This window comes from Trachypithecus francoisi, unplaced genomic scaffold, assembly GCF_009764315.1.
Source record: "Trachypithecus francoisi isolate TF-2019V2 unplaced genomic scaffold, Tfra_2.0 Lachesis_group15, whole genome shotgun sequence".
NCBI classification, from domain to species: Eukaryota; Metazoa; Chordata; class Mammalia; order Primates; family Cercopithecidae; genus Trachypithecus; species Trachypithecus francoisi.
This window is the reverse complement of record NW_022681460.1, coordinates 107,110,688-107,182,776: the sequence shown is the minus strand read 5'-3', so window position 1 is coordinate 107,182,776 and position 72,089 is coordinate 107,110,688. Positions and strand designations below refer to the sequence as shown.

Sequence of the window (72,089 nt, the reverse complement as noted above, 5' to 3'; positions counted from 1 at the left end):
AGATTAGCCAGCTTTTGGCTGGAAATCCCTCAGGGTTCACCTGAGCCTCCTTGTGTCTTATTCAGAATAAAGATATTCAAATGTGTTGATAATTAAAGTTGGTCCCTTCTCCCTCCTTTGGCATCTCGTGATGCAAGGATGCTTTCCACTGAGCCTTTCCATTGACCAGAAGGGATTTTCTCTGAATCCTGTTAATTCTGAAATATTCTGGAATGTTACTCAAAGACCTTCCAAAACTCTAAATTCCTGCCAGTAACATATTTGGCTATCTGAAGCCCCAATGCCACTCATCATAGCAAAGATGGAACAGTGATTGCATGGCAGAGGAGGGCCTAGCTTTATCCTGGATGTGGTCCCATGAACGTGCCTGTGGTCTCAGAAGAGAAGAACTCTAGCCAGAAACCAGTGAAACCGTTGGTACAAAGCACTGTGAGACTGGAACACATAAGAAGTATTGATTTGGGGTCTAGGAGACTAAGTTAGGTCTGAAAGGCATTCCCCATAACTTTTGCTAAGGCTGCATTGTGACTTTGGTATTGTGAGGAACGCGGGGAACAGCCTTGCTTTGTAACCTTAGGGATTTGCAGTCTCAAGTGTGCTGCAGTTCTTACCTGTTAGCAGGGAAACAGCAATAGTTCATCCTGGGCTCCAGCTCTAGGCACAAGGCACCGTGATCACTGGCTTTGCAAGCAGCAAGGCTAAACAGATACAAATGAGAAGAAATTCTGTGTATCTGAACTCCTGAAATGATTTTTAGGAAGATTTTGGAGGGATTGACAACCTCATTATCCAGGTAGGGGAAATGCAAACAAAATTGAAATCATTACTATGAATTTGAACCCTGCCTTTATAAAAGGTGATATGACATGTTTAGAACAGCACAAACGAAGCAGAATGCTGCGTTCAAATTCCAACTTCAAACACAAGTTACGTGGCTACGGGGAAGCCATTTAGTCATTCTGAGTCTCAGCATACTCATATGTAAAATGAGGTTGTGATTAGATGAGACAATGTACAAAATGCACTTAAAAGTGCCTGGTTATAAAGTCAATATAACCGTTAGTTATCATTAGTTATCACAATCATTAGTTATCAGCATTATCATCGTAATCATCATTACCATGATCACCCTGATTATCGCCATCAACATCAGTATTAGTTCCATAGAATAATGAAGACTGAGTACATTAAAATTACATTGGCATGAATTAATTAATTATAGGTGAGAAAAGCATTGATCAGACACAGAGGCTTGTCTCAGTAACACACAGTCAATCAGAACCAGAGTTAAATTTGAAACAATATTTAAACGTGTGCTCTCCCTATAAAAAGAGTTGAAACGGAGTGAAGAGCATATGAAACAGGTGACTGAAAAACAGTAAATGTGATAGAATTATGTGTTATTAATTTCAGATGTGACATTACTACATGGGTGCTTGGTTTCAAAAGAAAGAGCATGTTCCTAATTCTGAAATTTGGAGATTTCTTTTCTTTTCTTTCCTACCTACAGATTAATGATATAATAAGAACAGACTTGTTCTCTTCCATCTTTCAGCCAGGCTTACATGGTTAATCTCCACTGTGACCCTGAATTGTCTCTGGATTTTGGAGAGGCACAACAGTGCATCCACTTATGTTACAGTAACTCACCCAGCATGTAAAACAAATAACTAGGCTGACACGTCTGAAGTGCTGTGTCGTGGGCAAAACAAGGAGGAAAGACAGTCTTGCTCTTCTATTTATGGACTATAAACCCTTTACAGTGGCATTGATGAAGGGTTTATAGTCAGTACACAAGCTGGTTACACCATAAATTGTAATGTTATATGATAAACTGGGACTTTATAGCAGTAGTAGATATCAAAGAAAAAAATGAGTTGGAGTCGGAAAGGATCTATCATCAAAGATACTTGCTGAAAGTTTAAATATTCAAGCTTGTTTTTGTCTTCATTTCACTCAAGCATTGGATAATTCATGGTTTTCGGTGTGGGGATATATAGATTTACCTAGCTATCAATTGTGTAAAAAAATAAATAAGAGAAATCATCGCCGAATGGTGGATGGCATAGTTATGATGTGGGTAAGAAATAGAAGAGGAGGAACCCTGAATTATTCAAGCATTTGGGCTTTCTATTTTTACACTGGCAGATGACAGGTGAGGCTTCCCCCTAGTTTGGGGCCTGCAAATATGGCACTGTTGTAAGACATCTTGGTTACTATATTGAGAAACAGAAAATATTTACAAGAGAAATATGTTGAATATAACTTAACTGCTTCTAGTTTACATTAAAGCTAAGAGAAGGAAAATGTCAACAATTGTTAATTTCCCAGCCTCTCTAATGGGCTCACACTCTTTCAGCTCTCAATTCTGTCCTTATTCATTATGGAACCAAAATTGCTAATATTTACTTATTACTTATTTATATTTTCATTTGAAAGTAAAAATAAGCTCATTTGCTATAATAACAGCTTAATATTTCCATTGCGAAGAAACTGTCTTTTAAAAGATTTCTATTAATGGCCTCTCAGAAGAAGAGATCATAGAGTTCTCATTTTTTGCATATGGAATAGAGGAAAGTATCATTAACTTAGAATGTAATCATCATTCACTTTGGTGCTTACTTACTGCTCTGCAAAAGAAAGTGCCCTGAATTCATAGAGGAAAGGAATGGCTTGATAGTGGCTGAAGGTTAAAACCAAACTGCAAAGAAGGAGAGCCAAGAGGAACCTTTCCAGAGTGTAGGAGTTCAGTTTCACATCACACTTGCAAGCCTGAGATTTCTTGGAATTGACATGATAAGAGGTCCCAAGGTCTCTAAGTTGTTTCACTGTTTTCATTTAAATAAATTCATCCCCAAACACAATTTTATATAATCATCAAAAGGTCCCAAGTAACCTGACCGGAGGCTGAAGGACTTGCTCTGAGCTAGGTGGCCTGAATTCCTCTAGGTAAGAGTAGTCAAGTTCTTTTCTCAAAGGCCTTCTATAGACTGTAAGCTGGAGATCATCCCCCTGGCCTTAGCTCAGTTATGTGACAAGCAGCTTGGCAGGTGAATCATCCTCTTGTCTGCAATGACCCTACTTAAATCATATCAGTACTAGAGAAACCAGACCTCCTGGCTTGCCTGAGACTGATGGACTTCCTGGTTCATGAGACTTTTAAGTTTTTAAATCTAGTGAATTCCCAAAAAACCAGGATGCACTGGTCACACTGGTGATCCTCAATTATTACTAGTGGCTAAGATAGAAATTCAGATGGTAGCTGTGTAAGTCTAGGCAAGGCTCAGAGGGGGAAATTAACGGGCAAGAAAGATAGAGAACCATTTGTACAGAGGTAAGACTGTCGCAGGGGGTAGATATCTAACTGTCTGGGTCTAGAGCAATGTAAGAAAATTCGCATACCTTTTATGACAATTCTGATTGACTGGAAATGACTGCCTGGAACTGTCTGTTAAGAAGGATTCTGAGGCTACTTAACAACAACAACAACAATAAAAACATGAATAAAAACCTTCGTGGAGTAAAAGAAAATGATAGCAGTGAGTGCACTACTTAGTATCCTGACATGGTTAAGAGAGAAAGAGAAGGAGAACTGACTAAGAACTGGATGTCGTTGTCAGGAGTTCGAGACCAGCCTGGCCAATATGGAGAAACCCCGTCTCTACTAACAATTAGCTGGACATGGTGGCACACGCTTGTAGTCCTAGCTAGTTGGGAGGCTGAGGCAGGAGAATCACTTGAACTCACGAGCCAGAGGTTGCAGGGAGCCGAGATCGCGCCACTGCACTCCAGCCTGGGAGAAAGAGCAAGTTGTCATCTCCAAAACAAAACAAAACTTTACTTAAAATTAACTTTAAAAATCTTACTCAATAAAGAAGAAGCCGTCACAGCCAGTGATTACAAATTAGAAAGCACACAAGACTAAGACATAGAGTGTTACACCCTTTCTCTATGCGGGAGTATATTCTAAACAAATAATCTTGTTTATACTGTTTACCAACGTATTTCTTTTGTTTATCTCTTCTATCCAAAAGACTATATTTTGAGCAAAATCACTGTCATTAAATACATTAAATATAGCGTTATTGCAGATGGTTGCAGAATGTATTAGTACATAGAATATGCCCAAATTTGCGTAACAGCTCTCCTATTGTTACACGTCTGACTGCTAATATTCACCCATTTTTTACTTACAAACATGGCGGTTTTATACAGTTCAACTTAATAACACACTTGCTCCTACCTGAACCTAATAAAATACTTACTACAAGAATAATGTCAATGCACATTCTTGTAGCTAGGGTTTACATGTTTCATTGGTGCTTTCCTTAGGGCAAGTTTCTGAAACTGGACTTGCTAACTCTAAGGATAAATCGGACCATCACATTTTAGCACTGGAAGGCATCTGCCAGTGCTTACTGTAGAAAAGAAGCTGTTCCTGAAGCTGGATGATTTGTTCCCAGCTGGGACTCACAAGCAGCACCACGGACAGCTTCTTCCAAAGTCACCTCTTGAAACAGGTGCATCCTTCCAGCTTCTGCTGTATTAGTCCTAAAATCATAAAAACATCACGTCTTCTTGCCAAAAATGCAGATCTCGTGAAGGCAAGTATGGGCATTTGTGTCCGACATTTGGAGGAAGGAGCCAAGTAGAGAGGGCGTGCTTGGGCCACTGTAGATGCTGGATTGGAACAATGTTCCACCAGCTACAAGCAACAATTTACAAACCATCTTTCTCAACTTATTAGTTATTTCTTAAATTATATTTGTTACTTACATTACAGTACAGAAAGTGCATAATAAAGGTCTTTAAGTTGTTCCACTCTTTTCACTTAAATAAATGCATCCCAAAACACAATTTTATGTAATCGCCAAAAACCAATGTTTGTCTCATGTATATTAAAACATAATTAATTTTAAGTTTATCGATAGATCACCCCTAATCATTCTGTTTATCAATAGTAAATGTCACATTCTGGAAAACACTATACTCAAATATAGTCTGAGGTCTCTCTTAATTCTCCTACTTTATAAGAAAAATAAAACCTGATGAACGTTTTGTTTTTAACTAAACTGCATATTACAGGTGTTTCGAATTGAACCTTAATTACAGCAATTGCCTCGGAGTCTTCTCCAGCTTGGCAGAGCTTGTCCTGCCCAAGGGTAAAGTGTTATTAGTAACTGTGCCTTGTTTTGCCATGGCTCTCATTAGCCTTTGCAAAGAACCCATCCATTTGTTGATTTCTTTCACTCTCACTGCCTCACTGTCAGTCAGGTAGGTCACGTGCTGGCTGCATTTCACAGAGAGAATTTTAAGACAATAGAAGTTTAACAGCTTATTTATGTTTGCCCAGAAAACTTGCCCTAAGATGGCAAGCCATGTTTCTCTACAATAGTATTGTGTACCTTACTAGAGAGAAGTGTGAGAACTGGATGGTTTATAATCCAGGAATGTCTTCGTTCTTGTCTTGTAAATGGGAATATTCTTTACCTGCCACCTTTACTTCTCTTGGTTTCTTTCCCTCATGTGATACTCAGCTGAGGTTGTCCTTCTAAGATTTTTCTTTTTAATCAGTGCCCCTGAATATGTGTTAGAATTACCTGAGGGGTACTTTTAAAATACACTAAATCCTGAGCACAGTCCTCGAGATGTTGCTTTTTTTTTTTTTTTCACTTTTATTTTAGGTTTGGAGGTATATATGCAGGTTCATTATGTGGATAAACTCATGTTACGGGGGTTTGTTGTACAGATTATTTCATCACCCAAGTACTAAGCCTAGGACTTCATAGTTATTTTTCCTGCTCTTCTCCTTTCTCTCCCTCCTCCCACCCTCCACCTCTATGTAGACTCCAGTGTCTATCATTCCCTTCTTTGTGTTCATGACTTCTCATCATTTAGCTTCCACTTATAAGTGAGAACATGTGGTATTTGGTTTTCTGTTCTTGCATTAGTTTGCTTAGGATAATGATCTCTGGCTCCATCCATGTTCCCGCAAAAGACATAATCTCATTCTTTTTTATGGCTGTATAATATTCCACAATGTATATGTACCTCATTTTCCTTATCCAATCTGTCATTGATGGACATTTAGGTTAATTCGAGGTCCTTGTTATTGTGAATAGTGCTGCAATGATACTATCAATAGAATAGACAGACAACCCACAGACTGGAAGAAAATATTTGCAAACTGTGTATCTGAAAAGGTCTCATATCCAGCATCTATAAACAACTTAAATTTACAAGAAAAAAATTAAAAAGTGGGAAACGCTGATATAATTGATAGAGGTGGTGTCTGGAAATTGGCGTTTAGAAACACAAACACCGCAAGTGACAGCAAGGAGCACGTTTTGGGTTGAGAACCACTGTTTAACCAGCATTGATATTACTCAGAATAGTTTTTAAAAATTCAGAATTCCAGGTTCCTCCCATCCTTCACAATCTGTATTTTAACAAGGTTTTCATATTATTTGCGTGTGAATTAAAGTTTGAGAGGGACTGCTCTGTAAGGGCACTTGTCCACCTTTATGTTTTTATTGGTGCTTTGGTTCACCTCTGTGAACACACTGTGCCCAGGGTCAAGAACTCAGCTGACCCGGAAAATAAATATTGAATAAGTGAAACAATACATCTGTCTTACTGTTCAGGCCTGAAGAAATATATATAAGTATTTACTCATCCAAAGAATTTTGATAACATGATAGAGAATTCCAAACTTTAGGACATGATTTTGAGCAGGCTGGAATCATTGTAGACACCTTCTTCCACCTGAACCTTAGTTGGGCCCCCAAATGTCATTAGTCTTTTTTATTTTTTATTTTATTTATTTATTTATTTATTTATTTTTGAGATGGAGTCCCGCTCTATTGCCCAGGCTGGAGTGCAGTGGCGCGATCTCGGCTCACTGCAAGCTCCGCCTCCCAGGTTCACGCTGTTCTCCTGCCTCGGCCTCCCGAGTAGCTGGGACTACAGGCGCCCACCACCACAGCCGGCTATTTTTTTTTTTTTTTTTTTTTTGGTATCTTTAGTAGAGGTGGGGTTTCACTGTGTCAGCCAGGATGTTCTTGATCTCCTGACCTGGTGATCCGCCCGTCTCGGCCTCCCAAAGTGCTGGGATTACAGGTGTGAGCCACCACGCCCGGCCTATTAGTCTTGATAGTGGAAGAAAGAGGCTTGGGAATCAAATATCTTCCCTACGTGTAGTGTGATCTTGGGCAAGTGACTTGACCTCGTAGAACTTTACAATGTTCTTAGGAGAATGAAATAAATATGATGCATGCAAATTGACTAATGCATGACAGGATTGCATGAAATAACTCAGATGCTTACAAGTTGTATGATCTTGGGGAAACATGTTTAAATCTGTGGGCCTCTGTTTTTCTTATCCATAAAAGGGGAGAACAGGGGTGGAGATGCCTCAAGACTAAACGAGAAAACACCACGAATGCGCCTAACAGGATGTCTGGCATTTGGACAATGCTCAATCATTTGCTGTCTTCACTATCATCATCATTATTTCCTTCTATTGATTGCATATGTATTTAGATTGATCTTGATTTAGTAACTTCTGCCTGAGTAAAAAAGACAAAGAAAAATTTGAAACCATCTTGCTTCTTGTTTTTTCTGCTTTTACTTCCCGTTTTCTCTCTGATTGGTCAAGTTATATTTTCTTTGTTTCCCATTTTTTTCTAACAAATCGACAAAACATCATCCTCGCTTTATTCTGGTATCACATCATTATTGTGTTCTTAACGATCATTCCCCAATTTCTGGCATCAGGAGCCAAGCCGAATTTGACTAGGGAAACCATGTTGCTGATACGCCAAGATTTTAATCACCGGGAATGAACTGGATGCCATTGGAGGCAGCAGAAATGCAGGCCTGAAAAGCCGGTGAAAATGACACGAATCCTTTTAGTTACAAAAAGGGTGGTGGAGACAGGGACAAAGTGAGGAGTTGAGTTTAGAGATGAAAGATAGTAGCAGATCCAGTCTACTGGCAACGTCCCACCTCCAAGCAGCAAGGTCTCCCTTGAGGCAGCTGCCTAACACATTAGACCACACTTCTTAGCATGTTTTCCTCCTCAGTGAATATTCTGCAGCTTTGGATCTATGGCTTTGAAAGAAAGAAAAAAGACATTTCCAAAAGAACAAATTAGCTAGCAGCTTCCCTCCCTGCTCCTCGCCCCACCCAAAGTCGGAGAATCACTTTGCAGCCGCTCTCTCCTGCGCAGAATTACCCAATTATCTTCTAAATTATAAAAGGGAAATCTTCCCCACCAACTGTTCCTGGCAGGGCCAGGATGTGCAGTGTTGCAAAACTGTAGCAAAAAATGTAAACAAAAGAATCCCGGAACAGGGGGCAAGCTGTCCACATACGCCAATCCCAGTAGCTTCAATCAAAAGCAGAATTGCTTCCCCAATAAATGAAGCCAGTACAACTAATAAACTCAGGCGCTAATTGCTGGCTGCAGATGTATTAACTGAAGCAAATGCGAACCCGGCAACCATTAATTATCTAATGAGGCCAGCAGCCTTCTGATGAGGTGGGGGCTGATTAAATATTAAAGAGTGACATATGGAAAGTGCCAGGAACAAAAGATTTCAATCTGGGGGGAAAAAAGATTGCACGAAGTTATTAAAAAAAAAAAAAAAAGGAGGGGGGAGAGAGACTTTCTCTTTCTTTCTTTCTTTCTTTCTTTCTTTCTCTTTCTTTCTCTCTCTCTCTCTCCCTCTTTCTTTCTTTCTTTCTTTCTTTCTTTCTCTTTCTTTCTTTCTTTCTTTCTTTCTTTCTTTCTTTCTTTCTTTCTTTCTTTCTGTCTCTTACTTTCCTTTCCATTCATTTTCTCTCCCCCACATTCTTTTTTAAGACTCAAGAGTCATCTCTGTGTCTGAGAAAGGTAATTAAAGTCCCATTGCTAGCACAAGTCTCAAAGTGACTTCAGTGAAATCTGACTTCTGAAGCTTCAACTCAGATGAAAAGGTTTCAGATTAAAAGGTGGTGACAAAAACATTTTCGTGTAAAAGCAGTTGTCTCTTTGTTTAACCCTTAGAGCTAGGGTGAATGCCTGCTGTTTAGCTACTGCCTCTGCTTTTCATCTACTGAAAGCGAACTTCTCCACTGAATCAAACCATGAGGAATGTTCATAGGTAGGGTCCTTGCAGAAGCTATTCCCAGATTGGTCTTTAAGCTTCTCTTCTAAGGCTTGTGTGTTAAATCATAAAGAGACACCCTTTATAGGACTCTAACAATGTGCCAGACACGCTGCTAAACCCTTAATATAAGTAATCCCATTTATTCCACAAAATAACACGCAAGATAGGTAGTTACTCTCCCCATTCCAAAGGCAAAATATTTGAGGCTCAGACTTGCTCAATGTGTGAGCAAGTCTAAGTGGGGAAAAAAAAGGAGGAAACAAAGAAAATATAACTTGCTCAATCACAGAGAAAATGGGAAGTAAAAGCAGAAAAGACAAGAAGTAATGATGGTTTCAAATTTTTCTTTGTCTTTTCCTTCAGGCAGAAGTTACTCAATGTGTGAGCTCAATGTGTGACTTGTTCAGCGTCACACAGTTAGAAGCAGGACTGAGATTTAAGAGCAGGTTGTCTATTCTAATGTCTTAGTTCTTAACCATTGCACTACGCAGCCCTCCAAATAAGAGCAGCTCAATGTCCAAGTGATACAAGAAGCATTTCTTGCATGATCCCTTCTTCTAGTAGAAAAGTAGGAAATAGATTTAAGTGGGTTTCTGGTTGTCCCTGGATAAGATGATGGCCTGATTTTCCAGAATGATTCAAATGCGACTTTTTTGAAGTTGTCTGCCCCAGGAAAGACTTGGGGTGACCAGCCATCTGTTTTTCCATGGTTGAGGGATTTCCTGTGAGCAGACAGGACTTTCAGTGCCAAAACCAAGACAGTCCTGGGCCAACTGGGATGTTGGTCTCTCTGGCAGATTTAGATAAATTTTTTTCAAGGTCTCCTTAATTAAAAACCCAAGACATTTTTAATGTCACCTAAACATTGAAATTTAAATACAACTTGTGTTTCAGAGGGCTATGATTAGGAAGTAGCAGGGATGTGGTAGTTCTACCTCTACCAACTGGTTAGTCATTTCTACCTCTGGGTCTCAATGTCCCATCTAAAAATTGAAATGCTCGATGAAGTGAGCAATACCCACATTTTCTTGCAACTTTAAATTCCTGTGAGTCCAAAGGGGGTAAAAATGGGCTTAAGGTCATTGTCATTAATGACGATAACTGACATTGGCACATTACTTCACAGTTTTTATAATACTTTCCTTAGCACTGTCCAATAGGATTCTCATACAATCTGGAGATATAGACAAACTGTTAGGTGTTATATTGGGAAAAGGGACACTCATTAATTTGGAGTTCTTATAGAAATAGTCATTAAAGCAAACTGCATTAAAAATTGATTATTAAAAATAAATCAAGGTGCCAAGTTAAAACCACAGACACTGCCTCTTTGCCCATTCCAGTGATCAATACCTGTACATTTTTAAATAAATACAGTAAATAAAATATACACAGTAGAATATAAAGTGTAAAATACAATAAATAAAATATAAATTTAATAATACAATAATAAAATACAAAACATATATTTTAAAAATTGAAAAGTGAAAAGTGACTATGACTTCCTCACACTAAAGAGAAAAGTCTTTCTTTTCTTCAGGTTAGTTCTCCACTTTCCCAGATCGATAGCCCAGCATTCACTAAAGTGTATTCCATAGCATACTACCTTGGTGACATGCTACAGAAAAAAAGAAAAAAGAAGTTCTATCACAATTACATATATATAAAACAACATGGATGAATCCCAAAACATCATAATGATGGAAATCTGATACCATTTGAATAAAGCTTTAAGCAGGCAAAACTAATCTTTGGTGACAAAAAATAAAAATGGTAATTTTTGCTGGGCAGTGATTTTAAAAAACCAGAAAAGTGATTTCCTCTGGGTGGGTGGGTGGAAGTGGGGATTAACTGGAAAGAGGCATGCTGAAGCCTTCTGGGCTGATGAATTCGAGTCACACAGATCTATGCATTTGTCAAAAATCATTGTTTGATACCCTTACAATTCGTACATTTTGCTTTATGTTATTTTTACCTCAATTAAAATGTGACCATGAAATATGTTTAAGTCTAGTTTATAATATGCGTGCTGAAGTGTTCATGTTTGAAGAGCTCTGATATGCTGTGATTTACTTTAAAATGGCTCCAAAAATAAAAAGGATTGGGGAATAGTAGGAAAAACAGAAGGATAGATGGATAGATAAATAAAACAAAGGCAGCAAAGTGTTAATTGTGGAATTTAGGTGGTGAATACATGGGTATTCGCTGAACAATTTTTAATTGTTCAATTAATCTTTTAATTTTTCTATTTGTTTGCAATTTTTTTGTAATAAAATGTTGGGCAAAAATAAACAGATTATAATCTTTAAAAAGCTTCAAAATTTAGGCAATGCCACATGTGATGTGTCTGTATCCCTCCCATCTTCCCCTTGGGGATGTTTACAGCTCAGAAGCATATTAAAGGCTTTAAGTCTTATAGTTAAAGTAAAATAAGTAAACTATATTTAGCCTCACACTTCCTAAAAATATTTGATTAAAAAACTCTTGGTATTATTTATATTTTTTGTTTGTATTGGTGAAGCATCTTTAGTCGTTTTCTTTTTTTTCTGCACTGCGAAGTATATACCACACTCTCAGAATACATTTACACCTAGAATCTGGTATTTCATAAGAATGTATGTCTTTAGGATGTGTCAAGTCAAGTTTAGGATATGGTAATTGTCAGAATTTGGATTCTTATTATTTTATTTTATTTTATTTTACTTTTCGAGATGGAGTCTCGCTCTGTCACGCAGGCTGGAGTACAGTGGCGCAATCTCGGCTCACTGCAACCTCCGCCTCCCGGATTCAAGTGATTCTCCTGCCTCAGCCTCCTGAGTCGCTGGGATTACAGGCATGCACCACCACGCCCAGCTAATTTTTTGTATTTTTAGTAGAGAGGGGGTTTCTCCTTGTTGGTCAGGCTGGTCTTGAATTCCCGACCTCAGGTGATCTGCCCCCCTCAGCCTTCCGAAGTGCTGGGATTGCAGGCGTGAGCCACCGTGCCTGGCTTGGATTCTTTTCAAACTGGGTAGACATGTTTCCCATTTGAACCAGAGTTTGCTCACCTGTGAGATGTGTAAAATGGCTCCTTCCTTGCAGGAATAATGTAAGGAGTAAATGAGGTGATTATGTAATGTGCCTACCCATAAGGAAGAAGAGACAGTGCCAATAGCATTTGTTGTTCATGTTGAAAAGGTCTGAGCTGTGAGTAGAATCAACAGAGACGAGATAAGTCCCTCCAAATACACACTGTAGTGAAAAATCCAAACAACAGATATTCAGAGAAAAGAAAAGTTCAATCCCCATAGAGAAAATACAGTTATATTCAAAAGATAATAGTCTGAAGCTACCTCAACGAGTCCCAGAAGAAAATGGAGTCCTATCTTCAAAGTTCTGGGAAAAAATTAGAAATGACCCAAATGACCTTCAACAGTAGAACAGATAAATTGTGGCATATTCATGCAATGGAATAATACACAGTATTGAGAAAAAGACCAACTGTATTCCACAACACTGTGAATGGATCTCACAAACCTAATGCTAAGTGAAATAAGCCAGAGACAAAATAGTACACACCTTATTGTTTTATTTCCCTAAAATATAAAATGAGATAAAATTAATCTATGTAGTTAGAAATGCAACTATTGATTACTGTTGTGCTGGTAGTGGGAGAGGGATGAGAGAGACTGGCAGGGAAAATGAGGATAGCTTTTGAGTATTGGGGATATTCTGCTTCATGATTTGAAACCCATTCAGCTTTATACTCATAATCATTATATTTATCTAGCTAGCTAGCTATAACACTCCAATATAAAACTAAGAGATTTGCAGATGGATGCAAAAGTCTTAATGTGCTAACAGTTGGAATTCTTAAAGTATAAAATGTAAGAGACTGAGGAAAAATATTAATCACAGAAATAAAAGAAAAAACTAACTAAAGATGAATATGAATTGTTAAACCAAAAGAACTCAAGTGTTCATGGATAAGACTTACAGACTTACAAATATCTAATAAATCCTCATGAGATACCCAAGTCTCAAAGATAAAAAATTGTGCTAATTTGATGAAATGAACAGACTACAAATACAAGACAGAGAATTAGGCAGATTTCTGATATTTCACCTACCACACTTTGTAGGCTGTTGGGTGAAAAAGATGGTGATAAAGTATTTCACGTCCAACTAAAATACAACTCTTGTTTAAGTGCAGAGGCAAAAGTGTTTGAAGAAGTTGATTGAGGAGATATTTGAACCAGAAGAAAATTAAATAAAAATAAATATCTACAGACAGAAAGATAAACTATACAACAAATAGAGGTGGGCAATGGATCTTGTGATATCATAAGTCTACCTAATTGATTGATGATACAATGACAGGGTATGATAATTAGTCCTTAGATAAGAATTCTCAAAACAGGAGCAATTACCTCTGTTTTGATAATCTGAAAAATGTTAATGATACTATGTGTATTTGTCTGTTTTCACATTGCTAATAAAGACATATCCAAGGCTGGGTAATTTATAAAGGAAAGAGGTTTAATTGACTCACAGTTCAGCACGGCTGGGGAGGCCTCAGGAAACTTATAATCATGGTGGAAGGGGAAGCAAACACATCCTTCTTCACATGGCAGCAGGAGAGAGAAGAATGAGAACAGAGTGAAGGGGGAAGCTGCCTGTAAAGCCATCAGATCTCATGAGACCTTACAGTCATGAGAATAGCATGGGGGAAACCATCGCCATGATTCAATTACCTCCCACCAAGTCCCTCCTATGACAAGTGGAGATTATGGGAACTAGAATTCAACATGAGATTTGGGCAGAGACACAACCAAACCATATCACTATGGAATTGAATTTCTAAATGTTCTAAACACAATGTATGAGTTGAGAGTGTCCAGGGATTTCAGAATAAAAGATTTTAAAGGCTTCGGATGGGGCAGTTAAGGAACAAGTAGAATGAGTGGCAGTGTGGTGAGAGATATAGTTAAATTATTAGCATTTAGTATGGTGTTGTAAAAAATAGCTTTAAATATGGCTGTTTAGGAGACAGCTGCTCGTGGGATGGAACTTCCAAGCAGCTATCCCAAGCTACTAAGAAGGATAAAAAGACAAAAATTGATTGCATGATTTCAAGGTTGATTGTTGCCCGAACCTTAGAGTATTGAGGTTGCAGAAATGCAAACGTGTATAGCAGGTGTATTGCAGTATGTGGTGATAGACCCTTTGCTTTTTGTATGGAGGAGGCAAAGTAGAAAAACAGAAGGAGAAAGAAGAGGTTCTTTTTGTTGAGAGCTGTGGTAAGTGGACCTTGGAACGCAAATAGCATTTTCAGAGAGGGAAGTTGCAAACATAGCCCCTGGGCAGTCAGGGAAATACCGCTGTGAAATAAAACCCAACTACACACAGCTGCAGATCCCCTCGGTGTGACCAAGATGCTGAGAGGTTTTACTTCCAACGACGGTAGTGTCACATTCTGGAAAACACGTCACCCCCAAAACTGATTTGCCTAAAGTATAAGAATGATCCCTTCCCCAACTCCCATTTTATTTTTTTGATAATCCCCCTCTTTATTATAATCTTCTTAATATCCGTCTGTTCCCCTTTAGGCAGTGGATTCTTAAATTCAAATATCAGGCTATTTTTATCGCAGAAGAATATGTAAAGCAATAGAAAACAGTTTAATGGATTTTGGAGCCTGTGGCCCTCTTTAGTAACATTTCCATAATGAAATCCAGTTACAGGCATCCGTGTTGCCACAGTTGACTGTTCACAAAATGAGGAGTGAATGCTTCCTTCCTGGAAGGTAGCCCAGCACAGCAGAGTGTGAGATAGCCATCCCTGACAGCCACCTGGTATTTCCTCCTTCTGCTTTGCACTGGATTATGTTACTTAACTTCTGATGCAGTGAAACTCAGCAACATTTGGGCAATGTGTTCCATGCCTGGGTTCTGTGGAATGGAGAATAGACAGAATAAGACCCAGGGAGAATTCTTTTCCCTAGGAAGTTAACATTACAAAGAACACTGAAACTAAAGGTTTCATGAGACAGCATTATGGAAAAGTGTAGTGCAGAAGAATGAATGATCTTCATACTTGACGACCATACTTTAGGATATATTTAAGAAGTTATTGTTTTAAATGGACACCTTGTGTCCTCAATGTTTGGACGAACGGAGGCAAGATGGCGCACTTCCAGGTTCTTCATCACCCACTTTTCCCGCGCGCGCGAAAATGTAGCCGGCGCCCGGGACGGTGCAGATCAACGGGGCATGCGCCAGGTGACGTCAATCCGAAGAGACCAAGATTTACCCGGCTGCACCTACGGAACACCCCCCCACACACACACACACGCCCGTGCCCCGCCTATTGCCCGCCCACTCCTGGAAAAGCCGCTCCCGGCAGACTCGCTCTGGTGGTCTTAGAAAAACAAATCACTCAAATCCTGCTATAACAACATAAAGGTACAGAAAAATACTCACCTGAAGGGAGCCTGGGCTCTATCAGTGAATGTCGTTTTGTTACAAGGTGGAAAACACAATGTTCCCTTGCTTTTTTAAAATCTGTAATTCCCAAGTTATACACAATATGATGCAGACTTGAAAATTTGAAAGTAATTTGCAGTAATTTGAATGTAGGTGCACATGCTACTTTTAATTTGTAGGACTTCGCTGAGCGTTTTGTGATGTCTTTTGAAAGGACAATTGCATACTTTTTGTTTATGGAGCTTGGTGCCTGAAGCCTGACTGTCCTAAGACCCACAACGGCACCTCATTGGCCCCATAAATGAAGGAGTCCTCTGAAACTCATTCACCTGGCCCAGCAAGACAATTACTCATGGCTTGGGTGATTACTACTAAACCTCTAGAAAGTACAAGTAGAACTACTGATCTTCTTCTGAGCAAAAACATCAGAGCAGAAAGGAATACAGTAGATGCTCAAATAAATTGTTTCACTTTATATCCTGGTAAGAGCGTTTGACTGTCTCATGGATTTTTAAATCAAGTCTATGGTCATTTCTACTACTACCCTCATTTTAAAGAAGTAAAAACGGAGGCTTAGAGGAACTAATTTCCATAACCCAGTATTTTGTTTATTTATTTAGAGACAGACTCTCCGTCAGTCACCCAGGCTGGAGTGCAGTGGCGTGATCTCAGCTCCCTGCACCCTCTATCTCCCCAGATCAAGCGATTCTCCTGCCTCAGCCTCCTGAGTAGCTGGGATTACAGGCGCACGCCACCACGCCCATCTAATTTTTGTATGTTTAGTAGAGATGAGGTTTTACCATGTTAGCCAGGCTGGTCTCAAATTCCTGACCTTAAGTGATCAGTCTGCCTCAGCCTCCCAAAGTGCTGGGATTACAGGCGTGAGCCCCCAGGCCCAGCTGCCATTGCCAAGTTTAAGGATCTCATTAAGTGTTGGCAGTTTGTTCTAGAGCCAGCAATACCTGACTCCAAACTTTTAAGCCCTTAGACCGCCTGTTTTACTGTTTTCTTTGTGATGATCAAAATCTGCTCCTTTGTTTCTGGATGGTGAAACTGATATTCAATGAGAAGGGACAGGGATTTCCGAAGGACATACGGACTTATTGGCAATTGAGACTGAAATCTGGATCTCTTGTAGAAAATTATTCCCTAGAAGTGTATACAGATGGGGTCATCGATTCACTGGGAAGTTGTATCCCACTGGAAGTGTTTCCTACTAACTGCAGTAGTAAAGTTGGCTGCATTTCCCTCCAAACCTGCAGTATTATTGGGCCAATTTATAAAGCTTAGTTTTCCGAAAGAGAAAATGAACAAAAGAAATTAGGGTTTAGACAGACCTCTTAGAACTACTGAAGGCACCTTTGCTCTCAGTAAAACAGGTTCTGGGTGGATGTTGTATAAGTAGCTTTTAAAACGGTGTGATTTAGGAATTCCAGAAACGGCCTTGCCTTCGTCAAATTATCTTCTTCCACTGCTCAAAGCATCTGCAAAGATGAACAGGTGTTACTTTTTTCAGTTAAAACATAAACTCAGTCATTATTATTCAGCAGCAATTATTTTAGTTTGTATTATGTTTATTGTGGTAAAATACATATAGCATGAAAGTTACTACTTTAACCATTTTCAAGTGTGCAGTTTAGTGATATTAAGTACACTAATATTAGTGTACTTGTACTGTTGTACAGCTATCACCACCATTCATCTCCAGAAGTCTTTACATCTTGCAAAATGGAAACTCTGTACCCATTAAACACTAACTCCCCATTCTTCTCTTCTCCCAGCTCTTGGTAACTACCATGCTACTTTCTTTCTTTGTGAATTTGACTATTCTAGGTACTTTGTATAAGCGAAATTATACCGTATTTGTCTTTTTGTGACTGGCGTAGTTCACTTAACATAATGTCTTCAAGGTTCATACATGTTGTAGCATGTGTAAGGTTAAATAATTATAATATATATAGATTTTTTTTGAGATGAGGTCTTGCTCTGTCACCCAGGCTGGAGTGCAGTGGTGTGTTCTCTGCTCACTGCAACCTCCTCCTTTTGGGTTAAAGCAATTTTCCTGCCTCAGCCTCCCAAGTAGCTGAGATTACAGGCACATGCCACCATGCCCAGCTACTTTTTATATTTTTAGTAGTGATAGGGCTTTACCATGTTGGCCAGGCTGGTCTCAAACTGCTGATCTCCAGCGATCCACCTACCTAGGCCAAATCCCAAAGTGCTGGGATGACAGGCGTGAGCCACCACACCCAGCCAAATAATACTTTATCGTATGGATATGACGCATTTTGTTTATCTGCTCCTCTTCCAAAGGATAGAGGTTAGTTTGCTTCCACTTTTTAGCTATTGTGAATAATACTGCTATAAACATAGGTGTACGACTATATCTTCAACACCCTGCTTTCAATTCTTTTGTGAGTATATCCAGAAGTGGAATTACTAGATTATGTGACAATTCTATTTTTATATTTTTGAGGGACGCCAAGCTGCTTTTTCAGCCATAAGTATGCACCAACAGAAAACAAAGATAAATCTGCCAGGACCTCTCAAGATAACAGGCTAGTTGGGGAAGAAAATGAATATAAACATGTAATGACAGTGTGTTGGGATAAAAGAGGCAAGGAAGGGCTGGCTGAGACAGCAGAAGAGCTCTGAATAAGGTGTGCTTAGCTCTTCCCAGAGAGAGCAAGGGAGGCTTTCAAGAGGTGGTGGCATTTGAAATGAATCTTGAGCGTGTGTTCACTGAAGATGAGGGCTTTTTATCCTGGAGAAGAGACGTCTCAGGACTCATGACTGTTCCCTTCAAGTCTCTGAAGAGCTATTATGTAGAAGACTGAGCAGATGTCTTCTGTGTAACCCCGATATGGAAGGGAGATCAATAGAAGAATGAGATAGCCAAAAATTAGAGCTGTCCAGCACTAGTATAGACTGTCAGAAGGTAGAGAGTTCCACGTCGCATTTCCAATGACAACCTGTCAGAGGATGGCAAGGAAGATTCATTCAGCAGTTAGTATAGAATTGATGTTTTCTAAGACCTCTTCCAACTTGTGGTTTTGATTATTCTAACATTGGTTCTATTAAAGCATCTCTTAAGATCCAAATTTATTAGCACATTTTTTTCTTTAAATTGTCTCTTACATAGATAGATGATAGATATATGAAATATATACACACAGATCAGCATATATTGATAACAGCTATGATGATAACAGCTAATATTCATTAATCAACCTATGATAACATAACAGCTAATATTTATTAGTCAACCTACTTTGTGCCAAGCACTGCTTTAGAAATGTTTTATTTTATTCACTTAATCTTTATATTAACCTTATGCATTGCATACCATTGTTATACTCACCTAACAGACTCAAAACTCGTGGCAGAAAAGCTGAGTAACTTGCCCAACATCACATGCTGATTGAGTTGACATTTAAACTTAGGCTCTTTGACCCCAGAGGCTAGACTTGATTCTATACCCTATATAGTTTCCATGAATAGAGCAATTTTTAAAAACAATAGTTGCTATATACCATTGTCTTATTAATTCTCTCCACAATTTTTGATGTATTTATTATCATACCTTCGGTGAACCAGTAGGGAATTGGAAACCCAGGGTAGTTTACCCGCCTGTTGCTAGCCAAAAATCAAAGCCAGACCTGTCTGTCTCCTACTGGTTACTGGCCAAAATATCCCCCAACTCCAATGCCCTATTAGATAAATAATCTAGCATCCAAAGAAGACAAAGGACATCTTCTTTGCCATTATCTCATAAGAACAGAGTATAAAATATAAAATGACATTATTAACTTTGGACAGATGCTCGGTTTTTAACTCACTACTTACCCATTTTGCCCTGCCAAGAGAAATATGTTCTTTGGAAGTTTTGTGTGCAGATGAATTGTAATTTAGCTGTCTTTTTTTCCTCCCTAATGCATCACACACAAGGCATTGTAGAGGGCTTGGTCATAAAATGAAATTGTTTTATTTTTAATGTTTATTGCTGGAGAGGACCAAGTTGAAAATCAAACACATGGGTCTCATGACTTTAATCAGGAGCAAACTTGCTAATAGATTTTTTTAACTTTAAATTTAACAACTTAACAACTTGGCAATTTAATTAACTTTTTAAACACAACATAAACCAGCCTGTGGGACTTTCTGCTGCTGTACTTAATTGTGGCAAATAGCCTAAGAAGTGGCAAGAAAAACAGATGAGACACCTTTACGGTGAAAGAGGCACCACCTGTAGTTGCCAGCTAGAATATTTTGTCACAATCTAGGAAGTATAACTCAAAACATTAAAATAGCTCTCAGTTGGTTGGCTTTTCCTTGAGAGTTTAACAATGGCATCACAGCAACCATTAGGGAAAAATAATACTATAATTCCATAGCAGGAGAATTTATTGTCTGGTGCATTCTAGGGAGGACACTCATATCCTTCTATAATAATTAATTAATCCAGCCGGGCGCGGTGGCTCAAGCCTGTAATCCCAGCACTTTGGGAGGCCGAGACGGGCGGATCACGAGGTCAGGAGATCGAGACCATCCTGGCTAACACGGTGAAACCCCGTCTCTACTAAAAATACAAAAAACTAGCCGGGCGAGGTGGCGGGCGCCTGTAGTCCCAGCTACTCGGGAGGCTGAGGCAGGAGAATGGCATAAAACCCGGGAGGCGGAGCTTGCAGTGAGCTGAGATCCGGCCACTGCACTCCAGCCCGGGCGAAAGAGCAAGACTCCGTCTCAAAAAAAAAAAAAATAATAATAATAATAATAATAATTAATCCAATAAATACATGCTGAGTACCTACTGATGGAGTCATTTAAAAAAAAGGAACAGGCAATATCCATGCTTTCAAAATGCTTAAAGTCAAGGGAGGGGGAAGATATGCATTAACCCAGTAAAAACAGAACAAAACGTTTGTTCCCATTTCCTGAGTATTATTATTACCATCTCTTTCTGCCAGGTGATTTACATGTGTTATTATCTCATTGAAACCAAGTAGATTTCATTAGTCATCTTGTATCTAGAAGGAAAGAGACAGACAGGTGTTGTATCAGTCTACTGAGATACCACAGCTAAGTTAACTCACTGATAATCAAACCTAGGTTTATTCATCCAAAGCTGCAAAGCCAGTGTTTGCCAAATTAGAGTTATTTGCACACCACAGGGACCTCTTATGCCCTATTCATGCATCACCCAAACTTGTGCTTATTTATTTATTCATTCAATCGTAATGAAATTTCATCCCATTTTCAGCAGCAAGGTGTGTTAAATTAATGGTTTGATTTAACCAAGGTCATGTGACCTAGTTTGACTGGGTCCAGTGTTTACACTGTATGTCTCTAAAATTCAGACTCATGTTCTTCAACACATTTTTTTTTCCACTGGCCTACTTAAAGGGAGTCAGGAATTTTAGAGCAAGAACTAGAACTATAAGAACCTTCTAAAATGTCTAGTTACCTTTGTGGTTTCCACATGTTCATTTTTTTCCTCCCTATTGTTTTTCCATAGCTATTGTAAGAAAAGCAAAATAAAGCTAAAGTGCTTATTTAGGGGAACAAGGAGGAAAGGCTCACTGGTGGGGGTCCGTCCTAATTATTCGAGTTATGTAAAATTAGGAATAAAGAATTTAAACACAATTTTCCAGGATCCTCCATATAAAACCCAGTGTTGTCCAACTCCAGACTCAAGGCCATAGGTTCTATGTTATCCTTCTTATGAGAATCTCACCATCTCTGCCTCATAACTGGTTGCATCTCAACTTTTTCCTCTCGGAGTGTACAGGCACCTCATACCTAGTACTATTCTTCTCTGACCAACATTGATGAATTTTACTGAAAATAAAGAGGCTTCATTTTCCCTACAGTGGCTGGAGAATTGTCTGATTGGTGACGGCCTTTCCCTACCTATAACAAACAAATTTTGTGGTGGATCAAAGTTACATTATTTATTAATGACAAACAGAAATAACATCCTTAGTCATGACTCTAGTTTTTGTTCCTTTTGTTATAACAAGTATTTAAATTTTATTTTTTTCCTGGAAGTCAATCTTAATGATTTCTATGAAATTGCAACTGAAAATGGTCAGGGCAAGTTTTCAGGGATTAGTGTCCCTGCCTTGGATCCAACCCAAATATCTCAGCTCTTTGTATTTGTTCAGTTTTCAAGTAAATGAATGATGTTGTTATTGTTGCATCAGTATTCCATGGCTCAAATAATGAAGTCTGATGAGTACCCAACTACTATGTTTCTTTAATTTTCAAAGGAGTGGAAACTGATGGCCCAAGAGACTGAAATTGACTTGGCCAGGTTCACTCAATGTGTTGCTAGGCAAAGTTAGAACTTGGACTGAGCCATTCTGCAGCTTCCATCCACATTCTTCCACTACGTCACAATACGACCCATGGGGTCTACTTCAAGACAGGGAGGAGATAGCCGCTTTCATTGACGTGGCCTATTTTTCTTTGACAGTGAGTCAATATCGTGGGTAGCATGAGAGGCTGTTCTTGATGGTCCCCAAGGTCCCACACAGCTCCAACATGCAGTGATTCTCTCTCTCTCTCTGAACTTTTCTTTAATTCTCCTGTTGTACAGAGATGTAATGCAATGTGCTACAGTAGGAGAAAAACTTTCAAAGTCTTAGTGGATCCTAAACAGACTCATTTAATCTACACAGGGATTTGAATCCTCACATAAGACATTTTGCTTAATTAAGCCACATTCAAACATGAAAAAGTCATGTTCATACAAACTTAAGGATCAGATTTACAACTGCTGAGCACATAGAGTCTCAATTAGCCACATCCCGATTCTCGCTGAGAAAAGGTCACCAGATTTTTCAGTCTTTTAGTTACTTAAAATTCAAGTCAGCCATCCCAACCATAGTCAAATGTGTAAAAGGAGTCTTGGTTTATCTTGAAGCCTCCATGGAGAAAGTGGGCTTCATTCACTCGTCTAACGAATGTGCATTGAGTACTCTGTGCTACCTGGTATATTAAACATGAGGAAGATGCATTGATAGTGAAGACCTGTCTGCTTCCTACTCTGTTGAATGTTGCAGTTTAGTGAGGTGTTGGAAGACTGGATACTTTTACAGGAAAGGGGTCCAGATTCAGACCCCAAGAGAGGGTTCTTGGATCTCAAGGAAGAAACAATTCAGGGCGAGTCCACAGTGCAAAGAAAAACAAGTTTATTAAGAAAGTAAACGAATAAAAGAATGGCTACTCTACAGACAGAACAGCCCTGAGAGCTCCTGGTTGCCCCTTTTTATGGTTATTTCTTGATGATATGCTAAACAGTGAGTGGATTATTCATGCTTCCCCTTTTTAGACCATATAAGGTAACTTCTTGATGTTGCTATGGCATTTGTAAACTATCATGGCACTGGTGGGAGTGTAGCAGTGAGAATGACCAGAGGTCACTTTTGTTGCCATCTTGGTTTTGGTGGTTTTTGGTGAATTTCTTCACTGCATCCGTTTTGTTAACAAGATCTTAATGACCTGTATCTTGTGCTAACCTCCTATCTCACCGTGTGACTTAGAATGCCTTAACCATGTGGGAATGCAGCCCAGTAAGTCTCAGCCTTATTTTCCCCAGCTCTTATTCAAGATGGAGTTGCTCTGGTTCACATGTGTCTGACAATACCAATGAATGGAACTAAACTTGATTATCTGGAAGTTGCAGAGGAGAGAACTTTGAACCAAGAAGTCTGCCCTCTTTTCTACTATAGTGGAAATAGGACCTGTGCCTTTGCTCTCTCTTAGGATTACTTACAGCGTATTGTTTTTATAAAAGAAATACATGCCATTACACAAGTACTAAGCAAAAATATACAAAGAAAGACATTTGCAAATCATCCCATATGTTATCATCCTAAGGAACCATCATTAATATTAGGTGAATGTCATGGTTAATATCATTCTGTGCATAAACATAGATTTAAGAATAAATTATTTAATTTAGCATGCCATTGTTTTATTAAAAGAATCACGTTTCAGAGTACTCAAAAATAGAAAAACTCATGTGAATTTGACAGTATAGTTAAGATTCAAATAAATACTTTTTCATTGCAGAAGATAAAATTTCCTAAAAGATTTCTCTAGTGTTTAGAAGAGGTGTTACAAAAACAGCAGGAAATCAGAATCATCATTGTTTTAAACTACTTTTGTTTTTAATATATTATTTAAATAATCTTTTATGCTATAAAAGATGAAGCTCTTAAACACTAACGTATCCCAACCTCACTTCACTACAACTTCCACATTTTTCAGTTATGTTATTATTAATTTTTACATTACCAAGTATTATGATCTTTACATTTTGCTTCATTACTGATTTTCACAATTGCCAAATATCAGTACTATGCATAAATACAAAAAATATTCAGTCTTTTGATCACAATTTCTTCCTTTCTGAATTCTTTTTTTTAACTCCTTTTCTAAGTACTGTCAAATATATGCAAGTGATCCATCCAGAGATCTTGTTAAAATGCAGATTCTGATTCCCTAGGTTTGCAGTAGGGCCTGGTAATCTTCCTTCATTCCAATGATGCCCATGAACAATGATTTAAGCATTAAGAGTCTTTTTTTTTTTTTTTTTTAAATATCTATTCCTTCAATTCTGTATAGAGGCTTACTATGTGTTGCCTTTAGAACAAGATAATTCCTTTGGCTGGAAATATTTCTGAATCACATTTGTATGCATATTGCTCCATTTATTCTAGCATGAAATATAATTTTGGAGAAATGTAAGACCAAACAGAATTTTACTCTTTACAAATGATTTTCTTTGTTTCCTAATAGACTTGGAGAAAAAATATGCCTCATATAGATCATTTAGTATCATATTTTCTTGGAAAATGGTGTGTTTCTTAATTATATAGATTTAGTGGTATTTTCCTTTTTTTTCCATTTCAGAAAATTTTTCTTGTATTATATCTTCAAAGACTTATTTTTCCTATTCTACTTGTTGACTATTTTTTTCCTAGAAGAGATTTATTTTCTTTATTTTAAACCATTGTTATTTCTCTACTGTGATTTTCAAAATAATATCTTCTCTCTGACTGCTTGAATAATTGGAAGTTTTATCTGTATTCACCAAGATTATAACAAGCCTTTTGTTTAGATTAGATACTTATCTTTCAACAGTATCATTTCAGCTTCTTATTCTTCCTTATTTTTTCCCCTTGCATATGTGCTTTCTCATTTATATTTGTATTTGTCATTTTATCTTACCTTTGAGTTATTATTATACATTAAAAATTGTTCTAGTACTATTGCTTGACCACTTCTGTAATTCTTTGTTTATTGTTCTGTTAAGTATCCTTCCAGGTTGAGCTCATTTTTTCCTATGTTTCACATTGATTGATTGATTGATTGGTGTGTTCTCTTATTCCTCTCCTCCTAGCTTTGCTTTGCAATTTTACCATCATCTCCCTTATGCTTAGACAGATCTGTCTACTCAGGTCTTCTTTTTGCTCTCAAAGCACAGATGATTTCTTGACTCGATTCTAATCACAAAGGAGGCTGCACACTAAACCACAGTTTGAGAGCTCTGTACTCAATATTATGTCTTCTTTTTCTTGCCTCCTCAAGTTGTGGACTAAGGGAAATAGTTTCCCTGAAGGAAAGTGCTTTCTTTGTTAGAGACTATGCTCTGCACAGACTCTCAGATTTTGTTAAATGTCCTGGGCTCGATCCTTCATGGTTCAGCTTTGAGATGAATGCTTTCCATTGAGATATATGTTCATCTTTCAGTTCATTTCCCTCATAAACAGGCATATTAGGCATATTCTTTTTTAAAATTATTTTGTTTCACTCATTTCTTCTCAGAAACTCTTACTACCTTTTCCTCATTAAAATAGGGACAAGTTAAGGATGCCCACTTAGTTTGCTCTTTCCCAAATATTGAGAATTTTTAGTGGGAACTGTCCACCAGGCAGCTTCTAGGAGGTCTTGGTGGGGATAAGAGGCTGGCCAAACCAGGACTCGCTAGTCCAGGAAACCTCTTTTTATAGCATTGATAGCACTGGGTTGTGATTTTACCTTGCGTAAGTGCTTGAAGTGAACGCTTGATGACATTTTATATTTTCACGGTATTTTAGAAGAGGAAGTTTCTATCCAGAAGTTGTAATCCATGGTTTTAAAATAAAAGGTTCCCATCAGGTGATACATACAAATGGTATTATTTGCTTGACATTCTGTCTTTTCCCCACTGGGTGTCTACAAAACACACAATAGGTTAAACATCTTTTTCATCACTTAGCTCCATTCCTGGCTGACCATAGATACTCAAGAATGTTTGTTGAATAAATGAAATCAGTAGGGAGAGAGAGCTAGGTCTACTGAGCAGTTACTATGCATCAGGCATGCCTTGCTTGATTTAATTTTCACAAGAGCCAGTGATAGTACATGTTACTTTCCTGTCTTTCAGATGAGGGTAGTGATGCATATAGATAAATTAGAACCCTTGTACATAGTTGGTGGGAATGCAGAATGCTACAGTGATTGTGGAATATAGTATAGAGGTTCCTCAAAATGATTTAAAAATGGGACTGCCATATAATTGAGCAATTCCATTTTTGAAAATATATCAAAGAGAATTGAAATCAACATCTTGAAGCATTATCTGCACTCCCGTGTTTATTGCAACATCAGCCACAATAACCAAGATATGGAAACAATGTAAATGTCCATGAATAGATGAATAAAGAAAACATGCTATATACATACAATTAAATTTTATTTAGCCTTAAAAAAGGAGATCCTGTCATATGCAACAACATGGATGAACCTGAGAGATATTATTGCTAAGTGTAATAAACCAGTCACAGAAAGACAAATACTGCAAGGTTCCACTTATTAGAAGCATCTAAAATAGTCAAATCCTGCTGGGCACATTGGCTCACACCTGTAATTCCAGCACTTTGGGAGGCCAAGGCAGGTGGATTACCTGAAGTCAGGAGTTCGAGACCAGCCTGACCAACATGATGAAACCCCATGTCTACTGAAAACACAAAGATATTAGCTGGGAGTGGTTGTGCATGCCTATAATCCCAGTTACTCAGTAGGCTGAGGCACAAGAATTGCTGGAACCGGGAGGCGGAGGTTGCAGCGAGCCGAGATCATGCCGTTGAACTCCAACGTAGGCAACAAGAGTGAAACAGTCTCAAAAAAAAGAAAAAAAAAGTCAAATTTATAGAAACAGAGAGTACAATAGAACATTGGTTGCTATGGTCTGGGGAAGGCAGAAACAGCAAGTTGCTGTTCAATGAGTGTAAAGTTTTAGTTATGCAAGAGGAATAAGTTCTAGACATCTGTTACCCCACACAGTGCCTATAGTTGACACTACTCTATTGTGCCTTTACAGCATTTGAAAGCATAGATGTCTTGTTAACTGTTCTTATCAAAAGAAAAGATGGTGAGGGGGTGCAAGGCAACTTTTGGAGGTGATGGATGTGTGTGTTACTTTGATTGCAATGATGATTTCATGGGCCTATGTCCAAACTAATCAAATTGTATACATTAAAGTTGTGCAGGGGTTTTTTATTTTTATTTTTTGTATATCAATTATGCCTCGATGCTGTTAAGGAAAAAACCAAGTTTGTGATTAGAAAGGTAAAGGTAAACTGGGACTCAAAGGTAGGTTAGTATGATGCCACCCCCCATGCCTCCCACTGGAAAATCGTCTTAGCCACATGGGAAATGTAGAAACAGGAAGACCACTTAGCTCCTATATGATACACTGAATGGCGCACAGATGTTTTGCATGTCCTATACTGTTTTTTCTTTGTAAAAGATTAATTGTCAGTTATAAAATAAAGAGCTTTCACATGCAAATCTGGATTCAGCATGTCTTAAGATATCAGAGCTCTGGCAACATGGGTCTTGCTATCTTCATGGTGACCATTGGCAATGAATAGATAGTGGTAGTCCTTTTTAGGTAACACAGGCACTCTGCAAATTGCTGTAGCCCCCTTTCCTTCTGGCTTCATTTCTTTACATGCTTGTCCTCTATAGGCATTTGAGTTTGCAACCTTGACCTAAAAGAAACTTGATCCAGGCCCTCTGCACTCTCAGACTCCTTACAATGTGGGTAGTTCATGGCTGGAGAAATCACCATGTCCTCAGGGAGTCCCAGTCATGATTTGAGCATGATGACAGAAGGCCTCCCTGACACAGAACACTGTCCCTAAGGATACCCTGGCCCTACCTCAGAGCTTGGGAGTGTCACTTTATTCACTAAAGACATCCTGCAGCCTCAGCAGGCTCCACAGACAGTGATCTAAGAGGATGATTTGCAAATCCTTCAGGAGCAGCTGCAAGTTGAGGCTCTAGTTTCTAGGGACAGCCAAAGGAGCAATCAGCTTTGTGTGTGACATGGTTGTTTCCTCCCCAGGGAGAAAGAATTAATGAGAGCCAAGGAAGTTCTGTCCTTGGGGTCCCGTGGGGGCTTCTTCTAGGGAAGGGGCTGCCATGCTGCCTCCTGTCAAATTTAAAGGACCCTCTGAGGGATTTGTTTTTGAAGAGTAAGGGATGGAATGATCACCCAGATTATCACTCCAGGGAGAACATTCCTCCCCTTCCATCCTCCTACTCAGCCACATGGGCTCTGTTAGCTATGATCCCATTCAACATAGCCAGGGGCAGTCTTGCAACCCTGAAATTTGTAGGTGAGGATGCTTACAGTTTACTATCCGAATAAGTCTCTCGTGACTCTTGTTAATTATGAAAATTTCCTGGCCTTAACTTGATGGCAATTAAGTCTATGGTGGAGCCTGGAAATTTGCATGTTTACAACGAACAACTCAATGTTTAGTACAGATCGAGCAGAGTTTGAGGAAAAAAAATGTAGAATTTTTTCTACATTGAAAAAACCAAAGTAGAATTTTTTTCTGGTAAAAATGTTTGTTTTATTTATTTTTATTTTGATAGTTTTTAGGGTACAGGTGGTTATTGTTTTCATGAATCAGTTCTTCAGTGGTGATTTCTGAGATTTTGTGCACCTGTCACCCGATCAGTTTATACTATACCCAATATGTAGTCTTTTATCCTTCACCCTCTTCCAACCTTCCCCCTGGGGTACCCCCAAAGTCCATCATTCGTATGACTTTGCATCCTCATAGCTTAAATCCCACTTACAAGTGATAACACATGATATTTGGTTTTCCATTTTTGAGTTACTTCACTTAAAATAATGGCCTCCAGCTTCATCCAAGTTGCTGCAAAAGACATTATTTTGTTCTTTTTCATGGTTGAGTAGTATTCTACGATGTATATTACCATCAATGTAGAAATTTCTAGAAAAGGCAAGACTATAAAGACAGAAAGCAGGTCAATGATTGGGGCTGGGGATAGGTGCAGGGGTTGACTGCAAATAGGCACCAGGGAACTATTTGGAGTGATGGGAATGTTCTAAGATGGATTTTGGTTATGGTTGCAGAATGGTATAAGCAAGCTAAAGTTCACTAAACTGTATACTTAGAACAGGTGAATTTTATGGCATGTAAATTAAACTCCAATAAATTTGTTAATTAGACACAGATACACACACACAACTCTGAAGTAACAACTAATCATGAAATGATGTAATGAGAGAACAATACAGAAAAATAATGAATGCTGTCAATCATGGTAGAACGTATAAGGATGAGAGAACAATACAGAAAAATAATGAATGCTGTCAATCATGGTAGAACGTATAAGGATGAGAGCAAACAGTTACTGAGACACACCTATGGGGCAAATGTTAAGCCGAGATTTTTTTTGTTTTCATTTTCGTGGTGGTTTTGTTTTTTTCCAACTTTGACTTTAGACTCAGCGGGTACACGTGCAGATTTGTTATATGGGTATATTGTATGACATTGAGGTTTGGGGTATGAATGATCCTGTCACCCAGGCAGTGAACATAGTATTAATAGGTAGCTTTTCAACTCTTGCCTCCCTTCTTCCCTCCCCAGCCTAGTAGTCCCCAGCATCTATTGTTCCCATCTTTATATTTATGTGTACCCAATGTTTAGTTCCCAGTTATAAGTGAGAATATGCAGTATTTGTTTTTCTGTGTCTGAGTTAATTCACTTAGAATAACGGCCCCCAGCTGCATCCATGTTGCCGCAAAGGGCATGATTTCATTCTTTTTATGGCTGCATAGTATTCCACAGCATATCCATCACATTTTCTTTATCTAGTCCACGGTTGATGGGCACGTGGGTTGATTCCATGTCGTCGCTATTGTGAATAGCACTGTGATGAACATACGAGTGCATGTGTCCATTTGGTAGACCCATTTTTCTTTGAGTTGATACCCAGTAATGGGATTGCTGGTTTCTAATGTAGTTTACCTCTTACTTCTTTGTTGAGCCGTGTTCTTATTATGCGCATTGTCATTATTTCTCATTACTAACCCATGACATACGTACTGTCGTCTTTTTGCAGATAGGTAGACTGAGGCTTGAGCGGTTAAGTGAGAACAAAAAGGTACATAGGGAAGAACTGGAATTTGCACACAGGTGGTCTTATGCCAGGGATGTAGTGCCTTACTAATTGATTGATTAATTCAGCTGGTCCATCACATGAAACTTACAGCCCAACATAAGTAGGTCTGAAGTGTGACTTTACCATTTCCAACTACCTTTCTCAAGCACCCACCACGGTCTCACTAAGCTTCAGTTTCCATATCTGCAGGTTGAAGATAATAATAGCTATCTCAAAAGGTTCTCAGAAGAAAAAAAGTTACAGGAAATAAGATATGTAAAGCCTGGCACATATGCAAAGTTCTCCAATAAATGGAGATGTCATTAAGTTAGACTCTGTAGATCCCTTAGCATACTGGTTAATGCATTTGATGAGCTTAGTAAATATTAGCTAGTATATAACTCTAAATATTGGGATGATTCATTTATTTAACCGTCACCTAACCGGAGCATTCATATCTACTAAGAACTAGGGGACTGGTTGTATCAGATATTACGTAAACCACAGGACACAACCCTGTTCTCCAGGACAAACACGCATGTAAACTAAAAGCTGTAATAAAATGTGCAGGATATAGCTGGTGACTTAGTTGGCATCTTCCATGGTGGCACAAAAATAGAGATAATAAAGTTATTATTGACTATCTGCTTCTTTGTGAAGACTTGCCATATATTTCTATATAGCATGTATTTCTAGGTAGCCAGTCTTCACAAAGAAGCAGATAGTCAATAACTTAATTGTATATTTTAAAATAAAGCATGTAATTTGATTATTTGTAACTCAAAGGATGAATGCTTGAGGGGATGGATACCCCATTCTCTATGATGCTCTTATTTCACATGGTATGTCTATATCAAACCATCTAAATACCCCATAAATATATACACTATGTACCCACAAAAATTTTAAAAATAAATTTTTTTAACAAAAGAAGCAGATAATTGGGTCCAACATTTAAGAATGAGTCTTTTCCTTGGAACTCACCCAAATGCACATCAATGATAGACTGGAAAAAGAAAATGTGGCACATATACAGCATGGAATCCTATGCAGCCCTAAAAAAGAATGAGTTCATGTCCTTTGCAGGGACATGGATGAAGCTGGAAACCATCATTTTCAGCAAACTAACACAGGAACAGAAAACCAAATACCACATGTTCTTACCCATAAGTGAGAGTTGAACAATGAGAACACCTGGACACAGGGAGGGAAACATCATACACCAGGTCTGTTGGGGGTGGGGTACTAGGGGAAGGGGGAAGAATTAGGACAAATACCTAATGCATGCTAGGCTTAAAACCTAGATGATGGGTTAATGGATGCCGCAAACTACCAAGGCACATGGACACCTTTGTAACAAACCTGCATGTTCTCTACATGTGTCCCAGAACCTAAACAACAACAACAAAAAGTCTTTTTGTAGCTGACATCTATTATTTTTTTGTTTTTAGCATCTGTTTAAATGCATCACAAAAAACGTTTTTTCCAGATTTGCAAATCTGTAGAAACCGTGGTTTTTCTTTTTCTGTAGGGCTGTCTTTCTTTTTGTTTGGAGATCTTGGTACTCCCCTCACTTCATTATTTTCTCATACAAATCCTGATGGCTCCATTCTCAGAGTAGAACTCTCCAAGTGGAAATACAGCACTGACTTTTTGGATGCCGCCAATTCCATTTACCCCCTCCATGCTAACTCCCTGAAGCCACCATGCAAAGTATGGTTTCTTGGGGACTCTGGGATCCAGCATTGTGACTCGGCGTGTGATATCTTCTACATATCCCCTATTGTGATGAAGCAACCATTCGTGAAAAGCTGTTCTACCTGGAGCGTAATTTCACTTCTAGTACAGCTAACAAAGTCAGGTGTTTCTAAACAACTTTAATGTTAGTGGGAGGAGTTGTTTAATTAACCTCTCCCTGTGCTTTTCTTTTAAACTCCCAGAAATGCACAGCTTCTGGCCAAACAGAGTTACATGTCTTTTCTTTCCCTGAGATGTTCAATCCAGGGGGAGCATCAGCCGAAGGTGAAGCTGATGCTGCAAGCTTCATTAGGGCTAACAGGAGATGAAGTGAGTGAGGAGCTGCCTTGCTTCAATTTTAAATTGCAAAAGTTAAGGGAGCAACTTAGAAAATTGTTCTTCTAATTCTTAATAATAGCTCTCTGCCTTTCTCACCATGACTGAAAATAGATTGGAGGGGGAAACTCACGGAAGGCCAGGACCCAGTATATTTTAATTCTCTAAAGCATCAATTTGAAAAGGGAAGAGAAGGAAATTCTATGCTCGTGGTCATTAGTAAAAGTACTTTGTCTGATACAGACTTCTTTCAGGTGTCTCTGTCTCACGTTTTATTAGATGAGAAGGGGACTCTACTTTTTATGCAAACATGTGGTAATTTATAAAACACATATGCAAATTACCTGATTCTTTATTCAGCTGGTATTCTTCCAATTGCCTTAACAGACCATAAAAATGGTAATGCCATGGTGCACCGTTAAATGCTCAGCTATTTAGCCCAGCAGCCCTCCTTGTTTAATAGTTTTGCTCATTTAGCATGTTCAATTTGTAACTGAGTAAATCTCATTTTGAAGTAGGCTGGGGAAGTTAAATCGCCTCTGGGAGTCCTGGGCACACCCTTTCGTGGCAGGAATATCACTAATAGCTACCTGGGCCCTCTGAGCACCTGCTGATGAAGCCAGATTCTCAGAATGGCTGGTGAGCTTGGCTCCTTTTATGACTTAAAATGTGAGTCCGTTTGTTTGTTTTTCCTGTTATGAGGTTATTTGGAATATCCAAGGGAGATTGGATATTCATGCAAGCAGGTAACCTGCACCATCACCTAAGTATTCTTTGAATTGATTCTGGCAACCCCTCCCTCCTGAACATCAGCTACACCCTGAATTAAGTACAAAATCTAAGCCAACAGTGAGAGGTGGAGTGTGGGTTTACACCTGTTAAAGATCTCATTGTCCAAAATTAATTTAAAACCTGTATGTCCCATAAACATTGTTAACTGGGAAGTAGAGAAAATAAATTTGGCAGGGAGGGTGGAGTGAGGTGGTGAACCTGTCCTGAAAAAGGTTTTGACTTCATTCATTGAGTGATTGGAGATACGCTGAGATTTCTGAGCAAGGAAAATGAACCTGGTAGCAGTGTGCTAGCTCGTGTGGAGAGGGAAGTCTTGGGACACCCAGCAGAAAGCACTTCTGGAGATGTAAGGGTGATGTGCTAAAGGTTTCAGCTGGAGAAATACTAACTAAAATGAAGAGAAAGGAGCAGGTATAAGCAGTATTAAATTGTGGTAGGCAGAATTCCAAAATGACCTCAAGTCCCCACCCTCAGTGACTCATATTCTTGAATAATCCCCTTTCCTTGAGTGTTGGCAAGACCTGTGAATACAATGGGATGTCAATCCCATAGCTAGGTCACTTAGCTGGCTTTAAGGTAACAGCAAAGGAGATGATACCAGGTGAGCCTGACCTAATCAGACAAACCTTCAAAAAGTGTGACATCATTGAGATTCCCACTGTAGGCCTCAAGGAAGAAAGCAAGCCGCTCTGTCCTGAACTGCCAATAGAGAGGGCTGGCCTCTAGGAGTTGAGCCCCTCAGTCTTAAAACCACAAGGAAGTGACTTCTCCCAACAACCAATGAGCTTGGAAGAGGAACCCAGATTCTGATGAGATTTCAACCCAGGCTGATTTCAACCTTGACTTCAGCTTTACAAGACCTTGAGCAGAGAGCCCAGCCGTGTCATGCCTGGACTTTCATCCTCCTGACCTGCGAGGTAATAAATGAGTGTTGTTTTTACTTGGTAAGCTTGTGGTGATCTGTTAGGCAGCAATAAAAAACTCACGCCAGTTCCCACCCACTAGGAGACAATCAGCCTAAAAGACTCAATCTAAAATTATAAAATCTTACTTTAAAAAATGCAATTGTATTTCAAATATATATAGTGAGTCAAGTGAACGATTGGTTGACCACGTGTTTCCAAGCTGAGGGTCTTCTGAGCTTACTTTATTGAATATATGTAATATGTTTATAACCTTTTTATACAATATCTTTGTTCCATAGTGCTAGTCAAGTGTTTACATTGATGTTTAGATTGTTAATCTTCTCCTTCCCTTTTCCACCTGCCCTCCTCCAATGACCCTCCAGTGTATTATTTCAGATATTACAGTAATTATTAAGCCTGGTTGAACAAGACTACTTAGAATTGTGTCTCATTGGAATCCAGTAAGATTTTACTCCACATCTGAGTCTCAGATAAAGCTATGCCTTGATACAGAAGAGGAGGTATTGACTGGAAAAAACTGACTGACCAGCTCTCTGGGTTCTAATCATGTGAAATTTACTTTCCTAAAATTTGCTGTGGCCATGGTCCAGAAAGGGAATCTTTGCTCTGCAAGTTCAGAAACTCCTTGTTAGTGTTGTAGGTAGGTCTGATCGGCCCAGGGTTAACTTGAATTCAATTCAGGTTGAATTCAGATCCTGATTTTAACTCTCTGAACTTCAATGTCCGTTTTTAAAATGCTGAAAATGTGTCTACCTTAGAACACTTGTGAGATGGGAGGATTATCACCTGTACCCCAGTAACTTATGGAAAAATAAAATTAAAAAATAAAAGTTTAAAAAAAGATCCTAATGAAGAAAGGAGAATATGTTCCAGATCAAAGATGAATGCTGAGCATTCCAAAAAGAAAAAAAATGAGATGATTTAATGAAGTGATTCCTTGTAGATCAGTTAGGAGGAGGAGAAGGAGGAGTCATCAACAAAAAGCACACTTGGTAGGGGTTTGACACTGAGTGAGAGAATGAATGAATGAATGAATGAATGAGGACGCTTGGCGACAGAGGCCAATTCATGAAATAAACATAAAAATCGGATCAGCCAAGTACTTTGGATAATTATTTTGGCTGACCAAGGAAGCTAGAGGAGATGCCAGGTCATTTCCAAAGGTTGTTTGGTAAGCATAAGATTCTAAGCAAAGGCAGGGAGAGATTCTGTTTTTTTAAATGGAGGAATTGCCTGTTTTATGGTAACAATCGGTGATCTCCAGATACACCTATCATCACACTCAGGTTAAACACGCCCCACAAACTCTAAACCAACACTGCAAGGGTGGAGTGTAGGTTTGCTACTGTCCAATCTCCTTGGTATGGTGCCTGGCTGGACACTAACATGGGAGTCTCTAGTCTTCCTTTCTTAACCATTACCAACCCCTTTCGAAGAACTTAGACTTTTTTTTCCAACATATTGATTCAAGTCCAGCCTTACAGGCTTCACCACCATCATGTTTCATTAGGCTGATATTATATATTCATTCTCTAATTTTCCAGGTGTCGATGTCACATTTGAAACCCCAGAGAGTGATGTTGTGTCCAGTCTTTTGAGGGAAGGGGCAACCCAGATTTGCCGTTCCGTCCTTTCTATAGAATAAATCACATAAACCAAATAGACCTAGTGAGATGACAAAGCCAAAATCAAAATGCGTTTCTCCCAAAGTCATTCTAAACCAAAGACAATTTACAGACAGTAAAGTTAATATTTTTTCTTGAGTTGTATGATCTGAAAGATTTATAGACCATGATCTTAAAAGCCTATTTGAGTTATGTGGAAGAATGTCCTGATTTTTAGATGTGTGCTGAAGTATTTAGAAATCAAGTGTCATGATGTCTACAACTTACTTTCAACTAGGTCAGCAAATAAACACACAGATATATATATATAATATATATATAGAGAGAGAGAGAGAGAGAGAGAGAGAGAGAGAGAGAAAGAGAAAGAAAGATATACATAAAGCAAATTTGACCAAATTTGAGCAGTTGTTGGCTCTGTGTGACATGTATATGAATGTTCATTTGTCTGTGTTTGAAAATATTCCTAATAAAATGTTGGAAATAAATTCTACCTGTGTTTTAATTTTATTTTATTATTTCGAGAGGGAGTCTCGCTCTGTCGCCCAAGCTGGAGTGCAGTGGTGTGATCTCAGCTCACTGCAACCTCCACATCCCGGGTTCAAGCAATTCTCCCTGCCTCGTTCTCCCTAGTAGCTGGGATTACAGGCGCCCACCATCACACGTGGCTAATGTTTATATTTTTTAGTAGAGACAGGGTTTCACCATGTTGGCCAGGCTGGTCTTGAACGCCTGACCTCAGGTGATCCGCCCGCCTTGGCCTCCCAAAGTGCTGGGATTACAGGCGTGAGCCACTGCACCCAACCTTAATTCTATTTTGTATGTCCAAAGGTGAATTTTTGCTCTTCCATTCTTTTCTTCTATGATATTGACTCTAACCATTTAAATATATGGAACCTTCTCACTAAGGCCTCCTTTTGCCACCAGTTATGTTGTGTATTTTATTCTTTCATTCCCTTATAATGATTTTGTCCAACTCTTTTCTCCTTAGGACGTGGGTTTGCTTTCTGCTTTTAATGTAATTTTACATTTAACCAGAGAATGCTTGCTTGGGCTGTTTCTTTTTCTGATGTCTTATTTTATAAATCAAAACCACCTCTAGCTTCTGAGATTAAGCCCAGCCAATGCTCCATTTCTTATTAGGATGAGAACGTCTGTAACTTTCCCCCTGCTAGGCTGCCACAAGATGACTTTGCATTTAGTGACGGTGGCCTGGAAGTTACAGGGAATTAGATCCAACTCAATTTGACTCACTTTGATCCGAGCCTCTTAACATAATTTTCAAGTGTTTGACCCAATCAGGATCATGAAGTGGAAAATTTGAGAAAAACTGATTACTGAGGTGTTTTTTTTTTTTTTTCTAAAAAAAAAAAATCAAAAGGACTATTGGAAGATGTTGAAATAAATGACACTGCATGGGAAACATCACAGTGTGTGAGTCAAGACGCTTCGGAATCAGTCGACCAGAAAGGCACCTTGTTGTTGACTCTGCTGAGAGGACACACACGAACAGGCAGGAGGACGGAGATCCTGCTGAGAGAAACAGAACGGAGCCCATCACAGTGTTAGCAACTTTGTCCTCAGAAGAGCTTCTCAGCTGAGCAGCTCTGTGGAAACCTTTTTGAGGTTGATGTCGATGGCACTGGGTCCCAGAGAGTTAGTGAGATTTTATCATGGAGGAAGACCTTGGCCAGAGGAAGTTCTGATGAATTTCTTGCTGATTCAGTAATCCTCATAACAATGCCATGAGGTTAATGGAATTATTCCTAAGTTGAAGGTAAAGAAACTGAGGTTCAGAGATTTAAATAATTTACTTAGCAATGACACACAGCCATAACACATAGTTGATTCTTCACATTAGTCATTTAGATCCCAGAGTCTGAGTTCTTTTTCATAAATAAGAAGCTTAGAGATCATATGGTCTAATCTTTTCCTTCCTTCCTTCCTTTCTTCCTTCCTTCCTTCCTTCTTTCCTCCCTCCTTCCTTCTCTCCCTCCCTCCCTCCCTGCTTCCTTCCTTCCTTTTTTCTTTCTTTCTTTTCCTTCCTCCTTCCTTCCCTACCTTCTTTCCCACCCTTCCTTCCTTCCCTTCCTTCCCTCCCTGCCCTTCTTCCTGCCTCCCTCCTTCCCTCTTTCCTTTCCATCCTCTTCCTTTCTTTCTTCCTCTCCTCCCTCATTTCTTCCCTCCCTTCCTTCCTTGCTCCCTCCCTCCTTCCCTCCTCTCTTTCCTTCTTTCGTTCCTCCCCTCTCTCATTTCTTCCCTCCCTCTCTTCTTTCTTCCTTCTTTTTGGCATGTAAGCATCTTCAAGGTTACATCCATGAATAAATGAAATAAAAGTCCTTTCGCTCATGCAGCTCACATCCTTGGTGCTCATAAGTGAAAAACGACAGATTAAGCACAGGCAGGCATGTTTGGGGTAGGGAGCTGCATGTTTAAATAGGGAGTCTAGATAGAAACCGGTGCAAAGGCCCTGTGGCTGCAGCTACTGGGTCCCTGGTATATTTGAATACCAGCAAGGAGACCATTGTCCCTAACACGGAGGGAGCAAAGGAGAGAGAGGAGGAGGAGAGGCTAAAGAGGTTACTGGTGGCAAGCTCTTGTAGGGATTTTCCTCTGAGAAAAATCCATTGCAAGGGATTTGAGACACAATGACAACACTGACTTCCATTTTCAAAGGGACACTCTGGCTGTTGTGTCCAATGGCAGAACCAAAGAGACCAGTTAGAAAGCCAATGAGGAAATCCAGACAAGAGAGATGTTTGTCATTCATGTTAGGATGGAGACAGTTAAGGCAGGAGAAGTGCCAGATTCAGGTTATGTTCTGAAGGTAGGGACAAAATAACTTCCCAGTGGATGGCAAGTGGAGTGTGAGAATAACTGAGCAGTGGAGCTCAGCTCTGGGGATGGGGTCTATTCAATAGAAAGGATGCAATGGCATCAACTGAGATGGGGAAGCTATGGTAGCTCATTTGGAGGTAGGATGGATATAGTCTGGAAAATGTTTACCTTTGGACTTTTTGATTTTGAGACATCCATTAGACATCTTCTTGGAGAGGTCTATAGTTTAGGATAAAAGTGTGGGCTGTACAGGTACCTGCAAGTTGTTAGGAAGGAGATGGTATAAACACTTTGATAGGTAATCAGCCAGCCTTCGCTCACCTACCTTGTATAATGTAAAGCCAGTTTTTTTCATAACATCTACTTTTCTTTCTCTCTATATTAGATATTTCTCTTTAGATCATTTTTACAATGAAGACCTGTTTTCTTTAAATTTACTTTAAAAAATTAATAGGTAATGCACATATCATAACATTAGCCATTTTAAAGTGTAATATTCGTGTTTTTAACAGATTTACGAGATTTCACAACCATCAACACTATCTAATTCTAAAATATTTTCATCACCCCCAGAAGAAACCCTAAACATATCAATAGTCACTCTGTATTCCTGCTTCCCCTGAGGACCTGGCATCTATTAATCTACTTTCTGTCCCTATAGATTTGCCTATTCTGAGCATTCCATAAAAATGACATATAATATGTGGCCTTTTGTGTCTGGCTTTTTTTTTTTTTTTTTTTTTTTTTGGTTAGCACAATATTTTCTTTTTCTTTTTTTGCATTTTTTTATTATTATACTTTGAATTCTGGGATACATGCGCAGAACGTCCAGGTTTGTTACATAGGTATGCACAGTGGATCAGATAATGAAAATGTGCACATACCCTGTGAAATACTACACAGCCATAGAAAAGGAACAAAAGCATGTTCTTTGCAGCAACATGGATGCAGATGGAGGCCGTTATCCTAAGCAAACTAACACAGAAACAGAAAACCAAATATTGCATGTTCCCACTTATAAGCAGGAGCTAAACATTGAGTACATAAAGACACAAAGATGGAAATAACAGACACCAGGGTCTACTTGAGGGAGGAGGATGTGAGGAGAGCTGGGGTTGAAAAACTACCTATCTGGTACTATGCTCACTACCTGGGTGATGCGATCATTTGTACACCAAATCTCAACAACACAAAATGTACCAAGTAAAAACCTGCACATGTACTCCCTGAATCTAAAATAAACATTAAAGGAAAAAGAGGTGAAGGAGCAGAAAACCATATCCTATCACATAATCATCAGGCCTAAAGAAGTTGGGTGGCCCCCACCCACAGTCTAGAAAGGTGACGATGGGGACACTTTCAGGCAGAAAATGCTTTTCACAAAACGCCTTTGGATTACGCTTTGGAAAATTGCATTAGCTGTGGTGGTGATAAATGGTCTTTTAAAGTCACAAAACATTCATCAGCTTTACACTCAGAACCTTCAGGTAGCACAGAGAGTGAACACTGACTGGAAACATGAAATATGGGCCAGTCCACCATCCACTAACTGAAATGTTTTATCTAGTAATCACTCTGGAGCAAGATTTATTTTTGGTTTCAAAAACATCTTTTTAATTTAAATTAGATTCAAGGGATCCTCTGTCTCCATCATCTGCCATCCTGGAGTTTAAAATTTTGGGGAGCTCTTTTTTTCATTAACCCTCTCATAATCATCTTCCAATCAAGTGTTTCCAAAAAGAAAATTACACGTGGAGCTGAACAATAATTATGAACTCCACTGGAAGTTTGGGCTGATGGTAGGCTTTGAGGGAAGTGGGCTGAGAGTTCTTTAATGACAGGAATTATGAAGAAGTCTGATACAGAATTTGAATTTCCTTTTCCCAACATCGTCCCAGGTGTTCTTGACTTGCATTGCAAAACTCAGCTTGGGCATTCCTTCTACTATGGAACCATTTTGTTGTTGTTGTTGTTGTTGTTATTGTTGTTGTGAGACAGGGCCTTGATCTGTTGTGTGGGTTAGAGTGCAGGGGCACAATTACAGCTCTCTGCAGCCTCGACCTCCTGGGCTCAGGTGATCCTCTTACTGCAATCCCCAGAATAACTGGGACTACAGGTGCATGCCATCATGACTGGATAGTTTTTATATTTTTTGTAGAAATGAGGTCTCACTACATTGCACAGGCTGATCTTGAGTTCCTGAGCTCAAGTGATCCTCCTTGTTCACATCTAATATCCTCTTTATTATGCCTAGAAGGAATAATACTCTCACTATTTATTATAAGTACCCTCATAGCCTTAAACATACACTTTCCCCTAGCTAATATCGTACCCATTGCTCTATTAGTATTTGCCGCTTGCGAGGCAGCAGTAGGTCTTGCCTTACTAGTCTCAATCTCAAACACATATGGTCTCAGCCTCCCAAAGTGCTGGGGTTACAGATGTGAGCTACCATGCCAAAGAAGAAACATTTTTGTTTGTTTGTTTGCTTCTGCCCACTCCACCCAGACAGAATCACACACTTCTTCTCCTGGACCCCAACAGCTCTCTGTTGTGCCTTCCTTGAAGTCATCCATCACTTGACTTCCCAGCCCCTTTCTCCAGATTTTCCTCCTGCCCTTGGATACCTGGTGTTCATCTCAGTTATGGTTGAATTGCCTCTGCCTTTGCTAGTGTCCAGCATACAGCAGACACTCGCGAAACACTCGGTGAAGAAATGAAGTCATCTTTCTGTGTGTCGTCTGCTTGTCTGGATCCTGAGAGAGTGAAACAGAAAAGCCTCCAAGAGGCAAGCAGGCAAAGAATAAGAGAGGAAAGAGAAAAAGAAAGAGAAAATTGCATCCCATGACAAATCTCATTGAACACCATTTTTAATATAATGAGAAGGGACTCAAAGAGAAATTTTAAAGGGGAAAAGAATCATAATGATAGGAAACAAATCATTACACATCACACAGCAGGCTGACATCACATGGCAGAAAGACAAATCTTAGAAACATTAATTTATTTGTTAATGTATAGGTTTACTTAATATTTCCCCCTTCTCACACAATTCTTTTTAAAACTTTTTTATTTCTGTATTTTTAGTAGAGATGGGGTTTCACCATGTTGGCCAGGATGGTCTCGATCTCTTGACCTCGTGATCCACCTACTTCGACCTCCCAAAGTGCTGGGATTACAGGCATGAGCCACTATGCCTGGCCATGAGTCTGCATTTCTACAGCTTCAGTCAGACACATAGGTGGTATCAAATAGCATTTTTTGGCCGGGCGCGGTGGCTCAAGCCTGTAATCCCAGCACTTTGGGAGGCCGAGACGGGCGGATCACGAGGTCAGGAGATCGAGACCATCCTGGCTAATATGGTGAAACCCCGTCTCTACTAAAAAATACAAAAAACTAGCCGGGCGACGAGGCGGGCGCCTGTAGTCCCAGCTACTCGGGAGGCTGAGACAGGAGAATGGCGTGAACCCGGGAGGCGGAGCTTGCAGTGGGCTGAGAGCCGGCCACTGCACTCCAGCCTGGGCGGCAGAGCAAGACTCCGTCTCAAAAAAAAAAAAAAAAAAAAAAAAGCATTTTTTAATTTTACTTTTTATGGGTACATAGTAGGTGTGTATGTTTATGGGGTATGTGAGATGCTTCAATTGATGCAGTCGTGCAATGTGCAATAATTACATCATGGAAAATGGGTATCCATCCCCTCAAGCGTTTATCCTTTGCATTACAAACAATCCAATTTGGCACCATTCAGGAAAACAGTAGTCCACATAAGTGATTTTGATATATTTGTAAGACTTTTCACATTCCGGTTAACCAACATTTGCTGAAATTTTGCCGCCTACGAGACACTGGGCTAGGCAAGATCCACAGGCTTAAAATGCAGAAGAATGAATCTGTAGGGGCATGGGTTAACTGACCTCACCCTCTCCAAAACTGGATTAGCTCCCCATGCAAAATCATTCCACATGAACATACAGTAAGTGTGCACTTACCAGCATTGACAGGTTCTCAGAAATTCCAACTTCAAGTGAAATGACGTACAGCCGGTCCTCGAATACCATTGCTTGTTTCAATGTTCTTTTGTATAACATTGATGAAAAAAATGGTTTTATTCTAGTTCACCGCACTTAAGGTTGCAGTTTCCAAGAACCTATCAACAATATTAAGTGAGGTATCACTGCACACTCTAAAATTTAAAAAGAGAGTAAAGTACTTGCTGTGAAAACACAGTTTTAAGATAATTCCCCCCAGCAATTCTTCCTTTAAGACAGGCACCCTTAAATATATCATTTGCAAGCTTCCGGAGGCACCCCTGAGCACACATATTAATAAGCCATGATACCTGGCCTCGAGGAGTGAAGCAGATACTGCTAATGGCTTTTTGGGAGAAGTATATATGGCTGGAGGTCTGTCAGCAGAGAGAGAGGGGTGCTCAGCACAACCTGATGGTTAAGAAAAACCTTCTGGGAAAAGCTCACCAATTTACATGCCAAATCTGCATATACACATTTTAATCATTATGTGCCTCCATCCTTTTATTATTAAATGGAGGATCCTTAAATGACCCATCTGAGTGACTGCAACCCCTCATTTTGGACACAAATTTCTAAGATGCTCTCAGACATTCTCCATATGTAGCATTTTTCATGTCTTCTCCAAGTACCCTCAAACTGAGACACTTCGATATATCTACATTTAATAGCTTGCCTCCTCTTTTGTTACAAAGTGGTGTACCTGTGTCATTCAATTCTGTCTCCACCCATCTCTTGTCTATCTCATTCATTCCTGGTTGGGCTAAAAAAGAAAACCCGATGCCAAACTTCTGTAACTTGTGTTAAAGTGAAATTAGATAGTGTCAGAGTGAGGCTAAAGAAGAAAGCAGATAGTATCTGTAATAGTCATTTTCTTGTTTTCTCCTCTTTTGGGGGCCAGAGGGTGGAAAGTGAGGTGGGAAGGGTCGAATTTCTGGGAGTACTCCACAGTTATGTACATTTCAAAGAGCTTTGTTTTTACACTCTGTAGTTTGGGCAGTAAGCCATTTTATTTATTTGTGGTTTATTTATTTATTTATGCAACTCTGGGTCAGCAACAAACCTGAGAAAATCGGCATTGAGAAAGTTCTTGGTTGTTCCATTTTTCTTTCCATCTTTCTTTTTATTTGTAATCACTGTTTAGGTTCCAAACACAAATTTAGAGTCTAATGGAGGTGAGGCTACATGATACATGATTACTAATTGATCAGTCAGCCAGACTAATAATATGAACTTTAATCACCAAGAACCACATTTCCACATATTTATTCTCCCTTTCTTCTATTATTCACTCCATAGCCCCAGGAAGAAGAGTGCTGTCATTGGGTACCTGTCTATTTCACCCTTGGCAGCCTGTGAGAATATTTGAAATGCTCATCTCCAAAGACTGACCTAAAAGTACTCTGGAACTAGGGGCAAAGTTAACTGCCATCTGGTACTCTCTGAAGGTGGTCAGTGATAACCCATTCTCTGCCTTTACTTTTGATTTTCTCTGCAAACCTTCTGCCTACCGTGGACAATTTTTTCCAGCCTCCATGCTCCAACTTTGGGCACAAGAAAAGAATTTCAACTAGACTAACTGCTAAAATATACAGAAATGATGCCACAAGGTCTTTCTGTTCCTAACACCTCTAATAGTGTTGGGCTATGAGTGGTGCTGCGTTAGTTTTCTGTTGCAGCTGTAACAATTTGCCATAAACTTAGTAACTTAGGCTGGGCACGGTGGCTCATACCGCTAATCCCAACATTTTTGGAGGTCAAAGTGGGAGAATGGTTTCAGCTCAGGAGTTTGAGAACAGCCTGGGCAATATAGGGAGACCCCGGCTCTATTTTTAATAATTTTTAATAAAGAAGAAAGACCTTAGCAACTTAAAACAACATGAATTGCTTATCTCACTGCACTGGAGGTCAGAATCTAAAATGGGTCTCACTGGACTAACATCAAGGTGTCACTAAGGCTGTCTTCCTTTCTGGAGGCTCTAATGGAGGAATTGTTTTCTTGCCTTTTCTATCTTCTAGAGGCTACTCACATTCCCTAGCTTATCACCCTTTATCTTCAAAGCCAGCAGTGGCTTGGCCAGTCAAGTCTGTCTCACATTGCCTCACTGACCCTCCACCCCAGTTCTTTTTTTCACCTGTAAAAATCCTTTTGATTACAATGAACCAAGAGAATCTGAGAGATAATGCAACAAAATTTCCTTCTCTCAAGACTGACTGATTGGCAACCTTAATTACATTTGCAATTTTAATTTCTCTTTGCCAAGTTCTAGGGATTAGGACACAGACGTCTTTGAAGGAGTATGATTCTACTGACCACAGGTACTCAGTGCAAATGGGAAAAAAAAAATTATTCCTATGGATGAAGTTCACTGGGTTGGATTTCTTGGGACAGTTACTCAGCTTTGAAAAGAGAAAGAGAGGTCATGTTCTCATTTTATCTTTTCTTGAACCAGAAATAAAAACGCTTTCATGTCTATCTTAAGGACAGAAAGCAAATATTCAGCAAGGGATGCGTTTTAGCCTAACATTTAACCACATTGATGATGAAGGCAGCCACAGCTTCAGAGTTCAGCCTGCCTCCTTGCAGCTAGCTGAACATGGACAAGCAATTGACACTCTGGACCTGCATTATCCAATAGAACTTTCTGTGATGAGGGGGTGTCCACATCTGTGCTGTCCCATCTGTAACTACTGGCCGCATGTGGCTCTTGAGGTCTTAAAACATGAGCAGTTAGAGAAACTAAATTGTCAACTTTATTTAGTTTTCATGAATCTGAATTCATATTAAATAGCTGCATGTGACTAGTGGCTGCCACATTATACAGAACAACTCTAGGCATTTCTAAATAAATGACAAGCTGCAAAATTTGGAATTAATAATATCCATTGTTAAGGGTTGTTTTCAGGATTAAATGAGATAATTTATGTAAAGTGCTTAGCATGGCACCTGGTTTATGGTAACTGCTCATGGAAGTTATACTTATCACTGCCATTGTCATCACTGCTATTATTATTTTATTTCTTATTGCTATTTAAGATGATTATTATTTACTGCTAATAATAAGTGTCATTATTTTTATTTGTACCCTTTGCATTAATGATTTCCTGCCAATTAGACAATGCTTTCATGTGTTCATAGAGGAGAAACTGGGCTGGATCACAGAGAAAAGCCATGGAATGAGAACAGCAGACTGGGTGTTTTCAGAGGAGGAAACCCTAAATCAATGACAAGCTCTTTTCTAGATAGGGAATCCCAGGAAATCATGAAATTCAGAAACCAAAGATTCCCACTGAATTTCCTGAAGTGCTTCCCTGAGGTGGAGGCATACAATTTTGTAGGAAAGGTCCCCTCCATCCTGGCATAGTATGAACTAAGTTCTGAGTCAGGAGTCTTAGAAGTTATTTCTTTATATTTCTAAGGTATTGCTCAGCACAGCTGTAAGTCACCAAGTGTGCAGAGATTATAGACAGATCATAAGCCACTTGAACCCTGATATATCTGACCACAGTCTTGGCCATGTGAAAAGGAGAGGTAGAAAGAGTGTAAACTTTGGAGTTGGAGCAAATGGAAATTGAATGCCAACTCTGCCGTTACTTACTGGGTGCTTTTGCCAAATAACATACCCTCTTCAAGCCTGCTTCCTTATCATTAAGGGGATTGAATTAATCACTGTGTTTCAATTTCTTAGCATAGCACCTGATATATAGTACATGCTCAATTAATTAAATTACGTACCTGACATATTAGAGATGCTTAATACATTTTTGTTGACTGGGTGAATAAATCTAGGGACCCAATGTGAAATGACTGTATACATCAAAGAGAATGGCTATATAGAAATGTTGCAAAGGATCTGGGCTCGGAACACAGAGGCAAGCCCATGAGTTTGCTGGTTGTGTTCTTCAGAGCAGGTGCTCTGAGATGCAGATTGAAAAGCAATTTATTAGAGATCAACATTTGTGAAAAGAAGAGGAGAAAGCTGCACTGAGAAGAGAGAAGTCAAACGCAATGCAGGCCACTGTAGGGTTTTGGCCAATGAGGTAGGGACCTCTAAGAGGATGTTGCCCATGAGTTGACTCAGTTTGGGCTGAAATGACTAGGCATTTATACCTTGCCCTTGCTTAAAGACTGGCTTCAGGCTGCCCCAGGAAGCCTGTGGTCTCACTCAAGAGTACTCTCTGAAGCTGAAACAGATCCTGCAAGAAGTGACAGCTGGAGCTCCCCAATGCCACACTTCTCATAGCTGGGCAGCACACCCTACCACGAAGATGGAACTGGGAAATATATCCCTTGTCCACCCCAATGGGATACTCAGATTAATGAGAGCAGGTGAAGGGATAGAAAGTGCAAGAAACTTTCCCAGGGTCGTAATCAACCAGTGGCAAATATGTGATAGGAATCCAGGAGAAACAGAGAGGATGCTATAAGCTAAATTTGGAAATTTTCATATGTAACTCCTAATAAATTTCTATTCATTGTAATAAGGACATTTATATGAAGAAATAACATTCCCAAACAGATCAGCAAAAGACAAGAAATGCGGGGTACAATTGAGAGTAATGGAAGGATTTAGATCAAACAGAAAAAGCTTTCTAATTGCAGTGTTTAAAAACTTGGGCAATGACATCATAGTGATTTGGGATCAAGTCCTGATTCTGCAACTAACACATGACTATTAAGTCACTTAACTTCCCTAAGCCCTGGTTTCCTGATTTGTCAAATGGGAATTGAATTGCAATCACTGCATAACATTGTCATGGTGATTAAATGAATTAATGCATCTAAAGGGCATTGTGTTTAGCATATAATATTCACTCAATACATTTTAGTTCAGTGTTCTGACTAGACTATGAGTTTTCTGCAATTTCTTAGGAGAAGTTTGAAATTAATATCGGAGTTTTCTTTCTACCAAACACATATATAATACTGAATATTATTTAAAATTTGTGCCTAAGATATACCTACATGAAACAATAGTAAAATATACATATTTCTAATGTCATACAGAAGATTCAACATTACCAATGATTTTCATTTCCCATTTACAATTATGTCCACTGAATCATAAATTACATAATCTTCCAAGACGTTGTTATATACCAGCTTACACTCTCTTGGAGAATTGAAGAATGCATTTGCATAATAAATTATCTGAGGAATTTCAGTCAGAAGAATATTCCAGTGTTTAATTTTGTTGAACCTAGAGTATCCAATTTCTTTTGGCCCCATAACCCTTATTTTTCATGTGCAGATTTATTAATCAGAACACTTGAAATTGCAAGCAACAGAAACTTAACTCTACCACACTAAGCAAATAAACAGATTTGTTGCACCAAGGAATTGCTTTGAACAAGGATGAAGCTCAGGCCTGGTTGAATCAAGGGACCAAGTAATGTTATTTGTCAACCTCTAAACTGTTTTCTCTGTATCCACTTTATTCTCAGGAATACTCTCCTTAAATGTTTAAAACATTGACAATACCAGTTCTAAACTTTCTATGACAACATAAATGCCCAGAAGGGAGGAGACGAAGTTTCTGTTGTTGCTGTTTTCATTTTATAAAAATCAATTTTAGAAGTGCCAGGGTAGCCTCTCGGTAGCCCAGATTGGACACTATCACTGACCAGAATGATGTAATAATGCTAAACGCCCACCTTAGGTCAGATGTCCACCTCTGGAACTGAAATAGGGTCATTAAAGTCCCACTCATCCAAAGCACAAAGACTTAGATGGTTAAGCTCTAAATAGCCCCATTGCCAGAGAGGCCATCTGAGATCTTTGTCTTGCCAAAAACAGCTCCATGCTGAATTTGCAGAAAGGCTTAATTTCTCCTCCGGAGCTCTGAGCAGGGTTATTAACAGTCCCTTTCAAGTCCTCCCTCTGGGAAGCTCTACAAACAGCTGCACTAAAAGGAAGAGGGAGGAAGCACTAAAGCTTTTGGAACCCAGGCTGTGCACCCTCTGGCAGCCCCAGGCTTTATCCGGGCAACCTTGATGTAGAGCAGCAGTATTCGGGGAAGGTTGGAGGCCTGAAGATTTTCAGCAAAGCTCATTTCTGAGAATGCCTGCCAGGGAGTGCCCTGTGCAGCCGTATCAGGGAATTGAGAATAAAGCTGATATCCAAGAAAAAGATTGTGGTTTATTTTAGGATAAAGATTGGCTGGTCAGAAGACATTTGACTTGGGGGAACAAGCATTATCATAAGACTTCTTGGTGCATGAGAAGTTATATATGCCACCATAAAGTGTTCCGAGCGTTAGGCAGGCATGCTTTGTTTGGAATGCACACATCATTATAAGAGCTATGACCAGGAAAGGAGCAAGTAGGTGAGCAGCATGGTATATGGAAAAGTAACCGAACTGGGATGTAGATAGAATTTACACCAATTCACTGAGTCACCTGGGAGGATTCCCTTCCCCTCAGGCTTTTACTTTGTTCATCTCACAAGTGAGATGGGATAGCAAATAATGTCATCTCACAGATGAACTCTTGTGGTGTTGGCACTGTGTTGAGAAGGAATCTGAGGTTGTATCCTCACTCTTCAAGAAATAATTATGCAGTTGTTTTACAATCACTTGTCATAGCCGTTGGAAAGGGTGATTACTAGCCCATCTCTTGTATTTGCTATCCCTGGAGAAGATGATATTTATAATCCTTTCTGGATGGAAATTTCCATTATTCCAAACACTTGAATATTTTCCTTGATGCTTGAGACTAGATAATTATTTTTAACCTCTCACCATTGTTTTAAATGTTATCCACAAAAATCTTCTCTTTTTTGGTATGAGAACTAAACATAGGTATAAAACCTGGAGCCTCTAAGCATTCCATTTGCCAGGGGTTTCAGCGTCTCTCCACTGTGTGTTCTGGTAAGTGAACTCTGCCAAACATTAATAAACTACAGCGTGCAGAGTCACTGCCTCTGGTCTGCTTGTGTTTTTCTTCCTCCCTCAGCCCTGATCATGTTGGCCCTTTCTGAGATTCCACAGCTCCCACAGATGCTAGAAAACCATGTCTGAGCAGCTGGAGAGTTCCTGGGGCAGGGTTTTGATCAAAGCTGGTGGCTTTTCAGTTCATTGTGTTCTCTTCAGCGAAGCTGTCACTGTTCTTTTTCCTTTACGTCTTTTAAAGGAAGTACTTCTTTGCACAGCAATTCAATTCAACAAACACTTTCTAGTGCCAATTGTGGGTAACTTTTTGTGCTAAGTGCAAGAGAAAAATAAAGATGAATAAGACATAGTCTGTGTCCTTGAAGGGGTCACAAGTTAGTGAGGGAGATAGACTTGGACACAACTAATGGTGATGAAAATCAGGCTGTGATAAATACTTTAATACTTTATTCAAAGACAGAACACTATGGGAGAGGGGAACGGAGTACGCTTTGGGTACGACTCCAGAGAGACTATTTGAGCTTGGCGGTGAAGGAGGAATACTAGGGGGAAAGAAGAATGTTTTCCAATGAAAGTAAGAAACTTACGCAAAAATATGAGGATAGGGAGTGCATGGTGTGTCCGGAGAACAATGAATGAATGGTTTGTGGTGGCTGGGATGCAGTATCTATGTAACAGCAGCAGGGATGAGGTGGAGGTTTACATCGAAGTCACAATTTTGAGGGCCTTAAATAGCACTCTAACCCACTTCAACATATAAAACAGATATTGAAGCCCAATATGTAATAGGCATAGTGCTCTAGGCTGAGCTGGGAGGATGCCACTCACAGTACCTGCTCCTAAGAAACAGGAATAAAGGAGGTGCATATACAAAGTGCTAATCACAGCACAGTGTGTGATAAATTCCCTAATGCAGGTATATAAAGGGGTATTGCAGCAAATAGCCAATATCAAATGAGAAGTAGAGAAAAAGCATTGATGAATAAATGGGAGACAGGGAGAAAGATTATTTCAGTACTGGGACTACCAAATAAGACTTAAATCATGAAAGATTCTAAAATTTTTGGAAAATTTAGTATGGCCAAAATGCAGACTAAATGGGGATCAAGTGATGGAAGTTAAGGCTGATAAGCTTGTGGCTTAGTCTGAAAGAATGAAGAAAATAAGAAATGCTTAACTTACTAGAAACTAAATGGTAAATTAAAAAAATGCAATTGAGTGTTTAATAATACTAATTTAAAGTGCCCATTATAGGCTGAGAGCAGTGGCTCATGCCTATAATCCCAGTACTTTAGGAGGCCAAGATGGGTGGATCATCTGAGGTCACGAGTTTAAGACCAGCCTGGCCAACATGGCTAAACCTTGTCTCTACTAAAAAATATAAAAATTAGCCAGGCGTGTTGTGGGGACCTGTAATCCCAGCTACTCAGGAGGCTGAGGCAGGGAATGTTACTTGAACCCAGGAGGCAGAGGTTGCAGTGAGCCAAGATCGCACCACTGCATTCCAGCCTGGGCAACAGAGTGAGACTCCATCTCAAAAATAAAATAATAAATAAATAAAATACCCATTATAAATGGTCCATCATTTGTAGTGTACAATCCTCACTGTACATATGCTACTCCTTATCATTTTAAGTTTCTACTTGTATTGAGTGACTTATGGATGGAAGATATATTTAGAAAAATGGAATTTTATCTTTAATACAGAAAACATTTTGATCTAGATCAGTACTGTGGAACAAAACTTACTTGGATGATATAAATGTTCTATACTGTGCTACCCAATATGGCAGCCTCCAGGTGCCTGTGGGTATTGAGAATTTAAAACATGGCTAATGCAACTGAAGAATGGAATGTTTTCTTGGACTTAATGTTACTTAATTTAATGTAAAAATTAAATATCTAGATGTGCCTAGTATTTAACATATTGGATAGTACAGATCTAAATGAAGAAAGTATATTAAAACCTGAAATACAAAATCTGATAGAAATAGATTACTTAGAGCACCATTGCACGAATAAACAAGTAAGACAGCTTATTGGAAGGAACTCTTGTCAGGTAGGAATGCCAGGTCAAAAAGCGCAGAACAAGGAAGCAACAAAAGCAGAGATTTATTGAAAATGAAAGTACACTCCACAAGGTGGAAGCGGGTCTGAGCATAGGGGCTCAAGAGCCCAGTTACAGAATTTTCTGGGGTTTAAATATCCTCTAGAGGTTTCCACTGGTTGCTTGGTGTACGCTGCATGTAAATGACGAGGATGAGGTAAAGTTACAAAGTCATTTACTCAGCAAACACCCTAGGTATTGGAGACGATATTTCCTGTCATAGCTGAAGTGTTTCCATTTGATTTAGTTGTAGGAAGTCCTTAGGTTTCCTGCTCCAGACCCTATTTTCCTACCTCAATACAAGTGTCTTGATCTTTAGCAGAATGATCTTAATGGAAGGATTACACAGCTCAGGGTATTTAAGGAATAAAAACTTGTGCCTGAGATAAATGTATCTTGTTTTTACTTACTAGTATCCATTTCCCACTTTTCTGATAGCACCACGGTTTTACTTTGGGGAACTTCCATTTCTACATCCTGTGTGGTCCTAATAGAGCTTTAAATCTCAAATCCTGAGTTTGATGGCCTAGGATTAGTCAATAAAAATGCTTTACCAGCCTGAACTCAATAACTGGTTCAGGGATAAACCAAATGAGCCAATTAGAAACTTCCCTGAGAACCTTCCTAGCTGGTAGATTTTTCTCTGAAACAGAAAGCTGAAAATATCATAGATCTGGAGTTTCCACTGATTATCTTCCTGTTTGTCTTCTTGGTTATCATGCAAGGAGCCACGCAGAGGTCAAAATGGAAACAAAGAAAGTCCCGAAGGTAGTTCAAATCCCTATGTCTAGCTGTGCCCAAATCTCCCAATCCACTCCCCTAGGAGTTTAAGAATTCGTAGTATAGGAGTTAATCAATTTACTCCTTTACTTGACTTGAGTTGGGTTTCTGCCATTTGTAACTAAAAGCCTGTATGGATACACTGTCACACAGAAGTACAGGTCTCAAGATTTGATAGCTGTTTTTCCATTAATTGAATCTAAATATTTGCCTCTGACAGGTGAAATTATGGTTTTTGGTGAGTAATGAAGAATTTTGAAGCAGAGTAATTTTTTTCTTATTATTATTTTAGCAATTAGAGAGTAAAAGAAAAATGAAAGAGAACTTGGACTTTTCCAATATTTCAGTAAATGTCATATAAATGATCTTGAAATAATGCAGTCTGAGAGTATGCCATCTACTTTACAATTTCAAATTCAAACACAGAGTCTCTGGTAATTATAACCACACTAACACCATCAAATCTTGCCACTGATGTGTGGGAGGATTAAATTCTGAAATAGAAGTTAGAATCAGAATTTGCCATTCTGATAAGACAAGGCTGTCTTGTCAGCCTTTTCTCCCATCTCTCATCCACCCATATTGAGGACAAGCTGAGGATTACTCAAAATTCTAAAACAGGTGGTCTCGAGTGATTGACATTTGTCTTAGGAATAGGCACGATGTCCATATTAGCTTAGAGATCTTTGAATGTGGTCTGTAGATTGTCAAATATGCCCTGAGGTCCTAAATGTAAACAAGAAACCCCAAGTGAAAATTAACTTTATCCAAATCCATAAACTTTTTTTTTTTTTTTGAGACAGAGTCTCACTCTGTTACCCAGGCTGGAGTGACTTGGTACGATCTTGGCTCACTGCAACCTCTGCCTCTCAGGTTTAAGCGATTCTCCTGCCTCAGCCTACCAAGTGACTGAGATTACAGGTGTGCGCCACCATGCCCAGCTAATTTTTGTATTTTTAGTAGAGACAGGGTTTCGCCATGTTGGTCAGGCTGGTCTCGAACTCCTGACTTCAGGTAATACACCTGCCTCGGCCTCCCAAAGTGCTGGGATTATAGGCGTGAGCCACCATGCCAGGCCCAAATACATAAACTTTATCTATAGACCAATAAAAGGTTTATTAAAATAAAAAAATTCATAGCATTTGTATAATGTGAGTATACTTGCATGATGAGGATGGGAGGAAGTATAGAGCAGTGAGGACAGAGCCAGAGAACACATAGATTAAAATGATTAGGAAGAGGGCTGGGGGGTTACCCAAGGATGACTATTAGATCTAAGTCATGGGGTGCAATGCTGATCAGTAGAGCTATGGAATGGCATGGTTGGAGAGAGAGAGAGAGAGAAGGAGAAAGAGGAGAGAAATGCCAGGTTGTGTGATGTGGATGAGGGATGCTATTTAACAAGAGCAGTCAGATTATAAAGGATCAAATATGACAGCAAAGGAATAGAAAAGGAAGCTTATGAAAGTGGCTCTATAAAAATAGAGAAGACTGTACTTCCTCCTGGACAGTAGGTTGAAGACAGAAATGTTTTATATATACGATCCAGAATTAGTAATCGATACCATGGTGATATGGCATGTGGGTTCTAGAGTTAAATAAGTGGGTTATTTATCTATGCCACAGAGCAGAGGGTCTCAGCCAGGGCTATTGTGTCCTCTAAGGAACATCTGTCAGTGTCTGGAGACGTTTTTGATCACAACTGGCAGAGGGGGTTTCTACTGCCATCTAATTGGTAGAAGACTGGTAAGATGCTAAACATTCTACAAGGCAATGATTCAGCCCAAAAATAAGAGTGCTGAGATTAAGATTCAGCCCAAACGTGTCACCACAGCAACATTTCTTAAGCTCTTTAGAACTAGGTTCCCTTCACTGCAGAGTAACAATAACAATACCTGCTTCTTAAGCATTTGGGGATTTAATGAGCTAATAGGAGCAGAGTGCATGGTGCTAGTAAATCCTCAGACACACCGTCATCATTGTTGTTTTTATCATTGTGTGATGGACCAAGATATTGACTGAGACAGGATTCAAGGGCAGGGCTTAATGCTAATGAGAAAGAAGATGGCTTTAATGGTTACGTGTCAGGGTCTTTGATTTCCTACTTCTCCTTTGTGGGGAGCAGTCGGGGCTGAAGAGACAGGAGATGACCTTTAGAAACAGGTTTATTTTTTCCTTGCAGTCTGGAAAACCCCTGGGTGTCCTGTTTTCAGATGTAGAAATGCTTCCTGCAGTGGGATCTTTTGTTTGCTTGTTTGATTATTTTGTTTACTCTCGGTAAGAATAATCAAGACTTGATCTCAGACCTGGAAAAGTGTATAAATGTATTTGTAAAGAGTACCTTGTTCTCTTTACAGTTAAGATAAGAAAGATAATTTGGTAAATAAAAGTCTTCTCTGACATACAAAAGATTTAAATCTATGTAAAAAGTTTGAAACAATGAGCATAGATATTCAAATCCAAGAGTTAATGTCCATTTTTAAATGTTTGTTATTTTCATTATGCCATCAACTTCATTGCTAACTTAAAAAATGTTTTTGCCTATTTCATTATTTAAAAACATTCGGATTTCAAGCTGAAACTATAATCAAGCAAGGAGAAGGGCTGCTTACCTTTACCTAGGTTAGAACGAAAGCACTCCCGACAGGAATGCTTCCCAGGCAATGGAGCTGATTCTATTTCCATTGCTGTTGAGAATGATCTGTTTTGTGACAGGACAGATGGATAGATACTCCTTTGGGGTACTTCCAACTGAAGGAGAAAAGCAGATTAGCTACTGAATATATATGTGTGTGTGTGTGTGTGTGTGTGTGTGTGTCTATGTGTGTATGTATACGTAAGCATATAATGGATATATATATATCTGTTTTATATATATATAAAATATGGAAATAGAGAAGATGGTACTTACCGTGAACAGTGGGTTGAAGACAGAAATGTTTGATATATATGAAGATTCAGAATTACATATATTCATTAGTTTTATATATAGAAACACATTTAGTATATCTGTATTTATATAAATATAAAACATATGATATATTTATATATTATATATAATGAATGGATATATTGACTATTATATATAACTAATGGATATGTTATGCGTGTATGGAATTCATATGTATGGAATTTCATACAATTCCACATGTATGGAATACATACATTAAATATATATATCCATTAGTTATATGTATATATAGTCATACATATAACTTATACAAGTCATATATTACTGATGGATATATATTGAATATAAATATTCAAATATAAATATTCAATATCTATAGAATAGATCTTATATAGTCATATATATATAACTAATGGATACATATTTGAATATATATATAATGGATATACGTATATTTGAATAACTGCATGTGTTATGCCTGCACATTTTTCTATTTTCCAAGGTGGAATAAAAAGAGATTGAATAGATCTTAGGAAATTGACTTGTTGCCAGCTTGTAGCAAGGACTGTGTGTGGAGGGTGTGTGTGTGTGTGTGCATGTGCATGCGTGTGTGTGTGTGTGTGATAAAAATTGCCTGCAAAAGAGTTGGGGAGAGGTACACATTTGAAAGATTCCTACTCTAGTCAGAGTCACTTAGCCCCTTAATCCCTTACATTGGCAGCTGAATCCCAAGGATGTGTTCTGGTGCACAGAAGAGCCATAAACAAACACAGCTCAGGACTCCTGGCATCGTGGAAAAAATAATCGCCTATTTCTTGTAAATAGATTGCAGTAAAACAATAGTGACGGAACATTTGGTGGAAGAGAGAATCAACTAAGAGGAACTCTGACTTGGTGGCCTTTAAGCTACAAAAACAAACACAGGAGCATTGAAATGGACTCGAATGAATCCTTCAAATATGACTAGCTTTTGAAGGTTTATTAATCAACCTCTTGACCAGACTACCAGACTATTTTAACTAGAATGAAGGTGAAATCAAGTAATAAAAAAATAGTTGATTGACCAAGCAGGAGATGTGTGTTCCAACATCAACAATTAAACTTTTTTTTTTTCCCCCTTGCCTTATTTTCGTGTCTCTGCAGTGGTCAGATTCTGGGTCTGCCTTTCACAGACCAGTTAAAAGGAAAATGAAAAAGCAATGTTCTTTGTTGTGGACATTTGTGGCAGCCTTTTCAGAGTTTCTTTGCCTTTTCCCTTCCTGACCATACCTGATTTGCTTTTGGGGACCCGGGTGATGCTGACGTACCCCTTCTTTGGAAGGGTGTGGGCTGGAGCTCATGGCTTAGGTTAAATCCATGAAGTCATTACGGTCCCTCCGGCCACCATGATTGGTTAATCCATTGCATGGGATCTAATCTGGTCTGCTTTGTTATTCCAGCCAATATAGTCTCCTCATAATTAAGTCAGTTCAAGTGAGTTTTCTATTTTTCTGTCTTTTTAAAAAAATATTATTTTAAATTCAGGGGTACTAGTGCAGGTTTGTTACATAGGTAAAGTTGTGTCGTGGGGATTTGTTGTGCAGATTATTTCATCACCCAGGTATTGAGCCTAGTACCAATTAATTGTTTTTCCTGATCCTCTCCCTTCTCCCACCCTCCACCCTCTGAAAGGCCCCAGTGTGTGTTGTTTCCCTCTGTGTGTCCATGTGTTCTCATCATTTAGCTCCCACTTATAAGTGAGGACATGCAGTATTCGGTTTTCCATTCCTGTGTTAGTTTGCTAAGTATAAGGGCCTCAAACTCTATGCATGTCCCTGCAAAGGACATGATCTCATCGTTTTTTATGGTTACATAGTATTCCACAGTATATATGTACCACATTTTCTTTATCCAGTCTACCATTGATGAGCATTTAGGTTGATTCTTTGTTGTTGTTATGAATAGTCCTACAATGAACATACACATGCATGTGTCTTTATAATAGAATGATTTCTTTTCCCTCTGGGTATATACCCAGTAATGGAATTGCTGGGTCGAATGGCATTTCTGCCTTTAGGTCTTTGAGGAATCGCCAGACTGTCTTCCACAATGACTGAACTACTTTAGACTCCCACCAACAGTGTATTAGTATTCTTTTATCAATAACCCAAAACATCTTGACTGACATGGTGGTCCCATATCCCAGTGTCTCAGTTGCTCAAATCGATACTCCATGCATTAATTTTCTACTCCTGCTGTGACAAATTACCACAAACTTTGTGGCTTAAAACAGCATCTTACAGTCTGAAGGTGAGAAGTCTGACATAGTTCTCACCGAACTAAAAATCAAGGTGCTGGCAGGGCGGCACTTCTTGCTGAAGGCTTGCTGAAAGGTAGAATCTATTTCCTTGGCATTTCATCTTCTGGGGGCTGCTCACATTTGTGGGCTTTTCCTCTGTCTCCAGAGTCAGCAATGCAGTATCCCTCTGACTCTGATTTGCTCCTCACATCTCTTTCTCTGACTCATTTCTTCTGTCTGTCTCCTTCTTTCTTTGTTTGTTTTATTTTGTTGTTGTTGTTGTTTGTTTGGTTTGGGGTTTTTTTGTTTGTTTGTTTTGTTTTTGTTTTTGTTTTTGTTTTTTTTGAGACGAAGTTTCACTCTTGTCACCCAGGCTAAAGTGCAGTGGCGTGATCTTGGCTCACTGCAACCTCCGCCTCCTGGTTTCAAGCAATTCTGCCTTAGCCTCCTGAGTAGCTGGGATTACAGGCATGTGTCACTGCGCCCAGCTAATTTTGTATTTTTAGTAGAAATGGGGTTTCTCCATGTTGGTCAGGCTGGTCTCGAATTCCCAACCTCAAGTGATCGGCTCACCTTGGCCTCCCAAACTGCTAGGGTTACAGGCATGAGCCACCACACCCGACCCTCCTTCTTTCATTTTTAAGAATCTTGTAATTAAATTGGGTCCGACTAGATAATCCAGAATAATCTCCCCACCTCAAGGCCAGCTGATTAGCAACCTTAATGCTATCTACAACCTTAATCCAATTTCTCTTTATAAGGCAACACATAGTTGCAAGGAATGGACACGGGCAATTTCGGAACACTGTTCTGTTTACCATGTTTAATTATTCGGGAATTTTTAAATGAAACCGTGGAGATTTGGAGTCAGATGGAGTTGATGTTAGATGGTAATTATGAAGTCTGTTATTTTGACATTGCCACTGTCACATGTCTATATTGAAGTGCTTATGTAAACATTATTTTAAAAATAAGGATTTTTTGTATAGATTTAGAGAGTAAAAATGCAATTTGTTACACAGACATATTGCATAGTGGTGAACTCTGGGCTTTTAGAGTAACAATCATCCAAATAGTGTACATTGAACTGATTCAGTAATTTCTCATTCCTCATTTCTCTTCAACCGTCTCACTTTTCTGAGTCTTTGATGTCTATTATTCCACACTCTCTATCTGTGTGTATACATTATTTAGATCCTACTTATAAAGAAGAACATGTGGTATTTGACTTTCTGTTTCTGAGTTGTTGATAACAGCTTCCAGTTCCATCCATGTAGCAACATAAGATGATGCAAAATATGTGATTTCATTCTTTTGTATGGCTGAGTAGTATTCTATTTTTTATATTTATAGGTATACTGTATATATATCTATATAGACTATATATGGTATATATCTATATATACTGTGTATATTAATACTCTATATATTAATACTGTATATATACATATATATATATACAGTATTGAGATGTTGTATATTTTCTTATCCAATCATCCATTGGTGGACAGTTAGATTGATTTCATATCTTTGCTATTGTGAATAGTGCTGTAATCAAAATACAAGTGTAGGTATCTTTTTAATATAATGAGGTATATAATGAGGTACTTTCCTTTGGGTAGATATACAGCTGCAGGATTGCTGGATTAAATGGTAGTTCCATTTTTAGTTCTTTGAGAAATTTCCATTGCGTTTTTCATAGAAGTTGTGCTAGTTTACATTCCCACCAACAATGTATGAGTATTCTTTTTTTTCTGCATCCTGGTCAACATCTGTTATTTTTTGACTTTTTAATAGTAGCCACTCTGACTGGTATCTCACTGTGGTCTTAATTGGCATTTTTCTGATGATTAGTGATGTTTAAAGTTTTAAATATGTTTAAATATGTTTGTTACTCATTTGTGTGTCTTCTCTTGAAAAATGTCTGTTCATGGTTTTCATTGCTTTTGTTCAATTGTTTAAGTTCCTCATAGATTCTGGATATTGGTCCTTTGTCAAATGCAGAGTTTGCAAATATCTTCTCCCATTCTACAGTTTGTCCATTCACTCTTTTGATTTTCACTTACAGCAATCTAATTCTCCCAGTACGATTTATTGAATAAGGAGGTCTTTCCCCATTATATGTTTTTGCCTACTTTGTCAAACATCAGCTGATGGTATGTAGGTGACTTTATTTCTGAGTTCTCTATTCTCTCCAGTTTATCTATATGTCTATTTTTATACCAGTACCATGCTGTTTTGGTTACTATAGCCTTGTAGTATAATTTAAAGTCAGATAAGGTGATGCTTGTGGATTTTGCTTAGGACAGTTTTGGCTATTTGGGCTCTTTTTTGGTTCCATGTGAACTTTAGGATTGTTTTTCTAATTTGTGAAAAATTATATTGGTATTTTGATAGGAATTTCATTACACTTGTATTAGGTTGTTGCAACGCAATTGAAGTTTTTGCCCTTGAAGGTAATGACAAAAATCGCAATTACTTTTGCATGAACCAAATAGATTCCTTTGAACAATATAGTAATTTAAATGATACTGACTCTTCTGATCCATGAGCATGGGATGTTTTTCCATGTGTTTGTGTCATCTACAACTTATTTTATTTGTGTTTTGTAGTTTTACTTGTAGAGACCTTTCCCCTCCTCGGTTAAATGTATTCCCAGGTAATTCTTTTTTTTTTTTTTTTTTATAGGTATAGTAAATGGGATGACTTCTTGATTTGATTATCAGCTTGATCATTATTGCTGTATAGAAGTGCTGCTGAGTTTTGTACATTAATTTTGTATTCTGAAACTACTGAAGTCATTTATCAAATCTAGGAGTCTTTTGGAGGAGCCTTTAGGGTTTTCTTAGGGAGAAGGTAAGAAAACCAGTAACAGGGTGAGGATAAATAATGGGATGGACCATAAAATGATCCGCCATGGGTAGGGTCAGGGCCAGGCTCTATGGAACCTGATGGTTATAGAATTTCAAGGCCCTCTGTAAGAAAAAGATTGCAAAAGTACAAGCAAAAACATGTTACAAAAGTAAGTATTTATTTAGAATTAGAATATAAATCACAACAAATTGCCCAGATTTCTACAATCTTACCAAAAAGCACAAACATTACAAAATTCAAAGAAATAATGTAATATTCTGTATTTATTATCGCCTTGATACACTTCCAGGATACATTTTTCTTATTCCTTTTAGCTGCAAATTCTTTTATTGCTTTTTCATATGACAACAACTTTGTAATACTTTTCATAGAAAAGATTATGGTTTTGTTGATTGGGATGCATTTCTATTATTATTGATGGTTGTGTTTTATAAAACATGTGTCTATACAGTGAGAACTGTCTGTAGTATACCTGAAGGATTTCGCCCTAAATATTCAAAAGATCTAATGAATTTTATTTATTTAATATGTTTCCTATATATATATATAAACTATGTGATATTTAAAATTGTATTGCCTGTATTTTTCCAGTATACTCCTTTTGGTAATAAATTTTATTTTGAGTAGTTATCAGTGAGAGCCAAGTCAGTTACACATATTTTATGTATCTTATGATTGGAAGAATTTTCTACAGACTTCTTTCTACCATCTTTCATTTCAAGTCTTATTCCTCCCTCACTGCTCACATATTTCCAGGGCTTGGGGCTACAGAACCCAGGCACATCACAAAATAACCTTTTCCCAGCATTTTCGTATCATGACTCCTGATGGGTAAACACAGTGGGTGGAACACATATTTCTTGAAGGCATTCCTACACTGGGATGTAACAGTAGTTTAATTCTCCATAAAAGTGACTGAAAACTACATTAATATGTCACACTCAATCCAACTAAATGTATCTCCCACTCAAATCTCTTTGATGGATCACCAAAATACCTGTTCCATTTGGACAACCGTATCACAAGAGGAAGTGTAATTAAGAAGGTCGATGGGATATCATTAATAGTCTTAACTAATAGCAGGTAAAATACTTCGTCTTTGACATTTTTAGAAAACCTATGACGATATATATACATTGCTAGGCTTCCTCCCAGGGTCTTCAAGAAAACCAGTGTAAGTAAACATCCTTGAAGCATGAGATGAGATTGAGAAATTATAGAATGTTCATAAATGTGATAAAAGAGAAGGAAGGAGGTGAGGTTTTTAGTGCATAAATTATGGGATAAACTGAAAGTTTTGGGGACTGCTATTTATTTTATTGGCTGAGTCGAAGTATTCCTGCCTCTAAACCCAAACGACACAGATTTGAAATGGATATTTTACTGTCTCAACCTCCACTCATTTGGTATTTTACCACTTTCAAAACCTTTTTACATTCATGATCTCATTAGAATGCTATTTTCTTAAGTTTTCCCATAGCATCTAGCCTATTTTAAGATACTCACGTAATGTCAATGATCTGTGTTTTTGTATGTGCACATGTGTGCCCTCTTCTGACCAAAGGGAATTTATTATTGAGTCACACGTGTCTTTTAGAATGAGTATTCGCCAAAGATCCTGGTTGAACTTCTCCATCTGTCTACTAGACATGAGCAGATATAGACCCTAAGATAGGTTAAAACAGAACCACCCCACCAGCTTCAAACTATACACTCTTTTAATAAATATACCCACAACACTGGCCTTCATTTAATAATAAATATTCTTTGAATATCTACTATGTTGTAAGCACTCTGCAGAGTAGTTGAAGAAAACAGTGAGCAAAACTGGGAAACACTTTGACAAGAAGCAAAAAGATTGTGGGTGTTCTGTCTAAAAGTCTCTTAATCATCTCAGTTTCTGTCCATTGTTGAGCTGTTTCTCAGCTCTGCAAATTGTAGGAAACAGATAGCAATGCAAACGATTCTTGTGCATAGAAATGCAAATTCTGTCCCATGGAATGCAATTGATTCTTGCCCTGTGGACATGGACCAGTTTTGCTTCTACTTGTGAATTATTTTCAATATTCCTGATGTCTAGATGTGTATCTGCTTTTTGGATTCTTCTTTGAATTATTTGTGACATCTTATGGGTTTCTGCATTAACTAAAGGATTAAATGGAATCTTTTGACAAACATTCACATTATATTTGTGAAAGAATCATGATTTTACTGTTTTTAAACATTGTAACCTCAAAACTCAAAATTTTACCATTTTTAAACATTGCAGCCTCAGAACTCAGCAACACAAAATGGGCTTCCTGGAGGTTACAGCTTGAATACGCACATTAACCACATTATCTCATGCAACTACACATGGGCAGGCTCTTTGGGAGTCCTGAGAGTCTATACTGCGGGAAGTGATGTTGTCTATTTGATCACTGCAGACTCCCCTGTGAAAGTGACATGTGAGTTGACCAAGTACGGGGTTTATAAGGTGTGCGTAACATGTGTAGGAGGAGAGAGGAATTTGGGAGCAAGCCAGCTTGTCTTAGAAGCTGCTTGAGATCATTTCTTCCAGGAGTAGATTTGTGGTCCTGGGAAGGGTGGGCTTTGGACAATACTTCAGAGAAGCTAGAAGATTTGGCAGCTGCCATGGTCTGTGCTTTGTGATAAGACAGTCTGTCAGTGAGTGATCTTCAGATTGGCTGAGGCCAGAGGTGTGGGGAAACGAGAGCCGAGAACCTGGGGGCTGGCGGTCGCTCACCTCCCTTTCCTGGGATGAGTGTTCCAAGCACTTGTTTTGATGATCAAACAGTCTCTTTTTGAAACATATTCCCTCTAGGCCTTGACGACAACACTGTATTTCAAAAAGTGGTGGCATCATTAAGAAAGAAGGATCCTGGCTTTTCTCTGTGACCAGCATAGGCTATGAAACCTATTTCCACCAAATTTCATTGTTATTTAATAAGGATCATGTCATAGTTTTCTGACCACCTTTATTCTGGAAGCTGGCTACAGGTGATTTTTTTGTGAGCAGACCCCTCTACCTGGGATGCTCTTTCTCAGAGACTCTCTCTTCCCTGTATTTCATTTACTTTTCTACCGCAGGGTCATTTCCTCTGAATGGCCTTTCCAGATTGCCCAATCTAAAACGCATCTTTCCCTCAATCTCTACCGTCATATCCTGCTGCAGCATAGCGTGAACAAAAACTATGGGAGATCTTTTGGACTGAGCTCCTGCACTAGGCCCCAATAGATGGTACCAAACCAAGTGGAATCACGCATGCTAAATGCTACATTGTCAAACTAAAACTTAAAGGAAGCAGATAGATCCCTAAACAGACCAGTTTTTCCTGAAAACAGGAGGTTCCAGTCTCCTTGAGTCAGCATAATAAGAAAGTCCACTCGGCTTTCACTCTTACAGAAAAGGTATCTTGAAGTAACTTGATGTGAAACAATCAGGTTTTTTCCCCCCTATTGCTCTGTTTCCTTGCTTCCACGTTAAAACAAACAAACAGACAAACAACAACAACAACAAAACACTCTTCTGCTATTGCCCAATGGGGTCCTCCATTCTGTTTTGTAGAATGGAGGCTTCCTGATTCATAAATAATTAGTAAAGGTCAGTGATATGGTTTGGCTCTGTGTCCCCACCCGAATCTCATCTTGAATAGAATAATCTCCACGTGTCCTGGGAGGGACCTGGTGGGATGTAATTGAATCATGGGGGCAGGTTTTTCCTGTGCTGTTCTCGTGACAGTGAATAAGTCTCAAAGATCGGGTGGTTTTATACTGGGGAGTTCCCCTACAGAAGTTCCCTCTTGTCTGCCACCATGTAAGGCGTGGCTTTGCTCCTCCTTGCCTTCTGCCATGACTGTGAGGCCTCCCTAGTCATGTGGAATTGTGAGTCAATTAAACCTCTTTCCTTTATAAATTACGCAGTCTTGGGTATGTCTTTATCAGAGGCTTGAGAACAGACTAATACAGTCAGTTAAATCTACAATTAAATTGCCTGTAATTTTGTCTTTGGATAATAAGCTGATGACTCTCCTCCAGTAGCCATTCTCCCCTCTTCCACAGATAATTTTAGCTTAGACCAAGGGGATGATGGGAAAAAGCGAATCACCAATTAGCATGCCTCTTTATGTCCCTTATTAAAAAAAGAGAGAGAGAGAATTTTCAATGAACTTCTGTGTATCTTTGGTGTGAAGCACTTTTTTTTTTTTTTTTGAGACAGAGTCTCGCTCTGTCACTGAGGCTGGAGTGCAGTGGTGTGATCTCGGCTCACTGCAAGCTCCGCCTCCCGGGTTCACGCCATTCTCCTGCCTCAGCCTCCCGAGTAGCTGGACTACAGGCGCCTGACACCACGCCCGGCTAATTTCTTGTATTTTTTAGTAGAGACGGGGTTTCACCGTGTTAACCAGGATGGTCTCGATCTCCTAACCTGGTGATCCATCCGCCTCAGCCTCAGCCTCCCAAAGTGCTGGGATTACAGGTATGAGGCACAGCACCCAACCTGGTGTAAAGCATTTCTCATCTGAGGAACCTCCACATTCGTTGATGGGACTTACTCAAAAGGAACAGCACTCCAGGGAGGAAATTCAGGTGAAAGGAGTTTGACAACTCTCAGGATTGCCTATATATTTGTAAGACGTTGTCTTTATAGGTCAGGGGAGGGGTCTTCCAGCCCGGAAGAATCTCCCTCACAGATCATTGATGAAGCCACAAGTCCTACCTTTAGGTTTCGTTGGCCCTTTGTCAAATGGAATTGCTCTGGAAAGCACCGGCATATACATGTTCAAATGTATGTTTGCATAACACAACATCTGCCTCTTGTAAATTCATTGTTGGGCTTTACCAGATATTAACACCTAGATGTGAATGAGATCATCAGATTACTTACAACTTGGAAGACCCCATCAATAAGAGAGTACATTGGTTACATAGTTTATAGTTGCAATAAGAATACCCTATGTTTATGAGTAACATATGCCAATTACTATATCAAACACTCACATGGATTAGCTCATTTATTCCACCCAAACACCCTGTAAAATAGGTTTTATTGTCCCCATTTATAGGAGGAAGTGAACCCAGAGAGGTGAATGGCTTGTGCGCTGTCACACCAAGATTGGGAGCAAGGATTCAAACCAACCCAGTCTGACTCCAATATCCCCTATCTTAGAACCCATACTGTGCTTTTCCTATTTATCGTCTCAGTTAACTCATACAACCAATGCTGCAAAGGATGACACCTCTCATATATATTTTTTGTAAACTATAAATGCTGATGCCTAGCGAGTGAAGTGATTTACCTGAGGCTGTGGTTTCAGACCCGCCTTCACAGTAGAATTATCCAGAGCATTAAAGCAAATCCATGGCTAGCCCTATCCTTCACTAAGAGATTCTGATTTACTTGCTCTAGGTAGAGCTTAGTCACTGATATATATATATATATATATACACACACACACATACATATATATTTTTTTAAGTATTCCCAGAAGAGAGGGTTTCAAAGTCCCAGTGAAGTTTGGTGAGTTGCCCTATGGTGGTTTCAGATATTTAACACAGATCTCTTGATAGCGTGGCCTGGGAATTACCCTCCATGGTCACCTTTCACCATATTCCCTTTGGCCCTCAGCATCCTATCAATAGGGACGTACTTGTAGCAACTGCCAAGAGGACATTATCCTTCTGGGTTCCAGGCTGATAGCCCACCCATGGTTTGTAAAACATAGTCTTCTGCCATTTGACAGGTGGTTCCTGCCTATTCATTAAGTTTTAACTTAAACGTCAGTTCTTATAGTAAGGCTCCCTTGACTTTTCAACTTGAATTTGCCCCCTGTCCCCACCCTGCCTAACCTTAAGCTCATGCAACTTCCTACACTTCTGGCCATCATAGTGCTTATTATACTAGACTTCAGTGATTCTCAAAGGTATCCTACATTTGTTTATACCTCTCTAAGAAGTAGGACTGCCAGGTTTAGCAAATAAAAATAGAGGATACCCAGTTAACTTTGAATTGCAGGTAAACACAATTTTCTTTTGGTAAAAGTTGGTTCCAAGAATTGCATGGGACATACTTGGCCTTTAAATAGTTTTTGCTATCTATACAAAATTCTAATTTTACAGTATTTTACCTAGAAATCCTATAAGGAAGCCTTTCAGAATGTGAGGGAAAGTTCTTTTGAAAGCTCTGTATGTTATCCCAACCTTAAGATTGCACTAAGCTTATCCCAAAAGGATAAGACCCCATAGAACCCTGCTACTCAAAGGGTGGGCCATGAGCCACCCTATCATAACTATTCAGAAAAACGTGAAAGCAAAGATTCTTGGAGTCCATTTAGGCTTAATCAGCCAGATCCTCAGAATCTCAGGCAGGAGAGTCAGACAGTGTGTTGGTTTATTTTATGTGTTGACTTGACTGGGCTAAGAGACCCCCCAGATAGCTGATAAAACATTATTTCTAGGTGTGTCTGTGTGAGTGACTCTGGAAGACATCGACATTTGCATCGGTAGACTGAAAAATGAAGATATTCTCACCAAGGTGAGTGGGCACCATCCAATCTGCTGAGGGGTAGAATAGAACAAAAAGGTAGAGGGAGGGCAAATTTACTCTCTCCTCTTGAGCTGGGATAGCCGTCTTCTCCTGTCCTCAGACACTGGCACTTCTCGCTCTTGGAATTTTAGACTTAGGCGAGGACTAACACCATTGGCCTTACCTTCCATTCTCAGGCCTTCAGACTGAGATTAAATCATACCACCAGCTTTTCTGGTTCGCTAGCTTGCAGATGGCAGATCATGAAACTTCTTTGCCTTCATAACCACAAGTGTTAATTCCTGTAATAAACCTCCTTTATATCTTTCTCTGTATGTCCTGTTGATTATGCTTCTCTAGATAACCCTGTCTCATACAGACAGTCATCTGCGTTTAGAACTAGATAACCCTGTCTCATACAGACAGTCATCTGCGTTTAGAACTAGCAACCCATGCAACAACATGGGTGGAACTGGAGGTCATGACGTTAAGTGAAATACGCCAGGCACAGAAAGACCAACGTCACATGTTCTCACTTATTTGTGGAATCTGAAAATCAAAATGATTGAACTCATGGACATAGAGGGTAGAAGGATGTTTACCAGGGCCTGGGAAGGGTGGCGTGTGGGGTACTGGGGGAGAGGTGTGAAAGGTTAATGAGTATAAAAAAAAGAAGTTAGAAAGAATGAGTAAGACCTAATATTTGATAGCACAACAGGGTGGCTATAGTCAATAATAACTTAATTCTACGCTTTAAAATAATGAAAAGAATGTAATTGGATTATTTGTAACACAAAAGATAAATGCTTGAGGGAATGGAGACCCCCACTCTCCAAGATGTGATTATGATGCATTGCATGCCTGTATCAAAACATTTAATGTACCCCATAAATATATACACCTGCTATGTACCCTCATAGATTAAAAATAAAAACAAAATAATAAAAAAGTAGAGTAGAACTAGTAACCCAGACAATTGTAAGGAACCGGGAAGTTTGAGAATCTATGGCAAAGAAAATCACTTTGGTATGGAACTTTTGGGCTTAATTCTCAAGTGTGTAGAGGTAGAGAAAATCAAGACTTATTTCAATGTCACCTCTGTTTATTTTATCCCCCGTTTAAACTGAGAGCTTCTAAAGATCATGTTTATTTAGCTCAGGGCTCTATTCCTAGTTACTAGCATAGTGATCAGTGTATGATAGTGCTCAGTAGACATTTGCTGAATAGACACAAAGAAAACAATATGAAAGAATGCAAGTTGAATTGGCCTAAGAGTTATTTTAGCAAACAAGATTATTTCAACAAATAAGATTCATTTTGCATTTACTATGTGCCAGACACTGTTCAGGAATGAGGATACTGTTGTGAGCAAGACAGGCAAGTACCTACTCTTATTAAATCTATGTTTTATTGGAAAAATATAGGCAATAAAAGAAGTTTATTTCTCAAAGTAATAGGCACAATAAAGAAAATAAAATAGAGAATTGGTGTAAAAGTCAGATGGGTCACTACTCTAACTTCTGCTTTCATATTTTGGTGTTTAGATATCCAACCACCAGGTGCAAAAACTCTGATTAGGAACCAATTGTGGTAATCACTTTCTCCTTGGCAGTGGTTGGTTTAGAGGTGGGCAGGTAATCCAGTGCTGGCCAATGAAAGGTGGGGCAAAGTGTGTTGCTAAAGCCGGGCCTATCTGCAGAAAGTTCCTTTGCTCTTTGCATACAATACACATACGTGCAATGGCCTTTTCTTCTCATGGACTTGATTGTGTTTGCATATGATACCCAGAGTCTCACATCATTTTGTGGCCATGAACTGGGACAGCAGGACAATGTCACATAACTAGGTTCCTGATAACATCACTGAAAAGCTGAATTTACCAACTGTGGATCCGTCTACCTACATTACATGACATGCTGCATCTTCTTTATTTTCGAAGCTGGTTTGAGTTGAGTTGTCTCTGCTTGTATCAAAAGCACCCTAAATAGTGCAACGAAATAGAGGATGTTGGACTGGCAGCGAATGGAGGTGTCCAAAGACAAACTCTCTGATGTGGTGATATTTGAGTTGGATACTTAAAAATGGGAAAGCCACGGCTGGGTGCGGTGGCTCACCCCTGTAATCCCAGCACTTTGGGAGACCGAGGCGGGCAGATCACCTGAGGTTGGGAGTTCGAGACCAGTCTGACCAACGTGGAGAAACTCCGTCTCTACTAAAGATACAAAACATTAGTCAGGCGAGGTGGCACATGCCTGTAATCCCAGTTACTCGGGAGGCTGAGGCAGGAGAATCACTTAAACCCAGGAGGCGGAGGCTGCGATGAGCCAAGATCGCGCCATTGCACTCTGGCCTGGGAAGCAAGAGTAAAACTTCATCTCAAAAAAAAAAAAAAAAAAAAAATGTAAAGACTCAATCCTCCGAATATCTGAGAGCAATGAACTCAGGCAAACAGGACACCAAGTGCAAACATCCTATATTGATAATAAACATGATGTGTTCAATGACTTGAAAGAAGGCCAACTTAGGTGAGGGATGGACCAGGCTGTGTGGATCCAACAGCAGCACCATTTAAGACCCCAAAGATAAAGGCAGAGACCAGATGAAGCAGATGCCGTAGGCTTGTTAGCATCTGCCTTCCAAAGATGGCCACATCCTAATTCCAAGAACCTAAGAACCTGGTGAATATGTTACCTTAACTGGTAAAAAGGGTTTTGCTGATCTGATGACCTTTAGAAACTGGAGGTGGTGAGATGATCTTGGATTATCCCATGAACCCAATAAAGTCATAAGGGTCTCCGTAAAGGTCCTTGTAAGACATGGGAGGGTCAAATAGGAAGAGAGAAGGCAAAGTTATGAGAGCAGAGGGAGAAAAGACTATGTGATGCGAAGCCAGGAGCCAAGGAATGAAGATGTTGAAAAAAAGACAAAGAAACAAGTGGACCTCTACAGCAGCAGTCCCCAACCTTTTTGGCACCAGGGGCCAGTTTCGTGGAAGACAATTTTTCTATGAACCCAGAGTGTGGGCCAGGGGGTGGTTTTGGATGATTCAAGTGCATTACATTTATTGTGCACTGCATTTCTATTTATTACATTGTAATATATAATGAAATAATTATACAACTCACCATCATGTAGAATCAGTGTGACCCCGAGCTTGTTTTCCTACAACTAGATGGCCCCAATAATAGATCATCAGGCATTGGATTCTCATAAGGAGCATACAACCTAGTTTCCTCACACACACAGTTCACAGTAGGGTTTGCACTCCTATGAGAATTGAATGCTGCTGCTGATCTGATATGAGACAGAGCTCAGGTAGTAATGTGAGCGATGGGGAGCGGCTATACACACAGATGAAGCTTCACTGCCTCACCCACTGCTCTCCTCCTGCTGTGCCACTCAGTTCATAACTGGCCACAGCTGGGGCTTGGAGATCCCTCCTGTAAAGGTCCTTGTAAGAGGTGAGAGAGTCAGATAGGGAGAAAGAAGGCAATGTGATAAAGCAGAGGGAAAAAAGACTATGTGATGTGGGGCTGGGAACCAAGGAATGAGCCTGTTCGGAAAAGGCTAAGAAACAAGTTGTCCTCTAGAGCCTCCAAAAGGAATGAGTCCTGCCAATGCAATAACCTTAGGTCAGTAATACTGATTTTAGACTTCCGATCTTCAGAACAGCAGGGTATACTTTTGTGTTGTTTTAAGTTGCTAAGTTTGTGGATGGTAACAGCAGCCACAGAAAACTAATACAATGGAGCATTGCACACCATGATAAGAAGTTTAATTGAGTGAAGGGTTTTATGCAAGGGGGTAATATCACAGGTACAGAGATATAACTGCAGCAGAGGAAGAATACAACCAGATATGACTGCACTTGTCAAGAAGAGAGGGGATTGTGGATGTGAAGGCAAAAGGGAAGGTGTGACTAACCATTGGATGGTTACCAAACAATCCAATACCCAATATCTGCCCATTGGATGGTTATCAAACCTTTCAATGTCCAATATCCGATATCCACCAAATAGGATGACTAACCATTTCCATTTACTGAGGATAAAGGGAGGAGTTTCTATTTTAAAATGGAGATAGCCCTTGAAAACTACCCTGGCTTATCTGGGACTGAGGAGGCTCCTGAGATGTGGGACTTTCATTGCTATTAGGTTGGTGCAAAGGTATTAAAAGTAAAGGCAAAAACCTCAATTACCTTTGCACCAATCTAATAAAATCGAGAGTCTCAGGCAACCCTGGACAAGCTGATCATCCTAGTGAGAAGTGACTTTGAGGTACAGTTTACTCATAAACAATGTGGACGTTAGGGGTAACCCCCTCACTCCGTGTAGGTTGAAAATCTATCTATGACTTTTGACTCCACAAAAACTGAACTACTAATAGCCTGCCATTGACCTGAAGCCTTAATAATGAATTGGTTAAAACACATTTTGTATGTTGTATGTATTATATACTGTCTTCTTACAGTAAAGTAACATAGAGAAAAGAAAATGTTATTAAGAAAATCACAAAAAAATGTATTTACTTTTCATGAAGTGAACGTGGATCATCAGAAAGGTTTCATCCCTCTTGCCTTCATGTTGAATATTCTGAGGAGGAAGAGAAGGAGCAGGAAATGGAGGGATTGTTCTTGTGTTCTCGGGAGTAGTAGAGGTGGATGAAAATCCCAGTATAAGTGGACCTGCACAGTTCAAAGGGTAGAGTACGTATCTATAGGAGACAGAACCAACAGAACTAGCTGATTTGTTTGTGGTAAGAGGTGGGAGATCTAATTGATACCAAGATTTTGGCCGGAAATGGAATGCATGGTAATTCCATTTAAAAAACTCAGGGAGACTGAATGAAGAGCATATTAGCAGGAAGCTAAAGGAGTCGATTGGACCCCAACTTTGGAAGTTCCTGTAGAAGAGGAGAAGGATACTAACGAAAATAATTTGGTGCCACAAAAAACAAAGTATTCTACCTTAGCATTTTGTTAAGCACCAGCCTTGAAGTTATTCAGTCCAGAGGCTACTTTTTCTTCATTTGAAATGATTGTGACAATAGCTTCGTCCTTACAAATTGAGTTTGTCTTCTAAGGTGTTTGCTAGAGCTTTACAAGAGGCTTAATCAGTTTCACATGAATTAATGATGGCTATCAAATGGGGGAGGGAGGAGAACGAATTCCAAATAAATACTTATTGCATAATTGAAGTTGCAAGAATCCACTATGAATAAAATATATTTGTATTTACAATGAATAAATCTGATGGTGACACTGTGGGGCAACACACAGCTTTTTGATAAGAACCTTGAACAGTGTTAAATTAGTAATAGGCGGAATACATTTCTTAATTATGTCACGAGCGTTGTG

The 72,089-nt window shown here is 39.1% G+C and overlaps 1 long non-coding RNA gene across 1 annotated transcript; it reads left to right on the top strand.

Moving 5' to 3' along the window:
• The first annotated feature begins 40,568 nt into the window (after window positions 1-40,568).
• Window positions 40,569-64,286, top strand: LOC117098106. The gene is made up of 4 exons (XR_004443181.1): window positions 40,569-40,752; window positions 50,515-50,524; window positions 52,200-52,204; window positions 64,273-64,286. It is a non-coding gene; the product is annotated as an uncharacterized LOC117098106 (long non-coding RNA).
• Window positions 64,287-72,089: the final 7,803 nt, after the last annotated feature.